The sequence below is a fragment of the Scyliorhinus torazame genome, chromosome 2, assembly GCF_047496885.1.
Source record: "Scyliorhinus torazame isolate Kashiwa2021f chromosome 2, sScyTor2.1, whole genome shotgun sequence".
NCBI classification, from domain to species: domain Eukaryota; kingdom Metazoa; phylum Chordata; class Chondrichthyes; order Carcharhiniformes; family Scyliorhinidae; genus Scyliorhinus; species Scyliorhinus torazame.
In genome coordinates this window covers 129,563,388-129,635,476 of record NC_092708.1, presented here as the reverse complement: position 1 = coordinate 129,635,476, position 72,089 = coordinate 129,563,388, and positions in this window count along the sequence as shown.

Below are 72,089 nucleotides of genomic sequence, written 5' to 3'. Positions count from 1 at the left end.
GACGTGATGGGTGGGACAGCCTTATCCTCCTTGAAGAGTCCCAACAATTGTGTGTGATCTGTCAGTATTGTAAAACGATGCCCATACATGGAACTTCTTGACTGTGAGAACTATGGACAATCCTTCTTTCTCGATTCGTATGTAGTTCCTGTCCGCCGTGGCCAGTATCCTGGTGGCAAATGCGATTAGTTGCTCTCTGCCGTCACCCATGCTGTGTGATTACATGGTGCCAATGCCATATGGTGAGGCATGGGATGTGATTACCATTGGTTTTGTTGGATGGCAGTTCGCCAGCAGGTCAGATGAAGTTATTCGTCTTTACTTGAAATGAAATGAAAATGAAATGAAAATCGCTTATTGTCACAAGTAGGCTTCAAATGAAGTTACTGTGAAAAGCCCCTAGTCGCCACATTCCGGCGCCTGTTCAGGGAGGCTGTTACGGGGATCGAACCATGCTGCTGGCCTGCCTTGGTCTGCTTTCAAAGCCAGCGATTTAGCCCTGTGCTAAACAGCCCCTGTAACCTCATGTATTTAAGATTTCCTTTTCTATTTCTTATAAATCTACATATCTGAAACAGATTGTAGATAAATGTTCATTCTGTAAAGTTTTCTCATTGTGTTCCGAGATCGTTATTGCTGTTCAAGTTTACCGAAGGTAAATATTCATAGTTTACAAATCTTGGAACACACGGAAGTTATCCTTTACTATCCCAAGCAAGTGATTTTCTTCAAACTGTTCCTCCAAAATAATTTTCCATTTGAAGTTATTACATGAAATATAGCAACAAAGCTCAATTTACATCATAGTAAATAACTAATCAACCCAGTCCTTCAACAGTTTGAAAAGGAACAGGGGAGGAAGTATCATTTCTCAATGGATTAATTACTGCATTTTTCCCTTTTTCCTAACCTGATGTTTGTCTCCATGGTGAAGCCTGGAGGATGGTTGTCTCCATGGTGAAGTCTGGAGGATGGTTGACTCCATGGTGTAGTCTGGAGGATGTTTGTCTCCATGGTGAAGTCTGGAGGATGTTTGTCGCCATGGTGAAGTCTGGAGGATGTTTGTCTCCATGGTGACGTCCCGGGAGGATGTTTGTCTCCATGGTGACGTCTGGAGGATGTTTGACTCCATGGAGACGTCTGGAGGATGTTTGTCTCCATGGTGAAGTCTGGAGGATGTTTGTCGCCATGGTGAAGTCTGGAGGATGTTTGTCTCCATGGTGAAGTCTGGAGGATGTTTGTCGCCATGGTGAAGTCTGGAGGATGTTTGTCTCCACGGTGAAGTCTGGAGGATGTTTGTCGCCATGGTGAAGTCTGGAGGATGTTTGTCACCATGGTGAAGTCTGGAGGATGTTTGACTCCATGGTGATGACCCGGGAGGATGTTTGAGTCCATGGTGACGTCTGGAGGATGTTTGACTCCATGGTGACATCCCGGGAGGATGTTGACTCCATGGTGACGTCGGGAGGATGTTTGACTCCATGGTGATTTCCCGGGAGGATGTTTGTCGCCATGGTGATGACCCGGGAGGATGTTTGAGTCCATGGTGACGTCCCGGGAGGATGTTTGTCGCCATGGTGATGACCCGGGAGGATGTTTGACTCCATGGTGACGTCCCGGGAGGATGTTTGAGTCCACGTTGACGTCCCGGGAGGATGTTTGAGTCCATGGTGATGACCCGGGAGGATGTTTGAGTCCATGGTGACATCCTGCGAGGATGTTTGACTCCATGGTGATGTCCCGGGAGGATGTTTGAGTCCATGTTGACGTCCCGGGAGGATGTTTGACTCCATGGTGATGACCCGGGAGGATGTTTGAGTCCATGGTGAAGTCTGGAGGATGTTTGTCGCCATGGTGATGACCCGGGAGGATGTTTGAGTCCATGGTGACGTCCCGGGAGGATGTTTGACTCCATGGTGATGACCCGGGAGGATGTTTGAGTCCATGGTGAAGTCTGGAGGATGTTTGTCGTCATGGTGATGACCCGGGAGGATGTTTGAGTCCATGGTGAAGTCCCGTGAGTATGTTTGTCGCCATGGTGATGACCCGGGAGGATGTTTGACTCCATGGTGATGACCCGGGAGGATGTTTGTCTCCATGGTGACGTCCCGGGAGGATGTTTGACTCAATGGTGACATCCCGGGAGGATGTTGACTCCATGCTGACGTCGGGAGGATGTTTGACTCCATGGTGACGTCCCGGGAGGATGTTTGTTGCCATGGTGATGACCTGGGAGGATGTTTGACTCCATGGTGATGACCCGGGAGGATGTTTGTCTCCATCGTGACGTCCCGGGAGGATGTTTGACTCCATGGTGACGTTCCGGGAGGATGTTTGACTCCATGGTGGCGTCCCGGGAGGATGTTTGTCGCCATGGTGATGACCCGGGAGGATGTTTGACTCCATGGTGATGACCCGGGAGGATGTTTGTCTCCATGGTGACGTCCATGGAGGATGTTTGAGTCCATGTTGACGTCCCGGAAGGATGTTTGACTCCATGGTGATGACCCGGGAGGTTGTTTGAGTCCATGGTGAAGTCTGGAGGATGTTTGTCGCCATGGTGATGACCCGGGAGGATGGTTGAGTCCATGGTGACGTCCCGGGAGGATGTTTGACTCCATGGTAATGACCCGGGAGGATGTTTGAGTCCATGGTGACGTCCCAGGAGGATGTTTGACTCCATGGTTATGACCCGGGAGGATGTTTGACTCCATGGTGAAGTCTGGAGGATGTTTGACTCCATGGTGACGTCTGGAGGATGTTTGTCTCCATGGTGACGTCTGGAGGATGTTTGTCGCCATGGTGAAGTCTGGAGGATGTTTGTCTCCATGGTGAAGTCTGGAGGATGTTTGTCGCCATGGTGAAGTCTGGAGGATGTTTGTCGCCATGGTGAAGTCTGGAGGATGTTTGACTCCATGGTGACGTCCCGGGAGGATATTTGTCTCCATGGTGACGTCCCGGGAGGATGTTTGTCTCCATGCTGACGTCCCAGGAGGATGTTTGTCTCTATGGTGACGTCCCGGGAGGATGTTTGTATCCATGGTGAAGTCTGGAGGATGTTTGTCTCCATGGTGAAATCTGGAGGATGTTTGTCGCCATGGTGAAGTCTGGAGGATGTTTGACTCCATGGTGGTGTCCCGGGAGGATGTTTGTCTCCATGGTGACATCCCGGGAGGATGTTTGTCTCCATGGTGACGTCTGGAGGATGTTTGACTCCATGGTGACGTCCCGGGAGGATGTTTGAGTCCATGTTGACGTCCCGGGAGGATGTTTGTCGCCATGGTGAAGTCTGGAGGATGTTTGACTCCATGGTGACGTCCCGGGAGGATGTTTGTCTCCATGGTGACGTCCCAGGAGGATGTTTGTCTCTATGGTGACGTCCCGGGAGGATGTTTGTCTCCATGGTGAAGTCTGGAGGATGTTTGTCTCCATGGTGAAATCTGGAGGATGTTTGTCGCCATGGTGAAGTCTGGAGGATGTTTGCCTCAATGGTGACATCCCGGGAGGATGTTGACTCCATGCTGACGTCGGGAGGATGTTTGACTCCATGGTGACGTCCCGGGAGGATGTTTGTTGCCATGGTGATGACCTGGGAGGATGTTTGACTCCATGGTGATGACCCGGGAGGATGTTTGTCTCCATCGTGACGTCCCGGGAGGATGTTTGACTCCATGGTGACGTTCCGGGAGGATGTTTGACTCCATGGTGGCGTCCCGGGAGGATGTTTGTCGCCATGGTGATGACCCGGGAGGATGTTTGACTCCATGGTGATGACCCGGGAGGATGTTTGTCTCCATGGTGACGTCCATGGAGGATGTTTGAGTCCATGTTGACGTCCCGGAAGGATGTTTGACTCCATGGTGATGACCCGGGAGGTTGTTTGAGTCCATGGTGAAGTCTGGAGGATGTTTGTCGCCATGGTGATGACCCGGGAGGATGGTTGAGTCCATGGTGACGTCCCGGGAGGATGTTTGACTCCATGGTAATGACCCGGGAGGATGTTTGAGTCCATGGTGACGTCCCAGGAGGATGTTTGACTCCATGGTTATGACCCGGGAGGATGTTTGACTCCATGGTGAAGTCTGGAGGATGTTTGACTCCATGGTGACGTCTGGAGGATGTTTGTCTCCATGGTGACGTCTGGAGGATGTTTGTCGCCATGGTGAAGTCTGGAGGATGTTTGTCTCCATGGTGAAGTCTGGAGGATGTTTGTCGCCATGGTGAAGTCTGGAGGATGTTTGTCGCCATGGTGAAGTCTGGAGGATGTTTGACTCCATGGTGACGTCCCGGGAGGATATTTGTCTCCATGGTGACGTCCCGGGAGGATGTTTGTCTCCATGCTGACGTCCCAGGAGGATGTTTGTCTCTATGGTGACGTCCCGGGAGGATGTTTGTCTCCATGGTGAAGTCTGGAGGATGTTTGTCTCCATGGTGAAATCTGGAGGATGTTTGTCGCCATGGTGAAGTCTGGAGGATGTTTGACTCCATGGTGGTGTCCCGGGAGGATGTTTGTCTCCATGGTGACATCCCGGGAGGATGTTTGTCTCCATGGTGACGTCTGGAGGATGTTTGACTCCATGGTGACGTCCCGGGAGGATGTTTGAGTCCATGTTGACGTCCCGGGAGGATGTTTGACTCCATGGTGATGACCCGGGAGGATGTTTGAGTCCATGGTGACGTCTGCAGGATGTTTGTCTCCATGGTGATGACCTGGGAGGATGTTTGAGTCCATGGTGACGTCCCGGGAGGATGTTTGACTCCATGGTGACGTCCCGGGAGGACGTTTGACTCCATGGTGACGTCCCGGGAGGATGTTTGACTCCATGGTGACGTCCCAGGAGGATGTTTGACTCCATGGTGATGACCCGGGAGGATGTTTGAGTCCATGGTGACGTCCCGGGAGGATGTTTGACTCCATGGTGATGACCCGGGAGGATGTTTGAGTCCATGGTGAAGTCTGGAGGATGATTGTCGCCATGGTAATGACACGAGAGGATGTTTGAGTCCATGGTGAAGTCCCGTGAGTATGTTTGTCGCCATGGTGATGACCCGGGAGGATGTTTGACTCCATGGTGATGACCCGGGAGGATGTTTGTCTCCATGGTGACGTCCCGGGAGGATGTTTGACTCAATGGTGACATCCCGGGAGGATGTTGACTCCATGCTGACGTCGGGAGGATGTTTGACTCCATGGTGACGTCCCGGGAGGATGTTTGTCGCCATGGTGATGACCTGGGAGGATGTTTGACTCCATGGTGATGACCCGGGAGGATGTTTGTCTCCATGGTGACGTCCCGGGAGAATGTTTGAGTCCATGGTGACGTCCCGGGAGGATGTTTGACTCCATGGTGACGTCCCGGGAGGATGTTTGACTCCATGGTGACGTCCCGGGAGGATGTTTGTCGCCATGGTGATGACCCGGGAGGATGTTTGACTCCATGGTGATGACCCGGGAGGATGTTTGTCTCCATGGTGACGTCCATGGAGGATGTTTGAGTCCATGTTGACGTCCCGGGAGGATGTTTGACTCCATGGTGATGACCCGGGAGGTTGTTTGAGTCCATGGTGAAGTCTGGAGGATGTTTGTCGCCATGGTGATGACCCGGGAGGATGGTTGAGTCCATGGTGACGTCCCGGGAGGATGTTTAACTCCATGGTAATGACCCGGGAGGATGTTTGAGTCCATGGTGACGTCCCAGGTGGATGTTTGACTCCATGGTTATGACCCGGGAGGATGTTTGACTCCATGGTGAAGTCTGGAGGATGTTTGACTCCATGGTGACGTCTGGAGGATGTTTGTCTCCATGGTGAAGTCTGGAGGATGTTTGTCGCCATGGTGAAGTCTGGAGGATGTTTGTCTCCATGGTGAAGTCTGGAGGATGTTTGTCGCCATGGTGAAGTCTGGAGGATGTTTGTTGCCATGGTGAAGTCTGGAGGATGTTTGACTCCATGGTGACGTCCCGGGAGGATATTTGTCTCCATGGTGACGTCCCGGGAGGATGTTTGTCTCCATGGTGGCGTCCCGGGAGGATGTTTGTCTCCATGGTGAAGTCTGGAGGATGTTTGTCTCCATGGTGAAGTCTGGAGGATGTTTGTCTCCATGGTGAAGTCTGGAGGATGTTTGACTCCATGGTGGTGTCCCGGGAGGATGTTTGTCTCCATGGTGACATCCCGGGAGGATGTTTGTCTCCATGGTGACGTCTGGAGGATGTTTGACTCCATGGTGACGTCCCGGGAGGATGTTTGTCTCCATGGTGACGTCTGGAGGATGTTTGACTCCATGGTGACGTCCCGGGAGGATGTTTGTCTCCATGGTGAAGTCTGGAGGATGTTTGACTCCATGGTGACGTCCCGGGAGGATGTTTGTCTCCATGGTGACGTCCCGGGAGGATGTTTGTCTCTATGGTGATGTCCCGCGAGGGTGTTTGTCTCCATGGTGAAATCTGGAGGATGTTTGTCGCCATGGTGAAGTCTGGAGGATGTTTGACTCCATGGTGGTGTCCCGGGAGGATGTTTGTCTCCATGGTGACATCCCGAGAGGATGTTTGTCTCCATGGTGACATCTGGAGGATGTTTGAGTCCATGGTGACGTCCCGGGAGGATGTTTGACTCCATGGTTATGACCCGGGAGGATGTTTGACTCCATGGTGAAGTCTGGAGGATGTTTGACTCCATGGTGACGTCTGGAGGATGTTTGTCTCCATGGTGACGTCTGGAGGATGTTTGTCGCCATGGTGAAGTCTGGAGGATGTTTGTCTCCATGGTGAAGTCTGGAGGATGTTTGTCGCCATGGTGAAGTCTGGAGGATGTTTGTCGCCATGGTGAAGTCTGGAGGATGTTTGACTCCATGGTGACGTCCCGGGAGGATATTTGTCTCCATGGTGACGTCCCGGGAGGATGTTTGTCTCCATGGTGACGTCCCAGGAGGATGTTTGTCTCTATGGTGACGTCCCGGGAGGATGTTTGTCTCCATGATGAAGTCTGGAGGATGTTTGTCTCCATGGTGAAATCTGGAGGATGTTTGTCGCCATGGTGAAGTCTGGAGGATGTTTGACTCCATGGTGGTGTCCCGGGAGGATGTTTGTCTCCATGGTGACATCCCGGGAGGATGTTTTCTCCATGGTGACGTCTGGAGGATGTTTGTCTCCATGTTGACGTCCCGGGAGGATGTTTGTCGCCATGGTGAAGTCTGGAGGATGTTTGACTCCATGGTGACGTCCCGGGAGGATGTTTGTCTCCATGGTGACGTCCCGGGAGGATGTTTGTCTCCATGGTGATGTCCCAGGAGGATGTTTGTCTCTATGGTGACGTCCCGGGAGGATGTTTGTCTCCATGGTGAAGTCTGGAGGATGTTTGTCTCCATGGTGATGTCCCGGGAGGATGTTTGTCTCCATGGTGACGTCCCAGGAGGATGTTTGTCTCTATGGTGACGTCCCGGGAGGATGTTTGTCTCCATGGTGAAGTCTGGAGGATGTTTGTCTCCATGGTGAAATCTGGAGGATGTTTGTCGCCATGGTGAAGTCTGGAGGATGTTTGACTCCATGGTGACATCCCGGGAGGATGTTTGTCTCCATGGTGACATCCCGGGAGGATGTTTGTCTCCATGGTGACGTCTGGAGGATGTTTGACTCCATGGTGACGTCCCGGGAGGATGTTTGAGTCCATGTTGACGTCCCGGGAGGATGTTTGACTCCATGGTGATGACCCGGGAGGATGTTTGAGTCCATGGTGACGTCTGCAGGATGTTTGTCTCCATGGTGATGACCTGGGAGGATGTTTGAGTCCATGGTGACGTCCCGGGAGGATGTTTGACTCCATGGTGACGTCCCGGGAGGACGTTTGACTCCATGGTGACGTCCCGGGAGGATGTTTGACTCCATGGTGACGTCCCAGGAGGATGTTTGACTCCATGGTGATGACCCGGGAGGATGTTTGAGTCCATGGTGACGTCCCGGGAGGATGTTTGACTCCATGGTGATGACCCGGGAGGATGTTTGAGTCCATGGTGAAGTCTGGAGGATGATTGTCGCCATGGTAATGACACGGGAGGATGTTTGAGTCCATGGTGAAGTCCCGTGAGTATGTTTGTCGCCATGGTGATGACCCGGGAGGATGTTTGACTCCATGGTGATGACCCGGGAGGATGTTTGTCTCCATGGTGACGTCCCGGGAGGATGTTTGACTCAATGGTGACATCCCGGGAGGATGTTGACTCCATGCTGACGTCGGGAGGATATTTGACTCCATGGTGACGTCCCGGGAGGATGTTTGTTGCCATGGTGATGACCTGGGAGGATGTTTGACTCCATGGTGATGACCCGGGAGGATGTTTGTCTCCATCGTGACGTCCCGGGAGGATGTTTGACTCCATGGTGACGTCCCGGGAGGATGTTTGACTCCATGGTGGCGTCCCGGGAGGATGTTTGTCGCCATGGTGATGACCCGGGAGGATGTTTGACTCCATGGTGATGACCCGGGAGGATGTTTGTCTCCATGGTGACGTCCATGGAGGATGTTTGAGTCCATGTTGACGTCCCGGAAGGATGTTTGACTCCATGGTGATGACCCGGGAGGTTGTTTGAGTCCATGGTGAAGTCTGGAGGATGTTTGTCGCCATGGTGATGACCCGGGAGGATGGTTGAGTCCATGGTGACGTCCCGGGAGGATGTTTGACTCCATGGTAATGACCCGGGAGGATGTTTGAGTCCATGGTGACGTCCCAGGAGGATGTTTGACTCCATGGTTATGACCCGGGAGGATGTTTGACTCCATGGTGAAGTCTGGAGGATGTTTGACTCCATGGTGACGTCTGGAGGATGTTTGTCTCCATGGTGACGTCTGGAGGATGTTTGTCGCCATGGTGAAGTCTGGAGGATGTTTGTCTCCATGGTGAAGTCTGGAGGATGTTTGTCGCCATGGTGAAGTCTGGAGGATGTTTGTCGCCATGGTGAAGTCTGGAGGATGTTTGACTCCATGGTGACGTCCCGGGAGGATATTTGTCTCCATGGTGACGTCCCGGGAGGATGTTTGTCTCCATGCTGACGTCCCAGGAGGATGTTTGTCTCTATGGTGACGTCCCGGGAGGATGTTTGTCTCCATGGTGAAGTCTGGAGGATGTTTGTCTCCATGGTGAAATCTGGAGGAAGTTTGTCGCCATGGTGAAGTCTGGAGGATGTTTGACTCCATGGTGGTGTCCCGGGAGGATGTTTGTCTCCATGGTGACATCCCGGGAGGATGTTTGTCTCCATGGTGACGTCTGGAGGATGTTTGACTCCATGGTGACGTCCCGGGAGGATGTTTGAGTCCATGTTGACGTCCCGGGAGGATGTTTGTCGCCATGGTGAAGTCTGGAGGATGTTTGACTCCATGGTGACGTCCCGGGAGGATGTTTGTCTCCATGGTGACGTCCCAGGAGGATGTTTGTCTCTATGGTGACGTCCCGGGAGAATGTTTGTCTCCATGGTGAAGTCTGGAGGATGTTTGTCTCCATGGTGAAATCTGGAGGATGTTTGTCGCCATGGTGAAGTCTGGAGGATGTTTGACTCCATGGTGGTGTCCCGGGAGGATGTTTGTCTCCATGGTGACATCCCGGGAGGATGTTTGTCTCCATGGTGACGTCTGGAGGATGTTTGACTCCATGGTGACGACCCGGGAGGATGTTTGAGTCCATGTTGACGTCCCGGGAGGATGTTTGACTCCATGGTGATGACCTGGGAGGATGTTTGAGTCCATGGTGACGTCTGCAGGATGTTTGTCTCCATGGTGATGACCTGGGAGGATGTTTGAGTCCATGGTGACGTCCCGGGAGGATGTTTGACTCCATGGTGACGTCCCGGGAGGACGTTTGACTCCATGGTGACGTCCCGGGAGGATGTTTGTCTCCATGGTGACATCCCGAGAGGATGTTTGTCTCCATGGTGACATCTGGAGGATGTTTGACTCCATGGTGACGTCCCGGGAGGATGTTTGACTCCATGGTTATGACCCGGGAGGATGTTTGACTCCATGGTGAAGTCTGGAGGATGTTTGACTCCATGGTGACGTCTGGAGGATGTTTGTCTCCATGGTGACGTCTGGAGGATGTTTGTCGCCATGGTGAAGTCTGGAGGATGTTTGTCTCCATGGTGAAGTCTGGAGGATGTTTGTCGCCATGGTGAAGTCTGGAGGATGTTTGTCGCCATGGTGAAATCTGGAGGATGTTTGACTCCATGGTGACGTCCCGGGAGGATATTTGTCTCCATGGTGACGTCCCGGGAGGATGTTTGTCTCCATGCTGACGTCCCAGGAGGATGTTTGTCTCTATGGTGACGTCCCGGGAGGATGTTTGTCTCCATGGTGAAGTCTGGAGGATGTTTGTCTCCATGGTGAAATCTGGAGGATGTTTGTCGCCATGGTGAAGTCTGGAGGATGTTTGACTCCATGGTGGTGTCCCGGGAGGATGTTTGTCTCCATGGTGACATCCCGGGAGGATGTTTGTCTCCATGGTGACGTCTGGAGGATGTTTGACTCCATGGTGACGTCCCGGGAGGATGTTTGAGTCCATGGTGACGTCCCGGGAGGATGTTTGAGTCCATGTTGACGTCCCGGGAGGATGTTTGTCGCCATGGTGAAGTCTGGAGGATGTTTGACTCCATGGTGACGTCCCGGGAGGATGTTTGTCTCCATGGTGACGTCCCAGGAGGATGTTTGTCTCTATGGTGACGTCCCGGGAGGATGTTTGTCTCCATGGTGAAGTCTGGAGGATGTTTGTCTCCATGGTGAAATCTGGAGGATGTTTGTCGCCATGGTGAAGTCTGGAGGATGTTTGACTCCATGGTGGTGTCCCGGGAGGATGTTTGTCTCCATGGTGACATCCCGGGAGGATGTTTGTCTCCATGGTGACGTCTGGAGGATGTTTGACTCCATGGTGACGTCCCGGGAGGATGTTTGAGTCCATGTTGACGTCCCGGGAGGATGTTTGACTCCATGGTGATGACCCGGGAGGATGTTTGAGTCCATGGTGACGTCTGCAGGATGTTTGTCTCCATGGTGATGACCTGGGAGGATGTTTGAGTCCATGGTGACGTCCCGGGAGGATGTTTGACTCCATGGTGACGTCCCGGGAGGACGTTTGACTCCATGGTGACGTCCCGGGAGGATGTTTGACTCCATGGTGACGTCCCAGGAGGATGTTTGACTCCATGGTGATGACCCGGGAGGATGTTTGAGTCCATGGTGACGTCCCGGGAGGATGTTTGACTCCATGGTGATGACCCGGGAGGATGTTTGAGTCCATGGTGAAGTCTGGAGGATGATTGTCGCCATGGTAATGACACGGGAGGATGTTTGAGTCCATGGTGAAGTCCCGTGAGTATGTTTGTCGCCATGGTGATGACCCGGGAGGATGTTTGACTCCATGGTGATGACCCGGGAGGATGTTTGTCTCCATGGTGACGTCCCGGGAGGATGTTTGACTCAATGGTGACATCCCGGGAGGATGTTGACTCCATGCTGACGTCGGGAGGATATTTGACTCCATGGTGACGTCCCGGGAGGATGTTTGTTGCCATGGTGATGACCTGGGAGGATGTTTGACTCCATGGTGATGACCCGGGAGGATGTTTGTCTCCATCGTGACGTCCCGGGAGGATGTTTGACTCCATGGTGACGTCCCGGGAGGATGTTTGACTCCATGGTGGCGTCCCGGGAGGATGTTTGTCGCCATGGTGATGACCCGGGAGGATGTTTGACTCCATGGTGATGACCCGGGAGGATGTTTGTCTCCATGGTGACGTCCATGGAGGATGTTTGAGTCCATGTTGACGTCCCGGAAGGATGTTTGACTCCATGGTGATGACCCGGGAGGTTGTTTGAGTCCATGGTGAAGTCTGGAGGATGTTTGTCGCCATGGTGATGACCCGGGAGGATGGTTGAGTCCATGGTGACTTCCCGGGAGGATGTTTGACTCCATGGTAATGACCCGGGAGGATGTTTGAGTCCATGGTGACGTCCCAGGAGGATGTTTGACTCCATGGTTATGACCCGGGAGGATGTTTGACTCCATGGTGAAGTCTGGAGGATGTTTGACTCCATGGTGACGTCTGGAGGATGTTTGTCTCCATGGTGACGTCTGGAGGATGTTTGTCGCCATGGTGAAGTCTGGAGGATGTTTGTCTCCATGGTGAAGTCTGGAGGATGTTTGTCGCCATGGTGAAGTCTGGAGGATGTTTGTCGCCATGGTGAAGTCTGGAGGATGTTTGACTCCATGGTGACGTCCCGGGAGGATATTTGTCTCCATGGTGACGTCCCGGGAGGATGTTTGTCTCCATGCTGACGTCCCAGGAGGATGTTTGTCTCTATGGTGACGTCCCGGGAGGATGTTTGTCTCCATGGTGAAGTCTGGAGGATGTTTGTCTCCATGGTGAAGTCTGGAGGATGTTTGTCTCCATGGTGAAATCTGGAGGATGTTTGTCGCCATGGTGAAGTCTGGAGGATGTTTGACTCCATGGTGGTGTCCCGGGAGGATGTTTGTCTCCATGGTGACATCCCGGGAGGATGTTTGTCTCCATGGTGACGTCTGGAGGATGTTTGACTCCATGGTGACGTCCCGGGAGGATGTTTGAGTCCATGTTGACGTCCCGGGAGGATGTTTGTCGCCATGGTGAAGTCTGGAGGATGTTTGACTCCATGGTGACGTCCCGGGAGGATGTTTGTCTCCATGGTGACGTCCCAGGAGGATGTTTGTCTCTATGGTGACGTCCCGGGAGGATGTTTGTCTCCATGGTGAAGTCTGGAGGATGTTTGTCTCCATGGTGAAATCTGGAGGATGTTTGTCGCCATGGTGAAGTCTGGAGGATGTTTGACTCCATGGTGGTGTCCCGGGAGGATGTTTGTCTCCATGGTGACATCCCGGGAGGATGTTTGTCTCCATGGTGACGTCTGGAGGATGTTTGACTCCATGGTGACGTCCCGGGAGGATGTTTGAGTCCATGTTGACGTCCCGGGAGGATGTTTGACTCCATGGTGATGACCCGGGAGGATGTTTGAGTCCATGGTGACGTCTGCAGGATGTTTGTCTCCATGGTGATGACCTGGGAGGATGTTTGAGTCCATGGTGACGTCCCGGGAGGATGTTTGACTCCATGGTGACGTCCCGGGAGGACGTTTGACTCCATGGTGACGTCCCGGGAGGATGTTTGACTCCATGGTGACGTCCCAGGAGGATGTTTGACTCCATGGTGATGACCCGGGAGGATGTTTGAGTCCATGGTGACGTCCCGGGAGGATGTTTGACTCCATGGTGATGACCCGGGAGGATGTTTGAGTCCATGGTGAAGTCTGGAGGATGATTGTCGCCATGGTAATGACACGGGAGGATGTTTGAGTCCATGGTGAAGTCCCGTGAGTATGTTTGTCGCCATGGTGATGACCCGGGAGGATGTTTGACTCCATGGTGATGACCCGGGAGGATGTTTGAGTCCATGGTGACGTGCCGGGAGGATGTTTGACTCCATGGTGACGTCCCGGGAGGATGTTGACTCCATGCTGACGTCGGGAGGATGTTTGACTCCATGGTGACGTCCCGGGAGGATGTTTGTCGCCATGGTGATGACCTGGGAGGATGTTTGACTCCATGGTGATGACCCGGGAGGATGTTTGTCTCCATGGTGAAGTCTGGAGGATGTTTGTCGCCATGGTGATGACCCGGGAGGATGTTTGAGTCCATGGTGACGTCCCGGGAGGATGTTTGACTCCATGTTGACGTCCCGGAAGGATGTTTGACTCCATGGTGATGACCCGGGAGGATGTTTGAGTCCATGGTGACGTTCCGGGAGGACGTTTGAGTCCATGTTGACGTCCCGGGAGGATGTTTGACTCTAGGGTGAGTCCATGGTGAAGTCTGGAGGATGTTTGTCGCCATGGTGATGAACCGGGAGGATGTTTGAGTCCATGGTGACGTCCCGGGAGGATGTTTGAGTCCATGGTGATGACCCGGGAGGATGTTTGACTCCATGGTGACGCCCCGGGAGGATGTTTGACTCCATGGTGAAGTCTGGAGGATGTTTGTCGCCATGGTGAAGTCTGGAGGATGTTTGTCTCCATGGTGAAGTCTGGAGGATGTTTGTCGCCATGGTGAAGTCTGGAGGATGTTTGTCGCCATGGTGAAGTCTGGAGGATGTTTGACTCCATGGTGACGTCCCGGGAGGATATTTGTCTCCATGGTGACGTCCCGGGAGGATGTTTGTCTCTATGGTGACGTCCCGGGAGGATGTTTGTCTCCATGGTGAAGTCTGGAGGATGTTTGTCTCCATGGTGAAGTCTGGAGGATGTTTGTCTCCATGGTGAAATCTGGAGGATGTTTGTCGCCATGGTGAAGTCTGGAGGATGTTTGACTCCATGGTGATGTCCCGGGAGGATGTTTGTCTCCATGGTGACATCCTGGGAGGATGTTTGTCTCCATGGTGACGTCTGGAGGATGTTTGACTCCATGGTGACGTCCCGGGAGGGTGTTTGTCGCCATGGTGATGACCTGGGAGGATGTTTGACTCCATGGTGACGTCCCGGGAGGATGTTTGAGTCCATGTTGACGTCCCGGGAGGATGTTTGACTCCATGGTGATGACCCGGGAGGTTGTTTGAGTCCATGGTGAAGTCTGGAGGATGTTTGCCGCCAAGGTGATGACCCGGGAGGAGGTTTAAGTCCATGGTGACGTCCCGGGAGGATGTTTGACTCCATGGTGATGACCCGGGAGGAGGTTTGACTCCATGGTGACGGCCCGGGAGGATGTATGACTCCATGGTAATGACCCGGGAGGATGTTTGAGTCCATGGTGACATCCTGCGAGGATGTTTGACTCCATGTGACGTCAGCATGGAGACAAACATCCTCCCGGGACGTCACCATGGAGACAAATATCCTCCCGGGACGTCACCATGGAGTCAAACATCCTCCCACGTTTGAGTCCACGTTGACGTCCCGGGAGGATGTTTGAGTCCATGGTGATGACCCGGGAGGATGTTTGACTCCATGGTGATGACCCGGGAGGATGTTTGAGTCCATGGTGACGTCCCGGGAGGATGTTTGAGTCCATGGTGAAGTCTGGAGGATGTTTGTCGCCATGGTGATGACCCGGGAGGATGTTTGAGTCCATGGTGAAGTCCCGTGAGTATGTTTGTCGCCATGGTGATGACCCGGGAGGATGTTTGACTCCATGGTGATGACCCGGGAGGATGTTTGTCTCCATGGTGACGTCCCGGGAGGATGTTTGACTCAATGGTGACATCCCGGGAGGATGTTGACTCCATGCTGACGTCGGGAGGATGTTTGACTCCATGGTGACGTCCCGGGAGGATGTTTGTTGCCATGGTGATGACCTGGGAGGATGTTTGACTCCATGGTGATGACCCGGGAGGATGTTTGTCTCCATCGTGACGTCCCGGGAGAATGTTTGAGTCCATGGTGACGTCCCGGGAGGATGTTTGACTCCATGGTGACGTCCCGGGAGGATGTTTGACTCCATGGTGACGTCCCGGGAGGATGTTTGACTCCATGGTGGCGTCCCGGGAGGATGTTTGTTGCCATGGTGATGACCCGGGAGGATGTTTGACTCCATGGTGATGACCCGGGAGGATGTTTGTCTCCATGGTGACGTCCATGGAGAATGTTTGAGTCCATGTTGACGTCCCGGAAGGATGTTTGACTCCATGGTGATGACCCGGGAGGTTGTTTGAGTCCATGGTGAAGTCTGGAGGATGTTTGTCGCCATGGTGATGACCCGGGAGGATGGTTGAGTCCATGGTGACGTCCCGGGAGGACGTTTGACTCCATGGTAATGACCCGGGAGGATGTTTGAGTCCATGGTGACGTCCCAGGAGGATGTTTGACTCCATGGTGAAGTCTGGAGGATGTTTGACTCCATGGTGACGTCTGGAGGATGTTTGTCTCCATGGTGAAGTCTGGAGGATGTTTGTCTCCATGGTGAAGTCTGGAGGATGTTTGTCTCCATGGTGACGTCTGGAGGATGTTTGTCGCCATGGTGAAGTCTGGAGGATGTTTGTCTCCATGGTGAAGTCTGGAGGATGTTTGTCGCCATGGTGAAGTCTGGAGGATGTTTGTCGCCATGGTGAAGTCTGGAGGATGTTTGACTCCATGGTGACGTCCCGGGAGGATATTTGTCTCCATGGTGACGTCCCGGGAGGATGTTTGTCTCCATGCTGACGTCACGGGAGGATGTTTGTCTCCATGTTGAAGTCGGGAGGATGTTTGTCTCCATGGTGATGACCCGGGAGGATGTTTGACTCCATGGTGACGTCCCGGGAGGATGTTTGACTCCATGTGATGACCCGGGAGGATGTTTGACTCCATGGTGACGTCACGGGAGGATGTTTGTCTCCATGGTGACGTCCCGGGAGGATGTTTGTCTCCATGGTGACATCCCAGGAGGATGTTTGTCTCTATGGTGACGTCCCGGGAGGATGTTTGTCTCCATGGTGAAGTCTGGAGGATGTTTGTCTCAATGGTGAAATCTGGAGGATGTTTGTCGCCATGGTGAAGTCTGGAGGATGTTTGACTCCATGGTGAAGTCTGGAGGATGTTTGTCTCCATGGTGAAGTCTGGAGGATGTTTGTCTCCATGGTGACGTCCCGGGAGGATGTTTGTCTCCATGGTGAAGTCTGGAGGATGTTTGTCTCCATGGTGATGTCCCGGGAGGATATTTGTCTCCATGGTGACGTCCCAGGAGGATGTTTGTCTCTATGGTGACGTCCCGGGAGGATGTTTGTCTCCATGGTGAAGTCTGGAGGATGTTTGTCTCCATGGTGAAGTCTGGAGGATGTTTGTCTCCATGGTGAAATCTGGAGGATGTTTGTCGCCATGGTGAAGTCTGGAGGATGTTTGACTCCATGGTGGTCTCCCGGGAGGATGTTTGTCTCCATGGTGACATCCCGGGAGGATGTTTGTCTCCATGGTGACGTCTGGAGAATGTTTGACTCCATGGTGACGTCCCGGGAGGATGTTGAGTCCATGTTGACGTCCCGGTAGGAAGTTTGACTCCATGGTGATGACACGGGAGGATGTTTGAGTCCATGGTGAAGTCTGCAGGATGTTTGTCGCCATGGTGATGACCTGGGAGGATGTTTGTCTCCATGGTGACGTCCATGGAGGATGTTTGAGTCCATGGTGACGTGCCGGGAGGATGTTTGACTCCATGGTGACGTCCCGGGAGGACGTTTGACTCCATGGTGACGTCCATGGAGGATGTTTGAATCCATGTTGACGTCCCGGGAGGATGTTTGACTCCATGGTGATGACCCGGGAGGATGTTTGAGTCCATGGTGAAGTCTGGAGGATGTTTGTCGCCATGGTGATGACCCGGGAGGATGTTTGAGTCCATGGTGACGTCCCGGGAGGATGTTTGAGTCCATGTTGACGTCCCGGAAGGATGTTTGACTCCATGGTGAAGTCTGGAGGATGTTTGTCTCCATGGTGAAGTCTGGAGGATGTTTGTCTCCATGGTGACGTCCCGGGAGGATGTTTGTCTCCATGGTGAAGTCTGGAGGATGTTTGTCTCCATGGTGACGTCCCGGGAGGATATTTGTCTCCATGGTGACGTCCCAGGAGGATGTTTGTCTCTATGGTGACGTCCCGGGAGGATGTTTGTCTCCATGGTGAAGTCTGGAGGATGTTTGTCTCCATGGTGAAGTCTGGAGGATGTTTGTCTCCATGGTGAAATCTGGAGGATGTTTGTCGCCATGGTGAAGTCTGGAGGATGTTTGACTCCATGGTGGTGTCCCGGGAGGATGTTTGTCTCCATGGTGACATCCCGGGAGGATGTTTGTCTCCATGGTGACGTCTGGAGAATGTTTGACTCCATGGTGACGTCCCGGGAGGATGTTGAGTCCATGTTGACGTCCCGGTAGGAAGTTTGACTCCATGGTGATGACACGGGAGGATGTTTGAGTCCATGGTGAAGTCTGCAGGATGTTTGTCGCCATGGTGATGACCTGGGAGGATGTTTGTCTCCATGGTGACGTCCATGGAGGATGTTTGAGTCCATGGTGACGTGCCGGGAGGATGTTTGACTCCATGGTGACGTCCCGGGAGGACGTTTGACTCCATGGTGATGACCCGGGAGGATGTTTGTCTCCATGGTGACGTCCATGGAGGATGTTTGAATCCATGTTGACGTCCCGGGAGGATGTTTGACTCCATGGTGATGACCCGGGAGGATGTTTGAGTCCATGGTGAAGTCTGGAGGATGTTTGTCGCCATGGTGATGACCCGGGAGGATGTTTGAGTCCATGGTGACGTCCCGGGAGGATGTTTGAGTCCATGTTGACGTCCCGGAAGGATGTTTGACTCCATGGTGATGACCCGGGAGGATGTTTGAGTCCATGTTGACGTCCCGGAAGGATGTTTGTCGCCATGGTGATGACCCGGGAGGATGTTTGAGTCCATGTTGACGTCCCGGAAGGATGTTTGACTCCATGGTGATGACCCGGGAGGATGTTTGAGTCCATGGTGAAGTCTGGAGGATGTTTGTCGCCATGGTGATGACCCGGGAGGATGTTTGAGTCCATGGTGAAGTCCCGTGAGTATGTTTGTCGCCATGGTGATGACCCGGGAGGATGTTTGACTCCATGGTGATGACCCGGGAGGGTGTTTGTCTCCATGGTGACGTCCCGGGAGGATGTTTGACTCAATGGTGACATCCCGGGAGGATGTTGACTCCATGCTGACGTCGGGAGGATGTTTGACTCCATGGTGACGTCCCGGGAGGATGTTTGTCGCCATGGTGATGACCTGGGAGGATGTTTGACTCCATGGTGATGACCCGGGAGGATGTTTGTCTCCATGGTGACGTCACGGGAGGATGTTTGACTCCATGGTGACGTCCCGGGAGGATGTTTGACTCCATGGTGACGTCCCGGGAGGATGTTTGTCGCCATGGTGATGACCCGGGAGGATGTTTGACTCCATGGTGATGACCCGGGAGGATGTTTGTCTCCATGGTGACGTCCATGGAGGATGTTTGAATCCATGTTGACGTCCCGGGAGGATGTTTGACTCCATGGTGATGACCCGGGAGGTTGTTTGAGTCCATGGTGAAGTCTGGAGGATGTTTGTCGCCATGGTGATGACCCGGGATGATGGTTGAGTCCATGGTGACGTCCCAGGAGGATGTTTAACTCCATGGTAATGACCCGGGAGGATGTTTGAGTCCATGGTGACGTCCCAGGAGGATGTTTGACTCCATGGTTATGACCCGGGAGGATGTTTGACTCCATGGTGAAGTCTGGAGGATGTTTGCCTCCATGGTGACGTCTGGAGGATGTTTGTCTCCATGGTGAAGTCTGGAGGATGTTTGTCGCCATGGTGAAGTCTGGAGGATGTTTGTCTCCATGGTGAAGTCTGGAGGATGTTTGTCGCCATGGTGAAGTCTGGAGGATGTTTGTCGCCATGGTGAAGTCTGGAGGATGTTTGACTCCATGGTGACGTCCCGGGAGGATATTTGTCTCCATGGTGACGTCCCGGGAGGATGTTTGTCTCCATGGTGACGTCCCGGGAGGATGTTTGTCTCCATGGTGACGTCCCGGGAGGATGTTTGTCTCCATGGTGACGTCTGGAGGATGTTTGTCGCCATGGTGAAGTCTGGAGGATGTTTGACTCCATGGTGACGTCCCGGGAGGATGTTTGACTCCATGGTGAAGTCTGGAGGATATTTGTCTCCATGGTGACGTCCCGGGAGGATGTTTGTCTCCATGGTGAAGTCTGGAGGATGTTTGTCTCCATGGTGAAGTCTGGAGGATGTTTGACTCCATGGTGACGTCCCGGGAGGATGTTTGTCTCCATGGTGACGTCCCGGGAGGATGATTGTCTCTATGGTGACGTCCCGGGAGGATGTTTGTCTCCATGGTGAAGTCTGGAGGATGTTTGTCTCCATGGTGAAATCTGGAGGATGTTTGTCGCCATGGTGAAGTCTGGAGGATGTTTGACTCCATGGTGGTGTCCCGGGAGGATGTTTGTCTCCATGGTGACATCACGGGAGGATGTTTGTCTCCATGGTGACGTCTGGAGAATGTTTGACTCCATGGTGACGTCCCGGGAGGATGTTTGACTCCATGGTGACGTCCCGGGAGGATGTTTGTCGCCATGGTGATGACCCGGGAGGATGTTTGACTCCATGGTGATGACCCGGGAGGATGTTTGTCTCCATGGTGACGTCCCGGGAGGATGTTTGAGTCCATGGTGACGTCCCGGGAGGATGTTTGACTCCATGGTGATGACCCGGGAGGATGTTTGACTCCATGGTGATGACCCGGGAGGATGTTTGTCTCCATGGTGACGTCCATGGAGGATGTTTGAGTCCATGGTGACGTCCCGGGAGGATGTTTGACTCCATGGTGACGTCCCGGGAGGACGTTTGAGTCCATGTTGACGTCCCGGGAGGATGTTTGACTCCATGGTGATGACCCGGGAGGTTGTTTGAGTCCATGGTGAAGTCTGGAGGATGTTTGTCGCCATGGTGATGAACCGGGAGGATGGTTGAGTCCATGGTGACGTCCCGGGAGGATGTTTGAGTCCATGGTGACGTCCCGGGAGGATGTTTGACTCCATGGTAATGACCCGGGAGGATGTTTGAGTCCATGGTGACGTCCCGGGAGGATGTTTGAGTCCATGGTGATGACCCGGGAGGATGTTTGACTCCATGGTGACGCCCCGGGAGGATGTTTGACTCCATGGTGAAGTCTGGAGGATGTTTGTCGCCATGGTGAAGTCTGGAGGATGTTTGTCTCCATGGTGAAGTCTGGAGGATGTTTGTCGCCATGGTGAAGTCTGGAGGATGTTTGTCGCCATGGTGAAGTCTGGAGGATGTTTGACTCCATGGTGACGTCCCGGGAGGATATTTGTCTCCATGGTGACGTCCCGGGAGGATGTTTGTCTCTATGGTGACGTCCCGGGAGGATGTTTGTCTCCATGGTGAAGTCTGGAGGATGTTTGTCTCCATGGTGAAATCTGGAGGATGTTTGTCGCCACCTGAAGTCTGGAGGATGTTTGACCCCATGGTGGTGTCCCGCGAGGGTGTTTGTCGCCATGGTGATGACCTGGGAGGATGTTTGACTCCATGGTGACGTCCCGGGAGGATGTTTGAGTCCATGTTGACGTCCCGGGAGGATGTTTGACTCCATGGTGATGTCCCGGGAGGATGTTTGTCTCCATGGTGACATCCTGGGAGGATGTTTGTCTCCATGGTGACGTCTGGAGGATGTTTGACTCCATGGTGACGTCCCGGGAGGGTGTTTGTCGCCATGGTGATGACCTGGGAGGATGTTTGACTCCATGGTGACGTCCCGGGAGGATGTTTGAGTCCATGTTGACGTCCCGGGAGGATGTTTGACTCCATGGTGATGACCCGGGAGGATGTTTGACTCCATGGTGACGTCTGGAGGATGTTTGTCGCCATGGTGATGACCCGGGAGGATGTTTGACTCCATGGTGATGACCCGGGAGGATGTTTGACTCCATGGTAACGTCCCGGGAGGTTGTTTGACTCCATTCTGGCGTCTGGAGGATGTTTGAGTCCATGGTTGTCAGGATATGCGGACACATACAGAATGATATACAGACAAGCAGCTAATGGACACAGAGAACAGGACATGACCAATAGGCAGGCAGGACACTCAGAGGTGGGATCTGAGTATAAAAGACACGAGGCACTCACACTCCACCTCTTTCCATTGATGAACATCTAGAGAGTCAGTCAAGGATGTTGTTACAATCTCACACCCCCACCACGTGTCTAAGACCTCGTCTGGTGCAGTCAGACAGAGAAACCACACTTAAGTTAGCAGAGAGTCGAACCCACAGAGAACTGTGCTAACTGTGCTATTAGTTCAATAAACCTGATTGAACTAATTTCAAGGTCTGGAGTATCTTTTTGATCCATGCTGCATCCAGTTGCAGCCAGTGTTATACCAGAGTACCTAACATGGTGACGTCCCGGAAGGATGTTTGTCTCCATGGTGACGTCTGGAGGGTGTTTGACTCCATGGTGACGTCTGGAGGATGTTTGACTCCATGGTGACGTCTGGAGGATGTTTGTCGCCATGGTGACGTCACAGGAGGATGTTTGTCTCCATGGTGACGTCCCGGGAGTATGTTTGGCTCCATGGTGATGACCCGGGAGGATGTTTGTCACCATGGTGACGTCCCGGGAGGATGTTTGATTCCATGGTGAAGTCTGGAGGATGTTTGTCTCCATGGTGACGTCCAGGGAGGATGTTTGACTCCATGGTGATTACCTGGGAGGATGTTTGACTCCAGGGTGGCGCCCCAGGAGGATGTTTGTCTCCATGGTGACGTCCCGGGAGGATGTTTGTCTCCATGGTGAAGTCTGGAGGATGTTTGTCTCCATGGTGACGTCCCGGGAGGATATTTGTCTCCATGGTGACGTCCCAGGAGGATGTTTGTCTCTATGGTGACGTCCCGGGAGGATGTTTGTCTCCATGGTGAAGTCTGGAGGATGTTTGTCTCCATGGTGAAGTCTGGAGGATGTTTGTCTCCATGGTGAAATCTGGAGGATGTTTGTCGCCATGGTGAAGTCTGGAGGATGTTTGACTCCATGGTGGTGTCCCGGGAGGATGTTTGTCTCCATGGTGACATCCCGGGAGGATGTTTGTCTCCATGGTGACGTCTGGAGAATGTTTGACTCCATGGTGACGTCCCGGGAGGATGTTGAATCCATGTTGACGTCCATGGAGGATGTTTGAGTCCATGTTGACGTCCCGGGAGGATGTTTGACTCCATGGTGACGTCCATGGAGGATGTTTGAGTCCATGTTGACGTCCCGGTAGGAAGTTTGACTCCATGGTGATGACACGGGAGGATGTTTGAGTCCATGGTGAAGTCTGCAGGATGTTTGTCGCCATGGTGATGACCTGGGAGGATGTTTGTCTCCATGGTGACGTCCATGGAGGATGTTTGAGTCCATGGTGACGTGCCGGGAGGATGTTTGACTCCATGGTGACGTCCCGGGAGGATGTTTGACTCCATGGTGATGACCCGGGAGGATGTTTGACTCCATGGTGACGTCCCGGGAGGATGTTTGACTCCATGGTGATGACCCGGGAGGATGTTTGTCTCCATGGTGACGTCCATGGAGGATGTTTGAATCCATGTTGACGTCCCGGGAGGATGTTTGACTCCATGGTGATGACCCGGGAGGATGTTTGAGTCCATGGTGAAGTCTGGAGGATGTTTGTCGCCATGGTGATGACCCGGGAGGATGTTTGTCTCCATGTTGACGTCCCGGAAGGATGTTTGAGTCCATGTTGACGTCCCGGAAGGATGTTTGACTCCATGGTGATGACCCGGGAGGATGTTTGAGTCCATGTTGACGTCCCGGAAGGATGTTTGACTCCATGGTGATGACCCGGGAGGATGTTTGAGTCCATGTTGACGTCCCGGAAGGATGTTTGTCGCCATGGTGATGACCCGGGAGGATGTTTGAGTCCATGTTGACGTCCCGGAAGGATGTTTGACTCCATGGTGATGACCCGGGAGGATGTTTGAGTCCATGGTGAAGTCTGGAGGATGTTTGTCGCCATGGTGATGACCCGGGAGGATGTTTGAGTCCATGGTGAAGTCCCGTGAGTATGTTTGTCGCCATGGTGATGACCCGGGAGGATGTTTGACTCCATGGTGATGACCCGGGAGGATGTTTGTCTCCATGGTGACGTCCCGGGAGGATGTTTGACTCAATGGTGACATCCCGGGAGGATGTTGACTCCATGCTGACGTCGGGAGGATGTTTGACTCCATGGTGACGTCCCGGGAGGATGTTTGTCGCCATGGTGATGACCTGGGAGGATGTTTGACTCCATGGTGATGACCCGGGAGGATGTTTGTCTCCATGGTGACGTCACGGGAGGATGTTTGACTCCATGGTGACGTCCCGGGAGGATGTTTGACTCCATGGTGACGTCCCGGGAGGATGTTTGTCGCCATGGTGATGACCCGGGAGGATGTTTGACTCCATGGTGATGACCCGGGAGGATGTTTGTCTCCATGGTGACGTCCATGGAGGATGTTTGAATCCATGTTGACGTCCCGGGAGGATGTTTGACTCCATGGTGATGACCCGGTAGGTTGTTTGAGTCCATGGTGAAGTCTGGAGGATGTTTGTCGCCATGGTGATGACCCGGGAGGATGGTTGATTCCATGGTGACGTCCCAGGAGGATGTTTAACTCCATGGTAATGACCCGGGAGGGTGTTTGAGTCCATGGTGACGTCCCAGGAGGATGTTTGACTCCATGGTTATGACCCGGGAGGATGTTTGACTCCATGGTGAAGTCTGGAGGATGTTTGCCTCCATGGTGACGTCTGGAGGATGTTTGTCTCCATGGTGAAGTCTGGAGGATGTTTGTCGCCATGGTGAAGTCTGGAGGATGTTTGTCTCCATGGTGAAGTCTGGAGGATGTTTGTCGCCATGGTGAAGTCTGGAAGATGTTTGTCGCCATGGTGAAGTCTGGAGGATGTTTGACTCCATGGTGACGTCCCGGGAGGATATTTGTCTCCATGGTGACGTCCCGGGAGGATGTTTGTCTCCATGGTGACGTCCCGGGAGGATGTTTGTCTCCATGGTGACGTCCCGGGAGGATGTTTGTCTCCATGGTGACGTCTGGAGGATGTTTGTCGCCATGGTGAAGTCTGGAGGATGTTTGACTCCATGGTGACGTCCCGGGAGGATGTTTGACTCCATGGTGAAGTCTGGAGGATATTTGTCTCCATGGTGACGTCCCGGGAGGATGTTTGTCTCCATGGTGAAGTCTGGAGGATGTTTGTCTCCATGGTGAAATCTGGAGGATGTTTGTCGCCATGGTGAAGTCTGGAGGATGTTTGACTCCATGGTGGTGTCCCGGGAGGATGTTTGTCTCCATGGTGACATCACGGGAGGATGTTTGTCTCCATGGTGACGTCTGGAGGATGTTTGACTCCATGGTGATGACCCGGGAGGATGTTTGAGTCCATGGTGACGTCCCGGGAGGATGTTTGACTCCATGGTGACGTCCCGGGAGGATGTTTGTCGCCATGGTGATGACCCGGGAGGATGTTTGACTCCATGGTGATGACCCGGGAGGATGTTTGTCTCCATGGTGACGTCCCGGGAGGATGTTTGAGTCCATGGTGACGTCCCGGGAGGATGTTTGACTCCATGGTGATGACCCGGGAGGATGTTTAACTCCATGGTGATGACCCGGGAGGATGTTTGTCTCCATGGTGACGTCCATGGAGGATGTTTGAGTCCATGGTGACGTCCCGGGAGGATGTTTGACTCCATGGTGACGTCCCGGGAGGACGTTTGAGTCCATGTTGACGTCCCGGGAGGATGTTTGACTCCATGGTGATGACCCGGGAGGTTGTTTGAGTCCATGGTGAAGTCTGGAGGATGTTTGTCGCCATGGTGATGAACCGGGAGGATGGTTGAGTCCATGGTGACGTCCCGGGAGGATGTTTGAGTCCATGGTGACGTCCCGGGAGGATGTTTGACTCCATGGTAATGACCCGGGAGGTTGTTTGAGTCCATGGTGACGTCCCGGGAGGATGTTTGAGTCCATGGTGATGACCCGGGAGGATGTTTGACTCCATGGTGACGCCCCGGGAGGATGTTTGACTCCATGGTGAAGTCTGGAGGATGTTTGTCGCCATGGTGAAGTCTGGAGGATGTTTGTCTCCATGGTGAAGTCTGGAGGATGTTTGTCGCCATGGTGAAGTCTGGAGGATGTTTGTCGCCATGGTGAAGTCTGGAGGATGTTTGACTCCATGGTGACGTCCCGGGAGGATATTTGTCTCCATGGTGACGTCCCGGGAGGATGTTTGTCTCTATGGTGACGTCCCGGGAGGATGTTTGTCTCCATGGTGAAGTCTGGAGGATGTTTGTCTCCATGGTGAATTCTGGAGGATGTTTGTCGCCATCTGAAGTCTGGAGGATGTTTGACCCCATGGTGGTGTCCCGCGAGGGTGTTTGTCGCCATGGTGATGACCTGGGAGGATGTTTGACTCCATGGTGACGTCCCGGGAGGATGTTTGAGTCCATGTTGACGTCCCGGGAGGATGTTTGACTCCATGGTGATGTCCCGGGAGGATGTTTGTCTCCATGGTGACATCCTGGGAGGATGTTTGTCTCCATGGTGACGTCTGGAGGATGTTTGACTCCATGGTGACGTCCCGGGAGGGTGTTTGTCGCCATGGTGATGACCTGGGAGGATGTTTGACTCCATGGTGACGTCCCGGGAGGATGTTTGAGTCCATGTTGACGTCCCGGGAGGATGTTTGAGTCCATGTTGACGTCCCGGGAGGATGTTTGACTCCATGGTGATGACCCGGGAGGATGTTTGAGTCCATGGTGACGTCCCGGGAGGATGTTTGAGTCCATGGTGATGACCCGGGAGGATGTTTGACTCTATGGTGACGGCCCGGGAGGATGTTTGACTCCATGGTAATGACCCGGGAGGATGTATGAGTACATGGTGACGTCCCGGGAGGATGTTTGAGTCCATGGTGACGTCCCAGGAGGATGTTTGACTCCATGGTGATGACCCGGGAGGATGTTTGACTCCATGGTGACGTCTGGAGGATGTTTGTCGCCATGGTGATGACCCGGGAGGATGTTTGACTCCATGGTGATGACCCGGGAGGATGTTTGACTCCATGGTAACGTCCCTGGAGGTTGTTTGACTCCATTCTGGCGTCTGGAGGATGTTTGAGTCCATGGTTGTCAGGATATGCGGACACATACAGAATGATATACAGACAAGCAGCTAATGGACACAGAGAACAGGACATGACCAATAGGCAGGCAGGACACTCAGAGGTGGGATCTGAGTATAAAAGACACGAGGCACTCACACTCCACCTCTTTCCATTGATGAACATCTAGAGAGTCAGTCAAGGATGTTGTTACAATCTCACACCCCCACCACGTGTCTAAGACCTCGTCTGGTGCAGTCAGACAGAGAAACCACACTTAAGTTAGCAGAGAGTCGAACCCACAGAGAACTGTGCTAACTGTGCTATTAGTTCAATAAACCTGATTGAACTAATTTCAAGGTCTGGAGTATCTTTTTGATCCATGCTGCATCCAGTTGCAGCCAGTGTTATACCAGAGTACCTAACATGGTGACGTCCCGGAAGGATGTTTGTCTCCATGGTGACGTCTGGAGGGTGTTTGACTCCATGGTGACGTCTGGAGGATGTTTGACTCCATGGTGACGTCTGGAGGATGTTTGTCGCCATGGTGACGTCACAGGAGGATGTTTGTCTCCATGGTGACGTCCCGGGAGTATGTTTGGCTCCATGGTGATGACCCGGGAGGATGTTTGTCACCATGGTGACGTCCCGGGAGGATGTTTGATTCCATGGTGAAGTCTGGAGGATGTTTGTCTCCATGGTGACGTCCAGGGAGGATGTTTGACTCCATGGTGATTACCTGGGAGGATGTTTGACTCCAGGGTGGCGCCCCAGGAGGATGTTTGTCTCCATGGTGACGACCCGGGAGGATATTTGGCTCCATGGTGACGTCCCGGGAGGATGTTTGATTCCATGGTGATGACCCGGGAGGTTGTTTGTCTCCACGGTGACGTCCCAGGAGGATGTTTGACTCCACGGTGATGACCCGGGAGGTTGTTTGTCTCCATGGTGACGTCCCAGGAGGATGTTTGTCGCCATGGTGAAGTCTGGAGGATGTTTGACTCCATGGTGACGTCCCGGGAGGATGTTTGTCTCCATGGTGACGTCCCAGGAGGATGTTTGTCTCTATGGTGACGTCCCGGGAGGATGTTTGTCTCCATGGTGAAGTCTGGAGGATGTTTGTCTCCATGGTGAAATCTGGAGGATGTTTGTCGCCATGGTGAAGTCTGGAGGATGTTTGACTCCATGGTGGTGTCCCGGGAGGATGTTTGTCACCATGGTGACATCCCGGGAGGATGTTTGTCTCCATGGTGACGTCTGGAGGATGTTTGACTCCATGGTGACGTCCCGGGAGGATGTTTGAGTCCATGTTGACGTCCCGGGAGGATGTTTGACTCCATGGTGATGACCCGGGAGGATGTTTGAGTCCATGGTGACGTCTGCAGGATGTTTGTCTCCATGGTGATGACCTGGGAGGATGTTTGAGTCCATGGTGACGTCCCGGGAGGATGTTTGACTCCATGGTGACGTCCCGGGAGGACGTTTGACTCCATGGAGACGTCCCGGGAGGATGTTTGACTCCATGGTGACGTCCCAGGAGGATGTTTGACTCCATGGTGATGACCCGGGAGGATGTTTTAGTCCATGGTGACGTCCCGGGAGGATGTTTGACTCCATGGTGATGACCCGGGAGGATGTTTGAGTCCATGGTGAAGTCTGGAGGATGATTGTCGCCATGGTAATGACACGGGAGGATGTTTGAGTCCATGGTGAAGTCCCGTGAGTATGTTTGTCGCCATGGTGATGACCCGGGAGGATGTTTGACTCCATGGTGATGACCCGGGAGGATGTTTGTCTCCATGGTGACGTCCCGGGAGGATGTTTGACTCAATGGTGACATCCCGGGAGGATGTTGACTCCATGCTGACGTCGGGAGGATGTTTGACTCCATGGTGACGTCCCGGGAGGATGTTTGTCGCCATGGTGATGACCTGGGAGGATGTTTGACTCCATGGTGATGACCCGGGAGGATGTTTGTCTCCATGGTGACGTCCCGGGAGAATGTTTGAGTCCATGGTGACGTCCCGGGAGGATGTTTGACTCCATGGTGACGTCCCGGGAGGATGTTTGACTCCATGGTGACGTCCCGGGAGGATGTTTGTCGCCATGGTGATGACCCGGGAGGATGTTTGACTCCATGGTGATGACCCGGGAGGATGTTTGTCTCCATGGTGACGTCCATGGAGGATGTTTGAGTCCATGTTGACGTCCCGGGAGGATGTTTGACTCCATGGTGATGACCCGGGAGGTTGTTTGAGTCCATGGTGAAGTCTGGAGGATGTTTGTCGCCATGGTGATGACCCGGGAGGATGGTTGAGTCCATGGTGACGTCCCGGGAGGATGTTTAACTCCATGGTAATGACCCGGGAGGATGTTTGAGTCCATGGTGACGTCCCAGGTGGATGTTTGACTCCATGGTTATGACCCGGGAGGATGTTTGACTCCATGGTGAAGTCTGGAGGATGTTTGACTCCATGGTGACGTCTGGAGGATGTTTGTCTCCATGGTGAAGTCTGGAGGATGTTTGTCGCCATGGTGAAGTCTGGAGGATGTTTGTCTCCATGGTGAAGTCTGGAGGATGTTTGTCGCCATGGTGAAGTCTGGAGGATGTTTGTCGCCATGGTGAAGTCTGGAGGATGTTTGACTCCATGGTGACGTCCCGGGAGGATATTTGTCTCCATGGTGACGTCCCGGGAGGATGTTTGTCTCCATGGTGGCGTCCCGGGAGGATGTTTGTCTCCATGGTGAAGTCTGGAGGATGTTTGTCTCCATGGTGAAGTCTGGAGGATGTTTGTCTCCATGGTGAAGTCTGGAGGATGTTTGACTCCATGGTGGTGTCCCGGGAGGATGTTTGTCTCCATGGTGACATCCCGGGAGGATGTTTGTCTCCATGGTGACGTCTGGAGGATGTTTGACTCCATGGTGACGTCCCGGGAGGATGTTTGTCTCCATGGTGACGTCTGGAGGATGTTTGACTCCATGGTGACGTCCCGGGAGGATGTTTGTCTCCATGGTGAAGTCTGGAGGATGTTTGACTCCATGGTGACGTCCCGGGAGGATGTTTGTCTCCATGGTGACGTCCCGGGAGGATGTTTGTCTCTATGGTGATGTCCCGCGAGGATGTTTGTCTCCATGGTGAAATCTGGAGGATGTTTGTCGCCATGGTGAAGTCTGGAGGATGTTTGACTCCATGGTGGTGTCCCGGGAGGATGTTTGTCTCCATGGTGACATCCCGAGAGGATGTTTGTCTCCATGGTGACATCTGGAGGATGTTTGACTCCATGGTGACGTCCCGGGAGGATGTTTGACTCCATGGTTATGACCCGGGAGGATGTTTGACTCCATGGTGAAGTCTGGAGGATGTTTGACTCCATGGTGACGTCTGGAGGATGTTTGTCTCCATGGTGACGTCTGGAGGATGTTTGTCGCCATGGTGAAGTCTGGAGGATGTTTGTCTCCATGGTGAAGTCTGGAGGATGTTTGTCGCCATGGTGAAGTCTGGAGGATGTTTGTCGCCATGGTGAAGTCTGGAGGATGTTTGACTCCATGGTGACGTCCCGGGAGGATATTTGTCTCCATGGTGACGTCCCGGGAGGATGTTTGTCTCCATGCTGACGTCCCAGGAGGATGTTTGTCTCTATGGTGACGTCCCGGGAGGATGTTTGTCTCCATGGTGACGTCCCGGGAGGATGTTTGTCTCCATGGTGACGTCCCGGGAGGATGTTTGTCTCCATGGTGACGTCTGGAGGATGTTTGTCGCCATGGTGAAGTCTGGTGGATGTTTGACTCCATGGTGACGTCCCGGGAGGATGTTTGACTCCATGGTGAAGTCTGGAGGATATTTGTCTCCATGGTGACGTCCCGGGAGGATGTTTGTCTCCATGGTGAAGTCTGGAGGATGTTTGTCTCCATGGTGAAATCTGGAGGATGTTTGTCGCCATGGTGAAGTCTGGAGGATGTTTGACTCCATGGTGGTGTCCCGGGAGGATGTTTGTCTCCATGGTGACATCACGGGAGGATGTTTGTCTCCATGGTGACGTCTGGAGGATGTTTGACTCCATGGTGATGACCCGGGAGGATGTTTGAGTCCATGGTGACGTCCCGGGAGGATGTTTGACTCCATGGTGACGTCCCGGGAGGATGTTTGTCGCCATGGTGATGACCCGGGAGGATGTTTGACTCCATGGTGATGACCCGGGAGGATGTTTGTCTCCATGGTGACGTCCCGGGAGGATGTTTGAGTCCATGGTGACGTCCCGGGAGGATGTTTGACTCCATGGTGATGACCCGGGAGGATGTTTGACTCCATGGTGATGACCCGGGAGGATGTTTGTCTCCATGGTGACGTCCATGGAGGATGTTTGAGTCCATGGTGACGTCCCGGGAGGATGTTTGACTCCATGGTGACGTCCCGGGAGGACGTTTGAGTCCATGTTGACGTCCCGGGAGGATGTTTGACTCCATGGTGATGACCCGGGAGGTTGTTTGAGTCCATGGTGAAGTCTGGAGGATGTTTGTCGCCATGGTGATGAACCGGGAGGATGGTTGAGTCCATGGTGACGTCCCGGGAGGATGTTTGAGTCCATGGTGACGTCCCGGGAGGATGTTTGACTCCATGGTAATGACCCGGGAGGATGTTTGAGTCCATGGTGACGTCCCGGGAGGATGTTTGAGTCCATGGTGAAGTCTGGAGGATGTTTGTCGCCATGGTGAAGTCTGGAGGATGTTTGTCTCCATGGTGAAGTCTGGAGGATGTTTGTCGCCATGGTGAAGTCTGGAGGATGTTTGTCGCCATGGTGAAGTCTGGAGGATGTTTGACTCCATGGTGACGTCCCGGGAGGATATTTGTCTCCATGGTGACGTCCCGGGAGGATGTTTGTCTCTATGGTGACGTCCCGGGAGGATGTTTGTCTCCATGGTGAAGTCTGGAGGATGTTTGTCTCCATGGTGAAATCTGGAGGATGTTTGTCGCCATCTGAAGTCTGGAGGATGTTTGACCCCATGGTGGTGTCCCGCGAGGGTGTTTGTCGCCATGGTGATGACCTGGGAGGATGTTTGACTCCATGGTGACGTCCCGGGAGGATGTTTGAGTCCATGTTGACGTCCCGGGAGGATGTTTGACTCCATGGTGATGTCCCGGGAGGATGTTTGTCTCCATGGTGACATCCTGGGAGGATGTTTGTCTCCATGGTGACGTCTGGAGGATGTTTGACTCCATGGTGACGTCCCGGGAGGGTGTTTGTCGCCATGGTGATGACCTGGGAGGATGTTTGACTCCATGGTGACGTCCCGGGAGGATATTTGTCTCCATGGTGACGTCCCGGGAGGATGTTTGTCTCTATGGTGACGTCCCGGGAGGATGTTTGTCTCCATGGTGAAGTCTGGAGGATGTTTGTCGCCATGGTGAAGTCTGGAGGATGTTTGTCGCCATGGTGAAGTCTGGAGGATGTTTGACTCCATGGTGACGTCCCGGGAGGATATTTGTCTCCATGGTGACGTCCCGGGAGGATGTTTGTCTCTATGGTGACGTCCCGGGAGGATGTTTGTCTCCATGGTGAAGTCTGGAGGATGTTTGTCTCCATGGTGAAGTCTGGAGGATGTTTGTCTCCATGGTGAAATCTGGAGGATGTTTGTCGCCATGGTGAAGTCTGGAGGATGTTTGACTCCATGGTGATGTCCCGGGAGGATGTTTGTCTCCATGGTGACATCCTGGGAGGATGTTTGTCTCCATGGTGACGTCTGGAGGATGTTTGACTCCATGGTGACGTCCCGGGAGGGTGTTTGTCGCCATGGTGATGACCTGGGAGGATGTTTGACTCCATGGTGACGTCCCGGGAGGATGTTTGAGTCCATGTTGACGTCCCGGGAGGATGTTTGACTCCATGGTGATGACCCGGGAGGTTGTTTGAGTCCATGGTGAAGTCTGGAGGATGTTTGCCGCCAAGGTGATGACCCGGGAGGAGGTTTGAGTCCATGGTGACGTCCCGGGAGGATGTTTGAGTCCATGGTGATGACCCGGGAGGAGGTTTGACTCCATGGTGACGGCCCGGGAGGATGTATGACTCCATGGTAATGACCCGGGAGGATGTTTGAGTCCATGGTGACATCCTGCGAGGATGTTTGACTCCATGTGACGTCAGCATGGAGACAAACATCCTCCCGGGACGTCACCATGGAGACAAATATCCTCCCGGGACGTCACCATGGAGTCAAACATCCTCCCACGTTTGAGTCCACGTTGACGTCCCGGGAGGATGTTTGAGTCCATGGTGATGACCCGGGAGGATGTTTGACTCCATGGTGATGACCCGGGAGGATGTTTGAGTCCATGGTGACGTCCCGGGAGGATGTTTGAGTCCATGGTGAAGTCTGGAGGATGTTTGTCGCCATGGTGATGACCCGGGAGGATGTTTGAGTCCATGGTGAAGTCCCGTGAGTATGTTTGTCGCCATGGTGATGACCCGGGAGGATGTTTGACTCCATGGTGATGACCCGGGAGGATGTTTGTCTCCATGGTGACGTCCCGGGAGGATGTTTGACTCAATGGTGACATCCCGGGAGGATGTTGACTCCATGCTGACGTCGGGAGGATGTTTGACTCCATGGTGACATCCCGGGAGGATGTTTGTTGCCATGGTGATGACCTGGGAGGATGTTTGACTCCATGGTGATGACCCGGGAGGATGTTTGTCTCCATCGTGACGTCCCGGGAGAATGTTTGAGTCCATGGTGACGTCCCGGGAGGATGTTTGACTCCATGGTGACGTCCAGGGAGGATGTTTGACTCCATGGTGACGTCCCGGGAGGATGTTTGACTCCATGGTGGCGTCCCGGGAGGATGTTTGTCGCCATGGTGATGACCCGGGAGGATGTTTGACTCCATGGTGATGACCCGGGAGGATGTTTGTCTCCATGGTGACGTCCATGGAGGATGTTTGAGTCCATGTTGACGTCCCGGAAGGATGTTTGACTCCATGGTGATGACCCGGGAGGTTGTTTGAGTCCATGGTGAAGTCTGGAGGATGTTTGTCGCCATGGTGATGACCCGGGAGGATGGTTGAGTCCATGGTGACGTCCCGGGAGGACGTTTGACTCCATGGTAATGACCCGGGAGGATGTTTGAGTCCATGGTGACGTCCCAGGAGGATGTTTGACTCCATGGTGAAGTCTGGAGGATGTTTGACTCCATGGTGACGTCTGGAGGATGTTTGTCTCCATGGTGAAGTCTGGAGGATGTTTGTCGCCATGGTGAAGTCTGGAGGATGTTTGTCTCCATGGTGAAGTCTGGAGGATGTTTGACTCCATGGTGGTGTCCCGGGAGGATGTTTGTCTCCATGGTGACATCACGGGAGGATGTTTGTCTCCATGGTGACGTCTGGAGGATGTTTGACTCCATGGTGATGACCCGGGAGGATGTTTGAGTCCATGGTGACGTCCCGGGAGGATGTTTGACTCCATGGTGACGTCCCGGGAGGATGTTTGTCGCCATGGTGATGACCCGGGAGGATGTTTGACTCCATGGTGATGACCCGGGAGGATGTTTGTCTCCATGGTGACGTCCCGGGAGGATGTTTGAGTCCATGGTGACGTCCCGGGAGGATGTTTGACTCCATGGTGATGACCCGGGAGGATGTTTGACTCCATGGTGATGACCCGGGAGGATGTTTGTCTCCATGGTGACGTCCATGGAGGATGTTTGAGTCCATGGTGACGTCCCGGGAGGATGTTTGACTCCATGGTGACGTCCCGGGAGGACGTTTGAGTCCATGTTGACGTCCCGGGAGGATGTTTGACTCCATGGTGATGACCCGGGAGGTTGTTTGAGTCCATGGTGAAGTCTGGAGGATGTTTGTCGCCATGGTGATGAACCGGGAGGATGGTTGAGTCCATGGTGACGTCCCGGGAGGATGTTTGAGTCCATGGTGACGTCCCGGGAGGATGTTTGACTCCATGGTAATGACCCGGGAGGATGTTTGAGTCCATGGTGACGTCCCGGGAGGATGTTTGAGTCCATGGTGAAGTCTGGAGGATGTTTGTCGCCATGGTGAAGTCTGGAGGATGTTTGTCTCCATGGTGAAGTCTGGAGGATGTTTGTCGCCATGGTGAAGTCTGGAGGATGTTTGTCGCCATGGTGAAGTCTGGAGGATGTTTGACTCCATGGTGACGTCCCGGGAGGATATTTGTCTCCATGGTGACGTCCCGGGAGGATGTTTGTCTCTATGGTGACGTCCCGGGAGGATGTTTGTCTCCATGGTGAAGTCTGGAGGATGTTTGTCTCCATGGTGAAATCTGGAGGATGTTTGTCGCCATCTGAAGTCTGGAGGATGTTTGACCCCATGGTGGTGTCCCGCGAGGGTGTTTGTCGCCATGGTGATGACCTGGGAGGATGTTTGACTCCATGGTGACGTCCCGGGAGGATGTTTGAGTCCATGTTGACGTCCCGGGAGGATGTTTGACTCCATGGTGATGTCCCGGGAGGATGTTTGTCTCCATGGTGACATCCTGGGAGGATGTTTGTCTCCATGGTGACGTCTGGAGGATGTTTGACTCCATGGTGACGTCCCGGGAGGGTGTTTGTCGCCATGGTGATGACCTGGGAGGATGTTTGACTCCATGGTGACGTCCCGGGAGGATATTTGTCTCCATGGTGACGTCCCGGGAGGATGTTTGTCTCTATGGTGACGTCCCGGGAGGATGTTTGTCTCCATGGTGAAGTCTGGAGGATGTTTGTCGCCATGGTGAAGTCTGGAGGATGTTTGTCGCCATGGTGAAGTCTGGAGGATGTTTGACTCCATGGTGACGTCCCGGGAGGATATTTGTCTCCATGGTGACGTCCCGGGAGGATGTTTGTCTCTATGGTGACGTCCCGGGAGGATGTTTGTCTCCATGGTGAAGTCTGGAGGATGTTTGTCTCCATGGTGAAGTCTGGAGGATGTTTGTCTCCATGGTGAAATCTGGAGGATGTTTGTCGCCATGGTGAAGTCTGGAGGATGTTTGACTCCATGGTGATGTCCCGGGAGGATGTTTGTCTCCATGGTGACATCCTGGGAGGATGTTTGTCTCCATGGTGACGTCTGGAGGATGTTTGACTCCATGGTGACGTCCCGGGAGGGTGTTTGTCGCCATGGTGATGACCTGGGAGGATGTTTGACTCCATGGTGACGTCCCGGGAGGATGTTTGAGTCCATGTTGACGTCCCGGGAGGATGTTTGACTCCATGGTGATGACCCGGGAGGTTGTTTGAGTCCATGGTGAAGTCTGGAGGATGTTTGCCGCCAAGGTGATGACCCGGGAGGAGGTTTGAGTCCATGGTGACGTCCCGGGAGGATGTTTGAGTCCATGGTGATGACCCGGGAGGAGGTTTGACTCCATGGTGACGGCCCGGGAGGATGTATGACTCCATGGTAATGACCCGGGAGGATGTTTGAGTCCATGGTGACATCCTGCGAGGATGTTTGACTCCATGTGACGTCAGCATGGAGACAAACATCCTCCCGGGACGTCACCATGGAGACAAATATCCTCCCGGGACGTCACCATGGAGTCAAACATCCTCCCACGTTTGAGTCCACGTTGACGTCCCGGGAGGATGTTTGAGTCCATGGTGATGACCCGGGAGGATGTTTGACTCCATGGTGATGACCCGGGAGGATGTTTGAGTCCATGGTGACGTCCCGGGAGGATGTTTGAGTCCATGGTGAAGTCTGGAGGATGTTTGTCGCCATGGTGATGACCCGGGAGGATGTTTGAGTCCATGGTGAAGTCCCGTGAGTATGTTTGTCGCCATGGTGATGACCCGGGAGGATGTTTGACTCCATGGTGATGACCCGGGAGGATGTTTGTCTCCATGGTGACGTCCCGGGAGGATGTTTGACTCAATGGTGACATCCCGGGAGGATGTTGACTCCATGCTGACGTCGGGAGGATGTTTGACTCCATGGTGACATCCCGGGAGGATGTTTGTTGCCATGGTGATGACCTGGGAGGATGTTTGACTCCATGGTGATGACCCGGGAGGATGTTTGTCTCCATCGTGACGTCCCGGGAGAATGTTTGAGTCCATGGTGACGTCCCGGGAGGATGTTTGACTCCATGGTGACGTCCAGGGAGGATGTTTGACTCCATGGTGACGTCCCGGGAGGATGTTTGACTCCATGGTGGCGTCCCGGGAGGATGTTTGTCGCCATGGTGATGACCCGGGAGGATGTTTGACTCCATGGTGATGACCCGGGAGGATGTTTGTCTCCATGGTGACGTCCATGGAGGATGTTTGAGTCCATGTTGACGTCCCGGAAGGATGTTTGACTCCATGGTGATGACCCGGGAGGTTGTTTGAGTCCATGGTGAAGTCTGGAGGATGTTTGTCGCCATGGTGATGACCCGGGAGGATGGTTGAGTCCATGGTGACGTCCCGGGAGGACGTTTGACTCCATGGTAATGACCCGGGAGGATGTTTGAGTCCATGGTGACGTCCCAGGAGGATGTTTGACTCCATGGTGAAGTCTGGAGGATGTTTGACTCCATGGTGACGTCTGGAGGATGTTTGTCTCCATGGTGAAGTCTGGAGGATGTTTGTCGCCATGGTGAAGTCTGGAGGATGTTTGTCTCCATGGTGAAGTCTGGAGGATGTTTGTCGCCATGGTGAAGTCTGGAGGATGTTTGTCGCCATGGTGAAGTCTGGAGGATGTTTGACTCCATGGTGACGTCCCGGGAGGATATTTGTCTCCATGGTGACGTCCCGGGAGGATGTTTGTCTCCATGCTGACGTCACGGGAGGATGTTTGTCTCCATGTTGAAGTCGGGAGGATGTTTGTCTCCATGGTGATGACCCGGGAGGATGTTTGACTCCATGGTGACGTCCCGGGAGGATGTTTGACTCCATGTGATGACCCGGGAGGATGTTTGACTCCATGGTGACGTCACGGGAGGATGTTTGTCTCCATGGTGACATCCCGAGAGGATGTTTGTCTCCATGGTGACATCTGGAGGATGTTTGACTCCATGGTGACGTCCCGGGAGGATGTTTGTCGCCATGGTGATGACCTGGGAGGATGTTTGACTCCATGGTGATGACCCGGGAGGATGTTTGAGTCCATGGTGACGTCCCGGGAGGATGTTTGACTCCATGGTGACGTCCCGGGAGGATGTTTGTCGCCATGGTGATGACCCGGGAGGATGTTTGACTCCATGGTGATGACCCGGGAGGATGTTTGTCTCCATGGTGACGTCCCGGGAGGATGTTTGAGTCCATGGTGACGTCCCGGGAGGATGTTTGACTCCATGGTGACGTCCCGGGAGGATGTTTGACTCCATGGTGACGTCCCGGGTGGATGTTTGTCGCCATGGTGATGACCCGGGAGGATGTTTGACTCCATGGTGATGACCCGGGAGGATGTTTGTCTCCATGGTGACGTCCATGGAGGATGTTTGAGTCCATGGTGACGTCCCGGGAGGATGTTTGACTCCATGGTGACGTTCCGGGAGGACGTTTGAGTCCATGTTGACGTCCCGGGAGGATGTTTGACTCTAGGGTGATGTCGGGAGGATGTTTGACTCCATGGTGATGACCCGGGAGGTTGTTTGAGTCCATGGTGAAGTCTGGAGGATGTTTGTCGCCATGGTGATGAACCGGGAGGATGTTTGAGTCCATGGTGACGTCCCGGGAGGATGTTTGAGTCCATGGTGATGACCCGGGAGGATGTTTGACTCCATGGTGACGCCCCGGGAGGATGTTTGACTCCATGGTGAAGTCTGGAGGATGTTTGTCGCCATGGTGAAGTCTGGAGGATGTTTGTCGCCATGGTGAAGTCTGGAGGATGTTTGTCGCCATGGTGAAGTCTGGAGGATGTTTGACTCCATGGTGACGTCCCGGGAGGATATTTGTCTCCATGGTGACGTCCCGGGAGGATGTTTGTCTCTATGGTGACGTCCCGGGAGGATGTTTGTCTCCATGGTGAAGTCTGGAGGATGTTTGTCTCCATGGTGAAGTCTGGAGCATGTTTGTCTCCATGGTGAAATCTGGAGGATGTTTGTCGCCATGGTGAAGTCTGGAGGATGTTTGACTCCATGGTGATGTCCCGGGAGGATGTTTGTCTCCATGGTGACATCCTGGGAGGATGTTTGTCTCCATGGTGACGTCTGGAGGATGTTTGACTCCATGGTGACGTCCCGGGAGGGTGTTTGTCGCCATGGTGATGACCTGGGAGGATGTTTGACTCCATGGTGACGTCCCGGGAGGATGTTTGAGTCCATGTTGACGTCCCGGGAGGATGTTTGACTCCATGGTGATGACCCGGGAGGTTGTTTGAGTCCATGGTGAAGTCTGGAGGATGTTTGCCGCCAAGGTGATGACCCGGGAGGAGGTTTGAGTCCATGGTGACGTCCCGGGAGGATGTTTGAGTCCATGGTGATGACCCGGGAGGAGGTTTGACTCCATGGTGACGGCCCGGGAGGATGTATGACTCCATGGTAATGACCCGGGAGGATGTTTGAGTCCATGGTGACATCCTGCGAGGATGTTTGACTCCATGTGACGTCAGCATGGAGACAAACATCCTCCCGGGACGTCACCATGGAGACAAATATCCTCCCGGGACGTCACCATGGAGTCAAACATCCTCCCACGTTTGAGTCCACGTTGACGTCCCGGGAGGATGTTTGAGTCCATGGTGATGACCCGGGAGGATGTTTGACTCCATGGTGATGACCCGGGAGGATGTTTGAGTCCATGGTGACGTCCCGGGAGGATGTTTGAGTCCATGGTGAAGTCTGGAGGATGTTTGTCGCCATGGTGATGACCCGGGAGGATGTTTGAGTCCATGGTGAAGTCCCGTGAGTATGTTTGTCGCCATGGTGATGACCCGGGAGGATGTTTGACTCCATGGTGATGACCCGGGAGGATGTTTGTCTCCATGGTGACGTCCCGGGAGGATGTTTGACTCAATGGTGACATCCCGGGAGGATGTTGACTCCATGCTGACGTCGGGAGGATGTTTGACTCCATGGTGACGTCCCGGGAGGATGTTTGTTGCCATGGTGATGACCTGGGAGGATGTTTGACTCCATGGTGATGACCCGGGAGGATGTTTGTCTCCATCGTGACGTCCCGGGAGAATGTTTGAGTCCATGGTGACGTCCCGGGAGGATGTTTGACTCCATGGTGACGTCCCGGGAGGATGTTTGACTCCATGGTGACGTCCCGGGAGGATGTTTGACTCCATGGTGGCGTCCCGGGAGGATGTTTGTCGCCATGGTGATGACCCGGGAGGATGTTTGACTCCATGGTGATGACCCGGGAGGATGTTTGTCTCCATGGTGACGTCCATGGAGGATGTTTGAGTCCATGCTGACGTCCCGGAAGGATGTTTGACTCCATGGTGTTGACCCGGGAGGTTGTTTGAGTCCATGGTGAAGTCTGGAGGATGTTTGTCGCCATGGTGATGACCCGGGAGGATGGTTGAGTCCATGGTGACGTCCCAGGAGGATGTTTGACTCCATGGTGAAGTCTGGAGGATGTTTGACTCCATGGTGACGTCTGGAGGATGTTTGTCTCCATGGTGAAGTCTGGAGGATGTTTGTCGCCATGGTGAAGTCTGGAGGATGTTTGTCTCCATGGTGAAGTCTGGAGGATGTTTGTCGCCATGGTGAAGTCTGGAGGATGTTTGTCGCCATGGTGAAGTCTGGAGGATGTTTGACTCCATGGTGACGTCCCGGGAGGATATTTGTCTCCATGGTGACGTCCCGGGAGGATGTTTGTCTCCATGCTGACGTCACGGGAGGATGTTTGTCTCCATGTTGAAGTCGGGAGGATGTTTGTCTCCATGGTGATGACCCGGGAGGATGTTTGACTCCATGGTGACGTCCCGGGAGGATGTTTGACTCCATGTGATGACCCGGGAGGATGTTTGACTCCATGGTGACGTCACGGGAGGATGTTTGTCTCCATGGTGATGTCCCGGGAGGATGTTTGTCTCCATGGTGACGTCCCAGGAGGATGTTTGTCTCTATGGTGACGTCCCGGGAGGATGTTTGTCTCCATGGTGAAGTCTGGAGGATGTTTGTCTCAATGGTGAAATCTGGAGGATGTTTGTCGCCATGGTGAAGTCTGGAGGATGTTTGACTCCATGGTGAAGTCTGGAGGATGTTTGTCTCCATGGTGAAGTCTGGAGGATGTTTGTCTCCATGGTGACGTCCCGGGAGGATGTTTGTCTCCATGGTGAAGTCTGGAGGATGTTTGTCTCCATGGTGACGTCCCGGGAGGATATTTGTCTCCATGGTGACGTCCCAGGAGGATGTTTGTCTCTATGGTGACGTCCCGGGAGGATGTTTGTCTCCATGGTGAAGTCTGGAGGATGTTTGTCTCCATGGTGACGTCCCGGGAGGATGTTTGTCTCCATGGTGAAGTCTGGAGGATGTTTGTCTCCATGGTGACGTCCCGGGAGGATATTTGTCTCCATGGTGACGTCCCAGGAGGATGTTTGTCTCTATGGTGACGTCCCGGGAGGATGTTTGTCTCCATGGTGAAGTCTGGAGGATGTTTGTCTCCATGGTGAAATCTGGAGGATGTTTGTCGCCATGGTGAAGTCTGGAGGATGTTTGACTCCATGGTGGTGTCCCGGGAGGATGTTTGTCTCCATGGTGACATCCCGGGAGGATGTTTGTCTCCATGGTGACGTCTGGAGAATGTTTGACTCCATGGTGACGTCCCGGGAGGATGTTGAATCCATGTTGACGTCCCGGTAGGAAGTTTGACTCCATGGTGATGACACGGGAGGATGTTTGAGTCCATGGTGAAGTCTGCAGGATGTTTGTCGCCATGGTGATGACCTGGGAGGATGTTTGTCTCCATGGTGACGTCCATGGAGGATGTTTGAGTCCATGGTGACGTGCCGGGAGGATGTTTGACTCCATGGTGACGTCCCGGGAGGACGTTTGACTCCATGGTGATGACCCGGGAGGATGTTTGTCTCCATGGTGACGTCCATGGAGGATGTTTGAATCCATGTTGACGTCCCGGGAGGATGTTTGACTCCATGGTGATGACCCGGGAGGATGTTTGAGTCCATGGTGAAGTCTGGAGGATGTTTGTCGCCATGGTGATGACCCGGGAGGATGTTTGAGTCCATGGTGACGTCCCGGGAGGATGTTTGAGTCCATGTTGACGTCCCGGAAGGATGTTTGACTCCATGGTGATGACCCGGGAGGATGTTTGAGTCCATGTTGACGTCCCGGAAGGATGTTTGTCGCCATGGTGATGACCCGGGAGGATGTTTGAGTCCATGTTGACGTCCCGGAAGGATGTTTGACTCCATGGTGATGACCCGGGAGGATGTTTGAGTCCATGGTGAAGTCTGGAGGATGTTTGTCGCCATGGTGATGACCCGGGAGGATGTTTGAGTCCATGGTGTAGTCCCGTGAGTATGTTTGTCGCCATGGTGATGACCCGGGAGGATGTTTGACTCCATGGTGATGACCCGGGAGGATGTTTGTCTCCATGGTGACGTCCCGGGAGGATGTTTGACTCAATGGTGACATCCCGGGAGGATGTTGACTCCATGCTGACGTCGGGAGGATGTTTGACTCCATGGTGACGTCCCGGGAGGATGTTTGTCGCCATGGTGATGACCTGGGAGGATGTTTGACTCCATGGTGATGACCCGGGAGGATGTTTGTCTCCATGGTGACGTCACGGGAGGATGTTTGACTCCATGGTGACGTCCCGGGAGGATGTTTGACTCCATGGTGACGTCCCGGGAGGATGTTTGTCGCCATGGTGATGACCCGGGAGGATGTTTGACTCCATGGTGATGACCCGGGAGGATGTTTGTCTCCATGGTGACGTCCATGGAGGATGTTTGAATCCATGTTGACGTCCCGGGAGGATGTTTGACTCCATGGTGATGACCCGGGAGGTTGTTTGAGTCCATGGTGAAGTCTGGAGGATGTTTGTCGCCATGGTGATGACCCGGGAGGATGGTTGAGTCCATGGTGACGTCCCAGGAGGATGTTTAACTCCATGGTAATGACCCGGGAGGATGTTTGAGTCCATGGTGACGTCCCAGGAGGATGTTTGACTCCATGGTTATGACCCGGGAGGATGTTTGACTCCATGGTGAAGTCTGGAGGATGTTTGCCTCCATGGTGACGTCTGGAGGATGTTTGTCTCCATGGTGAAGTCTGGAGGATGTTTGTCGCCATGGTGAAGTCTGGAGGATGTTTGTCTCCATGGTGAAGTCTGGAGGATGTTTGTCGCCATGGTGAAGTCTGGAGGATGTTTGTCGCCATGGTGAAGTCTGGAGGATGTTTGACTCCATGGTGACGTCCCGGGAGGATATTTGTCTCCATGGTGACGTCCCGGGAGGATGTTTGTCTCCATGGTGACGTCCCGGGAGGATGTTTGTCTCCATGGTGACGTCCCGGGAGGATGTTTGTCTCCATGGTGACGTCTGGAGGATGTTTGTCGCCATGGTGAAGTCTGGAGGATGTTTGACTCCATGGTGACGTCCCGGGAGGATGTTTGAGTCCATGTTGACGTCCCGGGAGGATGTTTGACTCCATGGTGATGACCCGGGAGGTTGTTTGAGTCCATGGTGAAGTCTGGAGGATGTTTGCCGCCAAGGTGATGACCCGGGAGGAGGTTTGAGTCCATGGTGACGTCCCGGGAGGATGTTTGAGTCCATGGTGATGACCCGGGAGGAGGTTTGACTCCATGGTGACGGCCCGGGAGGATGTATGACTCCATGGTAATGACCCGGGAGGATGTTTGAGTCCATGGTGACATCCTGCGAGGATGTTTGACTCCATGTGACGTCAGCATGGAGACAAACATCCTCCCGGGACGTCACCATGGAGACAAATATCCTCCCGGGACGTCACCATGGAGTCAAACATCCTCCCACGTTTGAGTCCACGTTGACGTCCCGGGAGGATGTTTGAGTCCATGGTGATGACCCGGGAGGATGTTTGACTCCATGGTGATGACCCGGGAGGATGTTTGAGTCCATGGTGACGTCCCGGGAGGATGTTTGAGTCCATGGTGAAGTCTGGAGGATGTTTGTCGCCATGGTGATGACCCGGGAGGATGTTTGAGTCCATGGTGAAGTCCCGTGAGTATGTTTGTCGCCATGGTGATGACCCGGGAGGATGTTTGACTCCATGGTGATGACCCGGGAGGATGTTTGTCTCCATGGTGACGTCCCGGGAGGATGTTTGACTCAATGGTGACATCCCGGGAGGATGTTGACTCCATGCTGACGTCGGGAGGATGTTTGACTCCATGGTGACGTCCCGGGAGGATGTTTGTTGCCATGGTGATGACCTGGGAGGATGTTTGACTCCATGGTGATGACCCGGGAGGATGTTTGTCTCCATCGTGACGTCCCGGGAGAATGTTTGAGTCCATGGTGACGTCCCGGGAGGATGTTTGACTCCATGGTGACGTCCCGGGAGGATGTTTGACTCCATGGTGACGTCCCGGGAGGATGTTTGACTCCATGGTGGCGTCCCGGGAGAATGTTTGTCGCCATGGTGATGACCCGGGAGGATGTTTGACTCCATGGTGATGACCCGGGAGGATGTTTGTCTCCATGGTGACGTCCATGGACGATGTTTGAGTCCATGCTGACGTCCCGGAAGGATGTTTGACTCCATGGTGTTGACCCGGGAGGTTGTTTGAGTCCATGGTGAAGTCTGGAGGATGTTTGTCGCCATGGTGATGACCCGGGAGGATGGTTGAGTCCATGGTGACGTCCCGGGAGGACGTTTGACTCCATGGTAATGACCCGGGAGGATGTTTGAGTCCATGGTGACGTCCCAGGAGGATGTTTGACTCCATGGTGAAGTCTGGAGGATGTTTGACTCCATGGTGACGTCTGGAGGATGTTTGTCTCCATGGTGAAGTCTGGAGGATGTTTGTCGCCATGGTGAAGTCTGGAGGATGTTTGTCTCCATGGTGAAGTCTGGAGGATGTTTGTCGCCATGGTGAAGTCTGGAGGATGTTTGTCGCCATGGTGAAGTCTGGAGGATGTTTGACTCCATGGTGACGTCCCGGGAGGATATTTGTCTCCATGGTGACGTCCCGGGAGGATGTTTGTCTCCATGCTGACGTCACGGGAGGATGTTTGTCTCCATGTTGAAGTCGGGAGGATGTTTGTCTCCATGGTGATGACCCGGGAGGATGTTTGACTCCATGGTGACGTCCCGGGAGGATGTTTGACTCCATGTGATGACCCGGGAGGATGTTTGACTCCATGGTGACGTCACGGGAGGATGTTTGTCTCCATGGTGACGTCCCGGGAGGATGTTTGTCTCCATGGTGACGTCCCAGGAGGATGTTTGTCTCTATGGTGACGTCCCGGGAGGATGTTTGTCTCCATGGTGAAGTCTGGAGGATGTTTGTCTCAATGGTGAAATCTGGAGGATGTTTGTCGCCATGGTGAAGTCTGGAGGATGTTTGACTCCATGGTGAAGTCTGGAGGATGTTTGTCTCCATGGTGAAGTCTGGAGGATGTTTGTCTCCATGGTGACGTCCCGGGAGGATGTTTGTCTCCATGGTGAAGTCTGGAGGATGTTTGTCTCCATGGTGACGTCCCGGGAGGATATTTGTCTCCATGGTGACGTCCCAGGAGGATGTTTGTCTCTATGGTGACGTCCCGGGAGGATGTTTGTCTCCATGGTGAAGTCTGGAGGATGTTTGTCTCCATGGTGAAATCTGGAGGATGTTTGTCGCCATGGTGAAGTCTGGAGGATGTTTGACTCCATGGTGGTGTCCCGGGAGGATGTTTGTCTCCATGGTGACATCCCGGGAGGATGTTTGTCTCCATGGTGACGTCTGGAGAATGTTTGACTCCATGGTGACGTCCCGGGAGGATGTTGAATCCATGTTGACGTCCCGGTAGGAAGTTTGACTCCATGGTGATGACACGGGAGGATGTTTGAGTCCATGGTGAAGTCTGCAGGATGTTTGTCGCCATGGTGATGACCTGGGAGGATGTTTGTCTCCATGGTGACGTCCATGGAGGATGTTTGAGTCCATGGTGACGTGCCGGGAGGATGTTTGACTCCATGGTGACGTCCCGGGAGGACGTTTGACTCCATGGTGATGACCCGGGAGGATGTTTGTCTCCATGGTGACGTCCATGGAGGATGTTTGAATCCATGTTGACGTCCCGGGAGGATGTTTGACTCCATGGTGATGACCCGGGAGGATGTTTGAGTCCATGGTGAAGTCTGGAGGATGTTTGTCGCCATGGTGATGACCCGGGAGGATGTTTGAGTCCATGGTGACGTCCCGGGAGGATGTTTGAGTCCATGTTGACGTCCCGGAAGGATGTTTGACTCCATGGTGATGACCCGGGAGGATGTTTGAGTCCATGTTGACGTCCCGGAAGGATGTTTGTCGCCATGGTGATGACCCGGGAGGATGTTTGAGTCCATGTTGACGTCCCGGAAGGATGTTTGACTCCATGGTGATGACCCGGGAGGATGTTTGAGTCCATGGTGAAGTCTGGAGGATGTTTGTCGCCATGGTGATGACCCGGGAGGATGTTTGAGTCCATGGTGTAGTCCCGTGAGTATGTTTGTCGCCATGGTGATGACCCGGGAGGATGTTTGACTCCATGGTGATGACCCGGGAGGATGTTTGTCTCCATGGTGACGTCCCGGGAGGATGTTTGACTCAATGGTGACATCCCGGGAGGATGTTGACTCCATGCTGACGTCGGGAGGATGTTTGACTCCATGGTGACGTCCCGGGAGGATGTTTGTCGCCATGGTGATGACCTGGGAGGATGTTTGACTCCATGGTGATGACCCGGGAGGATGTTTGTCTCCATGGTGACGTCACGGGAGGATGTTTGACTCCATGGTGACGTCCCGGGAGGATGTTTGACTCCATGGTGACGTCCCGGGAGGATGTTTGTCGCCATGGTGATGACCCGGGAGGATGTTTGACTCCATGGTGATGACCCGGGAGGATGTTTGTCTCCATGGTGACGTCCATGGAGGATGTTTGAATCCATGTTGACGTCCCGGGAGGATGTTTGACTCCATGGTGATGACCCGGGAGGTTGTTTGAGTCCATGGTGAAGTCTGGAGGATGTTTGTCGCCATGGTGATGACCCGGGAGGATGGTTGAGTCCATGGTGACGTCCCAGGAGGATGTTTAACTCCATGGTAATGACCCGGGAGGATGTTTGAGTCCATGGTGACGTCCCAGGAGGATGTTTGACTCCATGGTTATGACCCGGGAGGATGTTTGACTCCATGGTGAAGTCTGGAGGATGTTTGCCTCCATGGTGACGTCTGGAGGATGTTTGTCTCCATGGTGAAGTCTGGAGGATGTTTGTCGCCATGGTGAAGTCTGGAGGATGTTTGTCTCCATGGTGAAGTCTGGAGGATGTTTGTCGCCATGGTGAAGTCTGGAGGATGTTTGTCGCCATGGTGAAGTCTGGAGGATGTTTGACTCCATGGTGACGTCCCGGGAGGATATTTGTCTCCATGGTGACGTCCCGGGAGGATGTTTGTCTCCATGGTGACGTCCCGGGAGGATGTTTGTCTCCATGGTGACGTCCCGGGAGGATGTTTGTCTCCATGGTGACGTCTGGAGGATGTTTGTCGCCATGGTGAAGTCTGGAGGATGTTTGACTCCATGGTGACGTCCCGGGAGGATGTTTGAGTCCATGTTGACGTCCCGGGAGGATGTTTGACTCCATGGTGATGACCCGGGAGGTTGTTTGAGTCCATGGTGAAGTCTGGAGGATGTTTGCCGCCAAGGTGATGACCCGGGAGGAGGTTTGAGTCCATGGTGACGTCCCGGGAGGATGTTTGAGTCCATGGTGATGACCCGGGAGGAGGTTTGACTCCATGGTGACGGCCCGGGAGGATGTATGACTCCATGGTAATGACCCGGGAGGATGTTTGAGTCCATGGTGACATCCTGCGAGGATGTTTGACTCCATGTGACGTCAGCATGGAGACAAACATCCTCCCGGGACGTCACCATGGAGACAAATATCCTCCCGGGACGTCACCATGGAGTCAAACATCCTCCCACGTTTGAGTCCACGTTGACGTCCCGGGAGGATGTTTGAGTCCATGGTGATGACCCGGGAGGATGTTTGACTCCATGGTGATGACCCGGGAGGATGTTTGAGTCCATGGTGACGTCCCGGGAGGATGTTTGAGTCCATGGTGAAGTCTGGAGGATGTTTGTCGCCATGGTGATGACCCGGGAGGATGTTTGAGTCCATGGTGAAGTCCCGTGAGTATGTTTGTCGCCATGGTGATGACCCGGGAGGATGTTTGACTCCATGGTGATGACCCGGGAGGATGTTTGTCTCCATGGTGACGTCCCGGGAGGATGTTTGACTCAATGGTGACATCCCGGGAGGATGTTGACTCCATGCTGACGTCGGGAGGATGTTTGACTCCATGGTGACGTCCCGGGAGGATGTTTGTTGCCATGGTGATGACCTGGGAGGATGTTTGACTCCATGGTGATGACCCGGGAGGATGTTTGTCTCCATCGTGACGTCCCGGGAGAATGTTTGAGTCCATGGTGACGTCCCGGGAGGATGTTTGACTCCATGGTGACGTCCCGGGAGGATGTTTGACTCCATGGTGACGTCCCGGGAGGATGTTTGACTCCATGGTGGCGTCCCGGGAGGATGTTTGTCGCCATGGTGATGACCCGGGAGGATGTTTGACTCCATGGTGATGACCCGGGAGGATGTTTGTCTCCATGGTGACGTCCATGGAGGATGTTTGAGTCCATGCTGACGTCCCGGAAGGATGTTTGACTCCATGGTGTTGACCCGGGAGGTTGTTTGAGTCCATGGTGAAGTCTGGAGGATGTTTGTCGCCATGGTGATGACCCGGGAGGATGGTTGAGTCCATGGTGACGTCCCGGGAGGACGTTTGACTCCATGGTAATGACCCGGGAGGATGTTTGAGTCCATGGTGACGTCCCAGGAGGATGTTTGACTCCATGGTGAAGTCTGGAGGATGTTTGACTCCATGGTGACGTCTGGAGGATGTTTGTCTCCATGGTGAAGTCTGGAGGATGTTTGTCGCCATGGTGAAGTCTGGAGGATGTTTGTCTCCATGGTGAAGTCTGGAGGATGTTTGTCGCCATGGTGAAGTCTGGAGGATGTTTGTCGCCATGGTGAAGTCTGGAGGATGTTTGACTCCATGGTGACGTCCCGGGAGGATATTTGTCTCCATGGTGACGTCCCGGGAGGATGTTTGTCTCCATGCTGACGTCACGGGAGGATGTTTGTCTCCATGCTGACGTCACGGGAGGATGTTTGTCTCCATGTTGAAGTCGGGAGGATGTTTGTCTCCATGGTGATGACCCGGGAGGATGTTTGACTCCATGGTGACGTCCCGGGAGGATGTTTGACTCCATGTGATGACCCGGGAGGATGTTTGACTCCATGGTGACGTCACGGGAGGATGTTTGTCTCCATGGTGACGTCCCGGGAGGATGTTTGTCTCCATGGTGACGTCCCAGGAGGATGTTTGTCTCTATGGTGACGTCCCGGGAGGATGTTTGTCTCCATGGTGAAGTCTGGAGGATGTTTGTCTCAATGGTGAAATCTGGAGGATGTTTGTCGCCATGGTGAAGTCTGGAGGATGTTTGACTCCATGGTGAAGTCTGGAGGATGTTTGTCTCCATGGTGAAGTCTGGAGGATGTTTGTCTCCATGGTGACGTCCCGGGAGGATGTTTGTCTCCATGGTGAAGTCTGGAGGATGTTTGTCTCCATGGTGACGTCCCGGGAGGATATTTGTCTCCATGGTGACGTCCCAGGAGGATGTTTGTCTCTATGGTGACGTCCCGGGAGGATGTTTGTCTCCATGGTGAAGTCTGGAGGATGTTTGTCTCCATGGTGAAATCTGGAGGATGTTTGTCGCCATGGTGAAGTCTGGAGGATGTTTGACTCCATGGTGGTGTCCCGGGAGGATGTTTGTCTCCATGGTGACATCCCGGGAGGATGTTTGTCTCCATGGTGACGTCTGGAGAATGTTTGACTCCATGGTGACGTCCCGGGAGGATGTTGAATCCATGTTGACGTCCCGGTAGGAAGTTTGACTCCATGGTGATGACACGGGAGGATGTTTGAGTCCATGGTGAAGTCTGCAGGATGTTTGTCGCCATGGTGATGACCTGGGAGGATGTTTGTCTCCATGGTGACGTCCATGGAGGATGTTTGAGTCCATGGTGACGTGCCGGGAGGATGTTTGACTCCATGGTGACGTCCCGGGAGGACGTTTGACTCCATGGTGATGACCCGGGAGGTTGTTTGTCTCCATGGTGACGTCCATGGAGGATGTTTGAATCCATGTTGACGTCCCGGGAGGATGTTTGACTCCATGGTGAAGTCTGGAGGATGTTTGTCGCCATGGTGATGACCCGGGAGGATGTTTGAGTCCATGGTGACGTCCCGGGAGGATGTTTGAGTCCATGGTGATGACCCGGGAGGATGTTTGAGTCCATGTTGACGTCCCGGAAGGATGTTTGTCGCCATGGTGATGACCCGGGAGGATGTTTGAGTCCATGTTGACGTCCCGGAAGGATGTTTGACTCCATGGTGATGACCCGGGAGGATGTTTGACTCCATGGTGATGACCCGGGAGGATGTTTGAGTCCATGGTGAAGTCTGGAGGATGTTTGTCGCCATGGTGATGACCCGGGAGGATGTTTGAGTCCATGGTGACGTCCCGGGAGGATGTTTGAGTCCATGTTGACGTCCCGGAAGGATGTTTGACTCCATGGTGATGACCCGGGAGGATGTTTGAGTCCATGTTGACGTCCCGGAAGGATGTTTGTCGCCATGGTGATGACCCGGGAGGATGTTTGAGTCCATGTTGACGTCCCGGAAGGATGTTTGACTCCATGGTGATGACCCGGGAGGATGTTTGAGTCCATGGTGAAGTCTGGAGGATGTTTGTCGCCATGGTGATGACCCGGGAGGATGTTTGAGTCCATGGTGTAGTCCCGTGAGTATGTTTGTCGCCATGGTGATGACCCGGGAGGATGTTTGACTCCATGGTGATGACCCGGGAGGATGTTTGTCTCCATGGTGACGTCCCGGGAGGATGTTTGACTCAATGGTGACATCCCGGGAGGATGTTGACTCCATGCTGACGTCGGGAGGATGTTTGACTCCATGGTGACGTCCCGGGAGGATGTTTGTCGCCATGGTGATGACCTGGGAGGATGTTTGACTCCATGGTGATGACCCGGGAGGATGTTTGTCTCCATGGTGACGTCACGGGAGGATGTTTGACTCCATGGTGACGTCCCGGGAGGATGTTTGACTCCATGGTGACGTCCCAGGAGGATGTTTGTCGCCATGGTGATGACCCGGGAGGATGTTTGACTCCATGGTGATGACCCGGGAGGATGTTTGTCTCCATGGTGACGTCCATGGAGGATGTTTGAATCCATGTTGACGTCCCGGGAGGATGTTTGACTCCATGGTGATGACCCGGGAGGTTGTTTGAGTCCATGGTGAAGTCTGGAGGATGTTTGTCGCCATGGTGATGACCCGGGAGGATGGTTGAGTCCATGGTGACGTCCCAGGAGGATGTTTAACTCCATGGTAATGACCCGGGAGGATGTTTGAGTCCATGGTGACGTCCCAGGAGGATGTTTGACTCCATGGTTATGACCCGGGAGGATGTTTGACTCCATGGTGAAGTCTGGAGGATGTTTGCCTCCATGGTGACGTCTGGAGGATGTTTGTCTCCATGGTGAAGTCTGGAGGATGTTTGTCGCCATGGTGAAGTCTGGAGGATGTTTGTCTCCATGGTGAAGTCTGGAGGATGTTTGTCGCCATGGTGAAGTCTGGAGGATGTTTGTCGCCATGGTGAAGTCTGGAGGATGTTTGACTCCATGGTGACGTCCCGGGAGGATATTTGTCTCCATGGTGACGTCCCGGGAGGATGTTTGTCTCCATGGTGACGTCCCGGGAGGATGTTTGTCTCCATGGTGACGTCCCGGGAGGATGTTTGTCTCCATGGTGACGTCTGGAGGATGTTTGTCGCCATGGTGAAGTCTGGAGGATGTTTGACTCCATGGTGACGTCCCGGGAGGATGTTTGACTCCATGGTGAAGTCTGGAGGATATTTGTCTCCATGGTGACGTCCCGGGAGGATGTTTGTCTCCATGGTGAAGTCTGGAGGATGTTTGTCTCCATGGTGAAGTCTGGAGGATGTTTGACTCCATGGTGACGTCCCGGGAGGATGTTTGACTCCATGGTGATGACCTGGGAGGATGTTTGTCTCCATGGTGACGTCCATGGAGGATGTTTGAGTCCATGGTGACGTCCCGGGAGGATGTTTGACTCCATGGGGACGTCCCGGGAGGACGTTTGAGTCCATGTTGACGTCCCGGGAGGATGTTTGACTCCATGGTGATGACCCGGGAGGCTGTTTGAGTCCATGGTGAAGTCTGGAGGATGTTTGTCGCCATGGTGATGAACCGGGAGGATGGTTGAGTCCATGGTGACGTCCCGGGAGGATGTTTGAGTCCATGGTGACGTCCCGGGAGGATGTTTGACTCCATGGTAATGACCCGGGAGGATGTTTGAGTCCATGGTGACGTCCCGGGAGGATGTTTGAGTCCATGGTGATGACCCGGGAGGATGTTTGACTCCATGGTGACGCCCCGGGAGGATGTTTGACTCCATGGTGAAGTCTGGAGGATGTTTGTCGCCATGGTGAAGTCTGGAGGATGTTTGTCTCCATGGTGAAGTCTGGAGGATGTTTGTCGCCATGGTGAAGTCTGGAGGATGTTTGTCGCCATGGTGAAGTCTGGAGGATGTTTGACTCCATGGTGACGTCCCGGGAGGATATTTGTCTCCATGGTGACGTCCCGGGAGGATGTTTGTCTCTATGGTGACGTCCCGGGAGGATGTTTGTCTCCATGGTGAAGTCTGGAGGATGTTTGTCTCCATGGTGAAATCTGGAGGATGTTTGTCGCCATCTGAAGTCTGGAGGATGTTTGACCCCATGGTGGTGTCCCGGGAGGGTGTTTGTCGCCATGGTGATGACCTGGGAGGATGTTTGACTCCATGGTGACGTCCCGGGAGGATGTTTGAGTCCATGTTGACGTCCCGGGAGGATGTTTGACTCCATGGTGATGTCCCGGGAGGATGTTTGTCTCCATGGTGACATCCTGGGAGGATGTTTGTCTCCATGGTGACGTCTGGAGGATGTTTGACTCCATGGTGACGTCCCGGGAGGGTGTTTGTCGCCATGGTGATGACCTGGGAGGATGTTTGACTCCATGGTGACGTCCCGGGAGGATGTTTGAGTCCATGTTGACGTCCCGGGAGGATGTTTGAGTCCATGTTGACGTCCCGGGAGGATGTTTGAGTCCATGGTGATGACCCGGGAGGATGTTTGACTCCATGGTGACGGCCCGGGAGGATGTTTGACTCCATGGTAATGACCCGGGAGGATGTATGAGTACATGGTGACGTCCCGGGAGGATGTTTGAGTCCATGGTGACGTCCCAGGAGGATGTTTGACTCCATGGTGATGACCCGGGAGGATGTTTGACTCCATGGTGACGTCTGGAGGATGTTTGTCGCCATGGTGATGACCCGGGAGGATGTTTGACTCCATGGTGATGACCCGGGAGGATGTTTGACTCCATGGTAACGTCCCGGGAGGTTGTTTGACTCCATTCTGGCGTCTGGAGGATGTTTGAGTCCATGGTTGTCAGGATATGCGGACACATACAGAATGATATACAGACAAGCAGCTAATGGACACAGAGAACAGGACATGACCAATAGGCAGGCAGGACACTCAGAGGTGGGATCTGAGTATAAAAGACACGAGGCACTCACACTCCACCTCTTTCCATTGATGAACATCTAGAGAGTCAGTCAAGGATGTTGTTACAATCTCACACCCCCACCACGTGTCTAAGACCTCGTCTGGTGCAGTCAGACAGAGAAACCACACCTAAGTTAGCAGAGAGTCGAACCCACAGAGAACTGTGCTAACTGTGCTATTAGTTCAATAAACCTGATTGAACTAATTTCAAGGTCTGGAGTATCTTTTTGATCCATGCTGCATCCAGTTGCAGCCAGTGTTATACCAGAGTACCTAACATGGTGACGTCCCGGAAGGATGTTTGTCTCCATGGTGACGTCTGGAGGGTGTTTGACTCCATGGTGACGTCTGGAGGATGTTTGACTCCATGGTGACGTCTGGAGGATGTTTGTCGCCATGGTGACGTCACAGGAGGATGTTTGTCTCCATGGTGACGTCCCGGGAGTATGTTTGGCTCCATGGTGATGACCCGGGAGGATGTTTGTCACCATGGTGATGTCCCGGGAGGATGTTTGATTCCATGGTGAAGTCTGGAGGATGTTTGTCTCCATGGTGACGTCCAGGGAGGATGTTTGACTCCATGGTGATTACCTGGGAGGATGTTTGACTCCAGGGTGGCGCCCCAGGAGGATGTTTGTCTCCATGGTGACGACCCGGGAGGATATTTGGCTCCATGGTGACGTCCCAGGAGGATGTTTGATTCCATGGTGATGACCCGGGAGGTTGTTTGTCTCCACGGTGACGTCCCAGGAGGATGTTTGACTCCACGGTGATGACCCGGGAGGTTGTTTGTCTCCATGGTCACGTCCCAGGAGGATGTTTGTCTCCATGGTGACGTCCCGGGAGGATGTTTGTCTCCATGGTGACGTCCCAGGAGGATGTTTGTCTCCATGGTGACGTCCCGGGAGGATGTTTGATTCCATGGTGAAGTCTGGAGAATGTTTGTCGCCATGGTGACGTCCCATGAGGTTGTTTGTCTCCATGGTGACGTCCCGGGAGGATGTTTGACTCCATGGTGATGACCTGGGAGGATGTTTGTCTCCATGGTGACGTCCTGGGAGGATGTTTGACTCCAGGGTGATGACCCGGGAGGATGTTTGACTCCAGGGTGACGTCCCAGGAGGATGTTTGTCTCCATGGTAATGACCCGGGAGGATGTTTGACTCCATGGTGATGACCCGGGAGGATGTTTGTCTCCATGGTGATGACCTGGGAGGATGTTTGACTTAATCGTGGTGTCCCGGGAGGATGTTTGACTCCAGGGTGACGTCCCGGGAGGATGTTTGACTCCAGGGTGACGTCCCGGGAGGATGTTTATCGCCATGGTGACGTCCCGGGAGGATGTTTGACTCTAGGGTGACGTCCCCGAAGGATGTTTGTCTCCATGGTGACGTCCCGGGAGGGTGTTTGACTCCATGGTGACGTCTGAAGAATGTTTGTGTCCATGGTGACGTCCCAGAAGGATGTTTGTCTCCATGGTGACATCCCGGGAGGATGTTTGTCTCCATGGTGACGTCTGGAGGAAGTTTGACTCAATGGTGACGTCTGGAGGATGTTTGACTCAATGGTAACGTCCCGGGAGGATGTTGACTCCATGGTGAATTCAGGAGGATGTTGACTCCATGGTGAAGCCTGGAGGATATTTGACTCAATGGTGACGTCCCGGGAGGATGTTGACTCCATGGTGAATTCAGGAGGATGTTGACTCCATGGTGATGACCCGGGAGGATGTGTGACTCCATGGTGATGACCCGGGATGATGTTTGAGTCCATGGTGACGTCTGGAGGATGTTTGTCTCCATGGTGATGTCCCGGGAGGATGTTGTCACCATGGTGACGTCCCGGGGGGATGTTGTCTCCATGGTGACGTCTGGAGGATGTTTGACTCAATGGTGACGCCTGGAGGATGGTTGACTCAATGGTGACGTCTGGAGGATGTTGACTCCATGGTGACGTCGCAGGAGGATGTTTGTCTCCATGGTGACGTCCCGGGAGGATGGTGACTCCATGGTGACATCGCAGGAGGATGTTTGTCTCCATGGTGACGTCCCGGGAGGATGTTTGAATCCATGGTGACGTCCCTGAGGATGGTCCGAAGCCTCAGTAAAATTGAAGCTGCAACTTGGAGACCTCCCACCTTCTGAAAGCTGCTTCATGGAAGAGCCATGTGGCTGAAGCTCCACCCCCAATGCGATGCATGTGTTCATTCAGGGTCTGGAAGCTGTAGGCCTTTATCATCTTCTTCTCCTCGAATGTCCACAAGCTGATCAAGGCCCTGAAAGTAAGTTCCGTCTTTTTCACACCACTTTTTCCCAGACATTTTCTGGAGCGTTGAGGTTTCCCGTTGGTGTCATTTGATAATGATAATAACCTTTATTGTCACAAGTAGGCTTACATTAACACTGCAATGATGTTAATGTGAAAAGCCCCAAGTCACCACCCATTAGCAGGATGAAAATTAGTTTCACGCTGGGCTCCAGTGGGATTCCTGATGCTCCATAATGGGAGAATCGGAAGATCGCACTGTCATTTCACGCCGATGTCTAACCAATTTTTGGACCTCCCGCTGAATTCTCTGCCTCACCCCTCCAGGTCCACCATTGATCCCATCGAAGGTTGCCTGGGAGATTCCGCCCAATGTTTGGAGTCCAGTATGAGTTTTTTCGGAACCCAAATTAACTGTGCTAATTGTTATTGTGTAAATGATCTCTAAGAAATTCAGAGGAGTATCATGCGTGACTCACTCTTCATTCTCTTCATTTCCCACAACTTGGGAAAATTGACATGCATTATGTTGGGAAATTGCATTGGGATAGGTGCTATGGAAAATTGTTTTGACATAGCAACTTGCTGTGCCAACATCCTGCATATGTGCTGGAATCAAAATTAATTGTTGAATTATAATTCTTAACTTGTCTATTACAGAAAATTAGTTAAAAAAAACACTGAATCATTATAATAATAGAATCATAGGATGGTTGCAGCACAGAGGGCCATTTGGACCCTTTTGTCAAAGCCAACTCTGTGCAAAACCAACTCGGCAGGTCCCACTCCCTTGCCTTTCTCCTTAGCCTGCAGCATTATTCTGTTCAGATGAAGGTGTCTATTAAGGTATGTCTTTCATTCATTGCCGAATTGGGAGAATAGGAAAGAAACAGTGGGTCCTTGATGTGTTTAGCAGAGATTTTTGGCGGGATTCTCTGGCCGGGATTCTCCGAGCCCGCGCCAGGTCAGAGAATCGCCGGGGGGGGGCCAAACGAATCCCGCCACGCTGCCCCGACGCCGGGCCGTCGATTCTTTGGTCGCCACGGCGTTGAAAGTGGCCCCTGTGGCGATTCTGCACGCTCGACGGGCCAAGTTCCCGCCGAGTTACGCCCGAGTCCTGCCGCCGTCGTTTGTGTATGGTCCTACCCGGAAGCACCTCACCATTCTGGCTGTGAGGGCCGCCCTCCGGGGGGGTCCCCATGGTGGCCAGGCCCGCGATTGGGGGCAGCCGATCGGCGGGCACGCTAATTCCGGTGGGGGGGGGGGGGGGCCTATGTTCCTCCGCGCCGGGCCCCTGTAGGGCTCCGACATGTTGCCCGCCGGCTGGCGCGGAGACTGCTGTGATCGCATGCGTGAACCCGCACTGGACATGGCGCACATGTGCGGACCCACGCTGGCCGTGGCGGGCCAGCTTTCGGCGCCGGAGCAGCACACAGCACTCTGGTGCCGATCTAGCCCCCGAGGAAGGGCTGAATGACTGGGCCTGGAGGCCCGTTGACGCCGTCATCGCTCGTGCCGGTTTTGACGCCGGTGTCACCACTTGGCCGGGATTTCGGAGAATCCCGGCCATCTGTTCCTGAGAAGACAAGGAGGCTCAAGTTTTTCCAAATGACAAGGGCCGGGGTTCCCTGAAATCCCTCCGGCGCGGGCTCGGAGAATCCCGGCCCAGTGTCTGTCCCAATCTGCAGCAATAGTGAATTAAAGACAGATAATCATAAAGATAAATGGACAGTGCCATTAAAGATAAATGTCACAGTGATAACAGTCAAGGCCGACACCGGTACGAGGGCCAACCTCATCAATCTGTCCGATGTAAAAAAGCTGCTGATTAAACCAAAAATAGCGAATAAAACGGTATTGTTAAGAGATGACAATGTGAATGAAATCTCGTCGTTAGGAGCATGTGAGCTTGATGTTGACGTAAAAAACAAAATTCACAAGTTGAAATTTTCCATGGTGGCGGCGGACTGCAAATTTTTGATTGGAGTAGAGGCGGGTGAAGAGCAGCAGCTGGCAGCTGGTCAAATGAGTCTACAATGCAGACAGTGCTGCAACAGGCCTCATCCCTTAGGAGACTCCATAATAAATGATTTCCCTGAAATTATCCGAGGTTTTGGTACGCTACCATGCACTTACCAGATTAAATTAAAGGAAGATGCGAAACCTGTGATTCATGGGCTGAGATGTGTACCAGCTCCATTAAGGGATAAATTAAAGGCAGAGCTAGCAAGAATTACTGCTTTGGGCATCATTGAGCGCATAGAAGAGCCTAAAGACTGGGTTAATTCCATAGACCATTGTGTAAAGAACCGCAATGGAGACTTACGTATCTGCATGGATCCTAATGATTTGAATCCTAATATTAAAAGGGAACGCTATGTCATAATATACACCAGTATATTATTGTGCAGACACACACACACACTGATGGACATGCAGTGGGACCAATCAGCATACACAACACCGCAGCCAATCACCAGTGAGAGCACACTATAAAGACAGGGGACAGGAGAGTTCCCGCTCATTCCAGTAGCAGCCAGCTCGGAGCACAGAGCTCACAGCCTGCAACACAGACACTCACCATGTGCTGAGTGCATCACCTGGTTAGGACTAGAAAAGGGTCAACAGTTAAAGCTGGTATTGCATTTACCCACAGTTCAAGTATGTTAATATAGTTAACCTTATAATAAAATAGAGTTGCACCACTTCCAGTGTTGGTGACCTGTTTGTGATCCAGAACACCCAACACATCACGCTACACTATACCAAAAAGGGAGGAGATAAGGAGTGAACTGGCAGGAGCAACCTGTTTCAGCAAATTAGATGCATCACAAGGCTTCTGGCAACTTAAACTAGTTAAAGAGAGCACTCAATTGTGCACGTTTAACACACCCTTTGGAAGATATTTATTTTTAAGAATGCCATTTGGCATCATTTTGACTTCAGAGATCTTTCATCATGCCATGGGGGATATAGTTCAAGGGATTGCGGGGTACTGCGTTTATGTAGATGACATCATTATTTGGGGAGATCGACACAAGAAGAGCATGATAGGCGGCTTCTCAGGGCCCTAAAAAGTATCAAGAGAAACGGTCTAGAGTTGAACAGGGCGAAATGTCTAGTCGGTGTGCACAGTATTGTTGGCAATCGGCACCGGGGTAATGTTGCCAATTAATGATGCTCTTTAGAGTCGCCAGGTGTCAAATGATACCACCACAAGGCTTCCAGCGTCCCGGATGGCTTCATCTGCAGAAAGTGCACCCAACTGCAGCTCCTCACAGACCGCATGGTTCGGTTGGAGCAGCAATTGGATGCACTTAGGAGCATGCAGGTGGCGGAAAGCGTCATAGATCGCAGTTATGTAAGTGTGGTCACACCCAAGGTGCAGGCAGAGAAATGGGTGACCACCAGAAAGGGCAGGCAGTCAGTGCAGGAATCCCCTGTGGTTGTCCCCCTCTCGAACAGATATACCCCTTTGGATACTGTCGGGGGGGATAGCCTATCAGGGGAAAACAGCAGCAGCCAGAGCAGTGGCACCACGGCTGGCTCTGATGTTCAGAAGGGAGGGTCAAAGCGCAGAAGAGTAATAGTTATAGGGGACTCTATAGTCAGGGGAACAGATAGGCGCTTCTGTGGACGTGAAAGAGACTCCAGGATGGTATGTTGCCTCCCTGGTGCCAGGGTCCAGGATGTCTCCGAACGGGTAGAGGGAATCCTGAAGGGGGAGGGCAAACAGGTAGAGGTCGTTGTACATATTGGTACTAACGACATAGGCAGGAAGGGGCATGAGGTCCTGCAGCAGGAGTTCAGGGAGCTAGGCAGAAAGTTAAAAGACAGGACCTCGAGGGTTGTAATCTCGGGATTACTCCCTGTGCCACGTGCCAGTGAGGCTAGAAATAGGAAGATAGAGCAGACAAACACGTGGCTAAACAGCTGGTGTAGGAGGGAGGGTTTCTGTTATCTGGACCACTGGGAGCTCTTCCGGGGCAGGTGTGACCTGTATAAGATGGACGGGTTGCATCTAAACCGGAGAGGCATAAATATCCTGGCCGCGAGATTTGCTAGTGTCACACGGGAGGGTTTAAACTAGTATGGCAGGGGGGTGGGCACGGGAGCAATAGGTCAGAAGGTGAGAGCGTTGAGGGAGAACTAGGGAATAGGGACAGTGTGGCTCTGAGGCAGAGCAGACGGCGAGAAGTTGCTGAACACAGTGGGTCTGGTGGCCTGAAGTGCATATGTTTTAATGCAAGGAGCATTACGGGTAAGGCAGATGAACTTAGAGCTTGGATTACTACTTGGAACTATGATGTTGTTGCCATTACAGAGACCTGGTTGAGGGAAGGGCAGGATTGGCAGCTAAACGTTCCAGGATTTAGATGTTTCAGGCGGGATAGAGGGGGATGTAAAAGGGGAGGCGGAGTTGCGCTACTTGTTCATGAGAGTATCACAGCTATACAGCGAGAGGACACCTCAGAGGGCAGTGAGGCTATATGGGTAGAGATCAGGAATAAGAAGGGTGCAGTCACAATGTTGGGGGTATACTACAGGCCTCCCAACAGCCAGCGGGAGATAGAGGAGCAGATAGGTAGACAGATTTTGGAAAAGAGTAAAAACAACAGGGTTGTGGTGATGGGAGACTTCAACTTCCCCAATATTGACTGGGACTCACTTAGTGCCAGGGGCTTAGACGGGGCAGAGTTTGTAAGGAGCATCCAGGAGGGCTTCTTAAAACAATATGTAAACAGTCCAACTAGGGAAGAGGCGGTACTGGACCTGGTATTGGGGAATGAGCCCGGCCAGGTGGTAGATGTTTCAGTAGGGGAGCATTTCGGTAACAGTGACCACAATTCAGTAAGTTTTAAAGTACTGGTGGACAAGGATAAGAGTGGTCCGAGGATGAATGTGCTAAATTGGGGGAAGGCTAATTATAACAATATTAGGCGGGAACTGAAGAACATAGATTGGGGGCGGATGTTTGAGGGCAAATCAACATCTGACATGTGGGAGGCTTTCAAGTGTCAGTTGATAGGAATACAGGACAGGCATGTTCCTGTGAGGAAGAAAGATAAATACGGCAATTTTCGGGAACCTTGGATGACGAATGATATTGTAGGCCTCGTCAAAAAGAAAAAGGAGGCATTTGTCAGGGCTAAAAGGCTGGGAACAGACGAAGCCTGTGTGGCATATAAGGAAAGTAGGAAGGAACTTAAGCAGGGAGTCAGGAGGGCTAGAAGGGGTCATGAAAAGTCATTGGCAAATAGGGTTAAGGAAAATCCCAAGGCTTTTTACACTTACATAAAAAGCAAGAGGGTAGCCAGGGAAAGGGTTGGCCCACTGAAGGATAGGCAAGGGAATCTATGTGTGGAGCCAGAGGAAATGGGCGAGGTACTAAATGAATACTTTGCATCAGTATTCACCAAAGAGAAGGAATTGGTAGATGTTGAGTCTGGAGAAGAGGGTGTAGATAGCCTGGGTCACATAGTGATCCAAAAAGACGAGGTGTTGGGTGTCTTAAAAAATATTAAGGTAGATAAGTCCCCAGGGCCGGATGGGATCTACCCCAGAATACTGAAGGAGGCTGGAGAGGAAATTGCTGAGGCCTTGACAGAAATCTTTGGATCCTCGCTGTCTTCAGGGGATGTCCCGGAGGACTGGAGAATAGCTAATGTTGTTCCTCTGTTTAAGAAGGGTGGCAGGGATAATCCCGGGAACTACAGGCCGGTGAGCCTTACTTCAGTGGTAGGGAAATTACTGGAGAGAATTCTTCGAGACAGGATCTACTCCCATTTGGAAGCAAATGGACGTATTAGTGAGAGGCAGCATGGTTTTGTGAAGGGGAGGTCGTGTCTCACTAACTTGATAGAGTTTTTCGAGGAGGTCACTAAGATGATTGATGCAGGTAGGGCAGTAGATGTTGTCTATATGGACTTCAGTAAGGCCTTTGACAAGGTCCCTCATGGTAGACTAGTACAAAAGGTGAAGTCACACGGGATCAGGGGTGAACTGGCACGGTGGATACAGAACTGGCTAGGCCATAGAAGGCAGAGGGTAGCAATGGAGGGATGCTTTTCTAATTGGAGGGCTGTGACCAGTGGTGTTCCACAGGGATCAGTGCTGGGACCTTTGCTGTTTGTAGTATATATAAATGATTTGGAGGAAAATGTAACTGGTCTGATTAGTAAGTTTGCAGACGACACAAAGGTTGGTGGAATTGCGGATAGCGATGAGGACTGTCTGAGGATACAGCAGGATTTAGATTGTCTGGAGACTTGGGCGGAGAGATGGCAGATGGAGTTTAACCTGGACAAATGTGAGGTAATGCATTTTGGAAGGGCTAATGCAGGTAGGGAATATACAGTGAATGGTAGAACCCTCAAGAGTATTGAAAGTCAAAGAGATCTAGGAGTACAGGTCCACAGATCACTGAAAGGGGCTACACAGGTGGAGAAGGTAGTCAAGAAGGCATACGGCATGCTTGCCTTCATTGGCCGGGGCATTGAGTATAAGAATTGGCAAGTCATGTTGCAGCTGTATAGAACCTTAGTTAGGCCACACTTGGAGTATAGTGTTCAATTCTGGTCGCCACACTACCAGAAGGATGTGGAGGCTTTAGAGAGGGTGCAGAAGAGATTTACCAGAATGTTGCCTGGTATGGAGGGCATAAGCTATGAGGAGCGATTGAATAAACTCTGTTTGTTCTCACTGGAACGAAGGAGGTTGAGGGGCGACCTGATAGAGGTATACAAAATTATGAGGGGCATAGACAGAGTGGATAGTCAGAGGCTTTTCCCCAGGGTAGAGGGGTCAATTACTAGGGGGCATAGGTTTAAGGTGAGAGGGGCAAAGTTTAGAGTAGATGTACGAGGCAAGTTTTTTACGCAGAGGGTAGTGGGTGCCTGGAACTCACTACCGGAGGAGGTAGTGGAGGCAGGGACGATAGGGACATTTAAGGGGCATCTTGACAAATATATGAATAGGATGGGAATAGAAGGATACGGACCCAGGAAGTGTAGAAGATTGTAGTTTAGTCGGGCAGTATGGTCGGCACGGGCTTGGAGGGCCGAAGGGCCTGTTCCTGTGCTGTACATTTCTTTGTTCTTTGTTGTTCTTTGTTTTACCGGATATCGATCAAAGGACCACACAACCAGTCAGTCAGTTCAAGTTCAAAGATGGTTTATTTACACACAAGGATTACTTCGACATGCAACACAAAACACTACAAGTTAAACTATACCTAACAACTACAATAACCTATACTTAACTTCAGGGCAACCGGCTCTTTGCAGATGAACAAGGCCTTTGTTCAGATCTTGCGTGGCTGGGTGTAAGAAGTGGCTTAGTTTCTGCTGGGCTCATCCGTCTGGTAGCCATCGTTGGTCTTGAACTTGTCTATCTGGTCGTTATGCCACACTTGGGTTGGCATAGGCCGGATCCAAGAGAGACCGAGCACATGGCTGTGTCTCTTCTTATCCCTCTGGGATTTCGCGCTCTTTGGGGCGGTCCTTAACTTGGACCCAATACTTTGACAGGCTTCGATCACTGCCTTCGATTTTGGCCAATAAAGGGGTGGGTGCCTTGATGGCTGGGCGGGTCCTTAGCGGTCATTGACCTTGGCTGTTTGGGCTCCCTGAAATCAGTCTGTGGCTGTATTGGTTTCTTGAGTGCAGTCCTATTGTTCTGGGGAAATGGGCCATTAGAATGCAAACGAACGGGGGTTTCGATCGCGTCTAGCTATCTGGGTTGCAAATACACACACAAGCTCTGAGACTGTCTGAGACCTGGGTTGGCCATAATTCCCATGGTCCTTTGCAGGTGGCCATCTGAGATGGCTACAGTATCACCTTCCTGGGAGACAAGCTGTCCGCACAAGGTGTTTAGCCCGATCAAGACAAAATACGGGTAATCCTGCAGATGCCACACCCTATGGATAAGAAAGGCATTTTAAGAATGCTGGACATGATCAATTTTGTGCACAAAGTCATTCCCTACTTGGCAGCCAAAACGGCACATCTGAGGGACACCATAAAGAAAGATGCAGCATTCCAGTGGTCCAGCAGCCATGAACAAGAGTGGCAGCACTGCAGCTTTCGCTCACCATGGCGCCAGTCTTGATGTTTTTCGACGCAGCAAAAAATCTCAATTGATGCATCACAGGATGGTTTGGGGGAGGTCCTACTCCAGCAGGATCCGGAAGGAGACTGGCTTCCAGTGGTGTATGCATCCAGGGCGATGTCTGACACCAAGAGAAGATACGCACAAATTGAAAAAAGTGTCTCGGGCTCATTAATGGGATAATGAAGTTCCATGATTATGTGCATGGGCTTCCAATCTTCATTGTGGAGACTGACCACAGGCCTCTGGTCGGCAACATAAAAGTCTTAACGTGATGCCGCCGAGGATTCAGTGAATGACCATAAAGTTGCAACGGTATGACTTTGAGTTGGTGCATACACTGGGAAAACATCTTATTGTGGCTGACACGCTTTCCAGAGCTACCGGCAATGAGGAACCACTCCAGCTGGATGAGGACGTACAGCTCCACGTAAACATGGTGATAGAGTCTCTGCCAGCCTCTTACAACAAGTCAGAAATAATTAAAGAAGAAACTGCCAAGGACACTGTCCTGCAGAAAGTGAGACAGTATCTCCATGAAGGATGGCCCAAAGGGTCCTGATCAAGTTTCGACAATATACCAGCGGAGTTAAGTGATGTGAATGGATTGTTGCTGCGGAATCAGCGGATTGTGATTCCACAGGCATTGCGGCCAATGATCCTCATGAAGCTGTACAAAGGGCACTTGGGGATGGAAAAGTGCAAACATAGAGCCAGGGAGGCAGTCTATTGGCCTATGATGGTGGATAACTGTCAAACATGCCAAATATTTCAGCGCAGGCACAGCAAGGAACCTATGCAGATAAGCAAGACAGTCAAACTCCGTGGCAGAAAATTGGAATGGATCTTTTCCATTTAAATGGAAAGGAGTACATTCTGGTCTTGGACTATTTTTCTAATTACCCGGAGATAGCACAGCTGTCAAATTCTATAGCCAGATGTGTCATTAAAAATGTCAAGAGGATTTTGCACACCACCGCATTCCGAATGTGGTCATGACTGATAATGGTCCTTGTTTTCATTGCTATGAGTGGACAGAATTTGCACGGCAGTGTGATTTCAAACATGTAACCTCCAGTTCTCACTACCCTCAGTCGAACGGCAAGGCTGAAAAGGGCGTTCATATTGTTAAACAGCTCTTAAAGAAAGCACTAAACAGCTGCAATGACACCTATCTCACGCTCCTAAGCTATCATTCAGCACCACTAGTCAATGGACTCTCGCCTGCTCAGATGCAGATGAACTGGCAACTGCGAATGACTATACCTCCTTTTCCTCAAGAGTCAGCGAACCGCAAGTTAGCAAGACAAGCCTCTCAAAAAAGGAGGCAGAAGGGATTCTATGATAGGTCCGCGAAAAAACTTCAACTTCTGCAGCCAGAGGGCACGGCGAGATTAGAAGACTCCAAAGGAAATGGATAGTCTAAGCAGGCGAAGGTACTGCGACAAGCAGGTCCAAACTTGTATCTTATCATTACGGATGAAGGTGCTGTCTTGAGAAGGAATAGTAAGAAGTCTTACAACACCAGGTTAAAGTCCAACAGGTTTGTTTCGAATCACTAGCTTTCGGAGCGCTGCTCCTTCCTCAGGTGAATGAAGAGGTATGTTCCAGAAACATATATAGACAAATTCAAAGATGCCAAACAATGCTTGGAATGCGAGCATTAGCAGGTGATTAAATCTTTACAGATCCAGAGATGGGGTAACCCCAGGTTAAAGAGGTGTGAATTGTCTCAAGCCAGGACTGTTGGTAGGATTTCGCAGGCCAGATGGTGGGGGATGAATGTAATGCGACATGAATCCCAGGTCCCGGTTGAGGCCGCACCCATGTGTGCGGAACTTGGCTATAAGCTTCTGCTCGGCGATTCTGCGTTGTTGCGCGTCCTGAAGGCCGCCTTGGAGAACAAGTTCTTCATCCAGATGCACGGAACAGCCATGGGGACCAAATTCGCACCCCAATACACCAACATCTTCATGCACAAGTTTGAACAAGACCTACTCACCGCACAGGACCTTCAACCGACGTTATACACCAGATACATTGATGACATTTTTTTCCTTTGGACCCACGGCGAAGAATCACTGAAACGACTACACGATGACATCAATAAGTTCCATCCCACCATCAGACTCACCATGGACTACTCTCCAAAATCAGTTGCATTCTTGGACACACTCGTCTCCATCAAGGACGGTCACATCAGCACTTCGCTTTATCGCAAACCCACGGATAACCTCACGATGCTCCACTTCTCCAGCTTCCACCCTAAACACATTAAAGAAGCCATCCCCTATGGACAAGCTCTCCGTATACACAGGATCTGCTCAGACGAGGAGGAGCGTAACAGACATCTACAGACGTTGAAAGATGCCCTCGTACGAACGGGATATGGCGCTCGACTCATCGATCGACAGTTCCAACGCGCCACAGCAAAAAACCGCACCGACCTCCTCAGAAGACAAACATGGGACACAACTGACAGAATACCCTTCGTCGTCCAGTATTTTCCCAGCGCGGAGAAACTACGACATCTTCTTCACAGCCTTCAACACGTCATCGATGAAGATGAACATCTTGCCAAGGTCATCCCCACAGCCCCACTACTTGCGTTCAAACAACCGCGCAACCTCAAACAAACTATTGTTTGCAGCAAACTACCCAGCCTTCAGAACAGTGACCACGACACCACACAACTCTGCCATGGCAATCTCTGCAAGACGTGCCAGATCATCGACATGGATACCACCATTACACGTGAGAACACCACCCACCAGGTACGCGGTACATACTCGTGCGACTCGGCCAACGTTGTCTACCTCATACGCTGCAGGAAAGGATGTCCCGAAGCGTGGTACATTGGCGAGACCATGCAGACGCTGCAACAACGAATGAACGGACATCGCGCGACAATCACCAGACAGGAATGTTCCCTTCCAATTGGGGAACACTTCAGCAGTCAAGGGCATTCAGCCTCTGATCTCCGGGTAAGCGTTCTCCAAGGCGGCCTTCAGGCCGCGCGACAACGCAGAATCGCCGAGCAGAAGCTTATAGCCAAGTTCCGCACACATGAGTGCGGCCTCAACCGGGACCTGGGATTCATGTCGCATTACATTCATCCCCCACCATCTGGCCTGCGAAATCCTACCAACTGGCCTGGCTTGACACAATTCACACCTCTTTAACCTGGGGTTACCCCATCTCTGGATCTGTAAAGATTTAATCACCTGCTAATGCTCGCATTCCAAGCATTGTCTGGCATCTTTGAATCTGTCTATATATATGTTTCTGGAACATACCTCTTCATTCACCTGAGGAAGGAGCAGCGCTCCGAAAGCTAGTGACATCGAAACAAACCTGTTGGACTTTAACCTGGTGTTGTAAGACTTCTTACTGTGCTCACCCCATTCCAACGCCGGCATCTCCACATCTTGAGAAGGAATAGAAGAGCTTTGCTCAAAGTCCGGCAACTGTTAGTGTTGCAACCACCAGAAGCATGCAACAGTCCTAAAACATCTGAAGAACATACGGAACAAATACAACAAGAGGAAGATATTTCGACACATGAAGAGCAACAAACACAATCAACAAATGCTGAAGATGAAGTAACTGTGCATGTTCAGCAGCAACTTAGAAGATCAACGAGGCTAAGGTGCAAACCTGAAACACTGAACTTGTAACAGACGGTAAATAATCTGAAAAATAGTTATGCATATCATGTGAATTGTAAATATAATCCAATGCAGGTAAATAGTTTCATTTTCCATAGGAAAAGGAATATGAAGATATGCAAAAAGCAATTCTGTAGATAATATCATACACAACCTCTGACCACTAGGTGGCAGTATATACTCACCACGTGACCCTGTGTCTGGGGAGTTGGGAGTAAATCGTGTTGGAGAATAGACGTATTTTGTAATAGCTCTATAATAGTTAATTAGTGTTAGTAGTTTATTATTTCATTTATCCTAGTTATCTTTATCATGCAGTTGTTTCATAATAAATTATTTAAAATAGATGTTTTGTAGTTCAGCATTCTTGTCGGCCGGGAGGGTGGCACATGGTTAGCACTGCTGCCTATGGCGCTGAGGACCCGGGTTTGAATCCCGGCCCTGTGTCACAGTCCGCGTGGCGTTTGCATATTCTCCCCGTGTCTGCGGGGTTTCACCCCCACAACCCAAAGATGTGCAGGTTAGGTGAATTGGCCACGCTAAAAATTGCCCCTTAATTGGAAAATAATTTTTTTTTAAAATTCTTAGCGGCCAGTCTACAGAACGTGACAGACTCGATGGGCCAAAGGGCCTCCTTCTGCACTGTATGGATTCTATGACCCTGTGGCGTAAAGGTGCAGGGCAATTGTCACCTTGCCAGTCACTGGAAGCTAGTGTCCTTCCGCATTCCCCCGTGGTACCAGGTGCTCCATGATCTGGCAGATATGTCACACTGCCTCCTGCTCAGCCGAAGTCTTTGATGGCATGCCTGGCCCAGCAAGTTCTCGAATGACAGGCGAGGCCTCATGTAGCACCTCCTTTGCATCTCCTCCTCCTCGGCTTGTTGGGAAGCTGGCTCTCCGTCCTGGGCGGATGCCTCCTGTTCCTCTGGGGCATGCTCCACTTCTGCACTCTGTGCTGCTGCCCACTCCGCCGCTACAGCTTCTTCCTCCTCAAGCAGCATAAGCTCGTACTGCCGTAGGGCATCTACCAGGGCAGTGCTGACTAGCAGGAAGGCCACCTTGCTGGTTATATTCCAATATCCATTGTCTGCAGGGGGTGAAAGACCGACATATTAATATGATGCACATCTCCGTGCCCAACCAGGTCCACCGGGCTACATAGTGGCCCCAGTTGGCACTGCGAGCTGTGCCCAAGCATGGTAGCACAAGTGGATAGCACTGTGGCTTCACAGCGCCAGGGTCCCAGGCTCGATTCCCTGCTGGGTCACTGTCTGTGCGGAGTTTGCACGTCCTCCCCGTGTCTGCGTGGGTTTCCTCCGGGTGCTCCGGTTTCCTCCCAGTCCAAAGACGTTCAGGTTAGGTAGACTGGCCATGATAAATTGCCCTTAGTGACCAAAATGGTTAGGAGGGGTTATTGGGTTACGGGAATAGGGTGGAAGTGGGGGCTTAAGTGAATGGCCTCCTGCACTGTATGTTCTATGTTCTACGTCCACCCCCTCCCCCATCTCCACACCCCTGGCCCCATCGGTGGCGGCACCTTGGGGACTCTGGCCCTGGCACCCGCCCTGCTGCCAGGGATACGTCAGCTGGTGCTGCCCTTGCCAGCGGTAGGCTCCATGGCCCCTGCCCGGAGCCCCTGTGGAGGCTACAGTGGACATTGCCCTGGGTGGTCCGTCTGATGCTCGGTGGCATCCGGTTGGGTGGTGGGGGGTATGGGGGAGGCTGGGGTGCGGGGTTGGAGGGGTTGGGGGTGCCCATACGGCCGGTGGCACTCTGCAGAACCAGGGGCCAAGGTCGGTGGGTCAGTGGAATGAGCAGCAAGATGGTTGCCTTGCAGGCCGCGGTAATGGCAGTCCTTCCTGGACACCACCCCAGTCCTGTTGGGGGCTGCCCCGGCTACACGGCCCATTCCCCCATCACCCCCTCCCCCCTGGGCCTGGCAGGCCCCACCCCCCACTACCCTGGCCAATGTCTGGCTCAGCAGCGCAAGGTCACGCCTCTCCGTGTCCTACCTCCTCACTCTCCCTCATCAGCCATGGCGCCAGTTCTACTTTTTTAAATGAACAAATGAACCTGGCCGTTGGGAACTCAGTCCATTGGAGGCGGAGAATCGCGGAGGCCCCAGAGAGTACCGGGTCGGAGCCCGCTAATGATATGGAAACGGTGTTTACTGTACTTGCGTTCCAAAACGCATTGAGGCGACGGAGAAATGCAATTGGGCATCAAATTGGCGCCCGCCGATATTTCAGCGTCAGAATCGATTCTCTGCCCAATTGTGTTCCTCGATTTCGAAAAGCACTTCAGGCAATGAATTATTGCAGCTGAACTGTTCTCCCTCTGTGTGGTGAACGTATTGCTGCTACAATTCACCGCTGTATTGTATTGTATTATGTTGATGCCCTTGTGGGCTCTGCCTGTGGCTCCGCCCCCTCGGGGGTGGTATATAGATCTGCAGCCTGTAGGCGGCAATCTGTACAGAACAGTCACAGGCAGGCACAGATCTAGCTTATTAAAACCACTGTTCACTGCTACTAATCGTCTCGTGTGAATTGATGGTCGCATCACTCTGGAAGGGAGGGAAATGGATTCAGAAACAGAACGTATTAAGTTTCCTGACTTTTACTTTGTGAATAGCTGACATTCCCAATTCACATTTCTCTCATTGAAAATAAAATTTGGAAACTTAAAAGAAATTGAGAGAATCTTGTTTGTGTTTCCAGAGAAATCCAGTGTGTTTTGAGATGGGAAGTATTTCCTAAAAATGCTAAATACTTCATGTTTGTTTGAAAACAGCCCAGTGGGTTTTCCACTTCAGTTTTAAATCTCTGTTCATAGAACCATTGACTCATAGAATTTACAGTGCAAAAGGAGGCCATTCGGATCATCGAGTCTGCACCGGCCCTTGGTAGGAGCATCCTACTTAAGGCCACACCTCCACCCTATCCCAGTAACCCCACCTAACCTTTTTGGACACTAAGGGAAATTTTAGCATGGTCAAACCACCTAACCTGCACATCTTTGGACTGTGGGAGAAAACGCACCCGGAAGAAACCCATGCAGACACGGGAAGAGTGTGCAGACTCCGCACAGACAGTGACCCAAGCCGGGAATCGAACCTGGGACCCTGGAGTTGTGAAGCAACAGTGCTAACCACTGTGCTACTGTGTCACTCTGTTAATGTAAGAAGCTTCTATGCAATAGCCTGATGTATCATAGTACACAAAGCTGGCAATGTTACTGCTTCTGACAAAAATCAAATTTAGTGAACAAAATTTTAACTTGCTTTAGCGACAGTGATAAATTTGATAACAAATATTAGAATAGCAGATAATTCAGAATTTTTTAAAAGTTTACACTTCCTTTTTCATGGAACAGCAGTTAAATCACTCTCTGCCACTGTATCTTGCAATAAAAGTAATTACTGATGAAACCTGCTTGATATGCCAGGAGTGATTTTGTGACTATGGTTTCTGGGCTGATTTGAACTGTGCAAAATTGGCAACAGTGCCGAGGAAATACCTCAAGTTGGGGTTGGCATTGATGGCTATGGTTGCCGCCATTTTAAAAGGGACCTACTCTTGGTTGGCCAGGGCACTCACCAATTTTTAGTTTAGGACCCTTAATTATGAAAGTTGGTGTACTGTGACATCTGGCTAGCGATTGTAATCGTACAGGACACAATGGTGGAGCATGTGGCATGTGTGCTTCAACTAGGCAGCGTAAGTAATATTCCTTAAAGGCACCACTGGTAACTGCTCCAAGAATAGGCCCAAAATATTTTCAGAGTTACGTTTTTGTGGAGCTAGAAGGAATAGCGCTGGCTCCAAAGAAAATACTGCCCACCTCTACTAGCTTGAGCTCACTCCTGTCAGTTTTGCCTCCTCCGCTACCCCTGCCCCATCCCCATGTCTCCCTCTGGGTCGGATTGGTCTAGGAACTGGCTGAAATATTTCAGGTATGAAACATAAAATGTGTATCCTGGTTAAGCTCGCTAGTTCCAGACCCCCAAAGTTACATTGGCCTATTCAGCCCTGGAATCATTCTGTTAAATGAAATCTTTAACGAAAACAGGAATGACTTTACATCACATGGCGCTATTATCAAATTAATTCTTTTACATGATTAACTCTATATATTTGTTTCGAGATTTGCTTTAAAGTGCTGTCCAATGTATTTTGCTATAATCCATCCATTCCTTTGAGAATTGAATGGGCTAATTGCAACCAGAATCTTGTAATTCAATTCATATTAATTTCTGTATACAGTTATAGTACAAATTATGTCTTAAGCGGAGGGATTCCTCAGAAATGGCTTTGTATAGCTTTTCACTTCTGATTTTTGTGAAATTTATTACTATTATGTTATTGCTATATCATCATAATCACACAATAAAGGTTTGTGATATCAAGCAATGCATTTGTAAAATTGATGGAATGGAGCGGCACGATGACACAGTGGTTAGCACA